At 46.2% G+C, this 71,791-nt stretch overlaps 2 protein-coding genes and 2 long non-coding RNA genes across 13 annotated transcripts in view; 1 reads left to right on the top strand and 3 right to left on the bottom strand.

The window, feature by feature from the left end:
- Positions 1–28,906: 28,906 nt before the first annotated feature.
- LOC112872634 (ascorbate-specific transmembrane electron transporter 2-like) lies at positions 28,907–35,664 on the bottom strand. The gene is made up of 5 exons (XM_025935697.1): positions 34,833–35,664; positions 34,693–34,741; positions 34,389–34,588; positions 29,304–29,564; positions 28,907–29,053 (listed from the first exon to the last, which is right to left on the bottom strand). Exons 1-4 carry the CDS (start codon positions 35,100–35,102, stop codon positions 29,307–29,309), a joined length of 777 nt encoding a protein of 258 aa, XP_025791482.1. The 5' UTR covers positions 35,103–35,664; the 3' UTR covers positions 28,907–29,053; positions 29,304–29,306.
- Positions 31,774–34,177, top strand: LOC112872636. 2 transcript variants are annotated; one of them, XR_003224709.1, is made up of 3 exons: positions 31,774–32,222; positions 33,163–33,286; positions 33,615–34,177. It is a non-coding gene; the product is annotated as an uncharacterized LOC112872636 (long non-coding RNA). The 2 variants fall into 2 exon arrangements; XR_003224708.1 differs by having other exon boundaries at positions 33,163–34,177.
- A 220-nt stretch (positions 35,665–35,884) lies between the features above and the next one.
- Positions 35,885–46,876, bottom strand: LOC112875689 (probable helicase DDB_G0274399). 8 transcript variants are annotated; one of them, XR_003225205.1, is made up of 10 exons: positions 42,922–44,353; positions 42,236–42,424; positions 42,053–42,148; positions 41,791–41,959; positions 40,199–40,322; positions 38,338–40,113; positions 37,355–38,225; positions 36,630–36,789; positions 36,397–36,468; positions 35,885–36,283 (listed from the first exon to the last, which is right to left on the bottom strand). XR_003225205.1 is itself a non-coding variant. In XM_025939627.1 (9 exons), the coding sequence occupies exons 3-9, from the start codon at positions 44,351–44,353 to the stop codon at positions 37,830–37,832; spliced, it is 4,182 nt and encodes a 1,393-aa protein (XP_025795412.1). In that variant the 5' UTR covers positions 44,354–44,409; positions 44,598–44,727; positions 46,543–46,876; the 3' UTR covers positions 36,969–37,829. The 8 variants fall into 8 exon arrangements, 2 of the variants coding, with proteins under 2 accessions (XP_025795412.1, XP_025795410.1); XR_003225206.1 differs by having other exon boundaries at positions 36,676–36,789; XR_003225207.1 differs by having other exon boundaries at positions 36,708–36,789.
- A 23,600-nt stretch (positions 46,877–70,476) lies between these two features.
- Positions 70,477–71,791, bottom strand: part of LOC112872632 — a 2,770-nt gene continuing 1,455 nt past the window's right edge. For both annotated transcript variants that reach the window (XR_003224707.1, XR_003224706.1), the window contains exon 3: positions 70,477–71,791. This exon is cut by the window's right edge. This is a non-coding gene — a long non-coding RNA (uncharacterized LOC112872632).

The following is a 71,791-nucleotide window of genomic DNA, read 5'->3' as shown; positions in this document are numbered from 1 at the left end:
TACACCTTACCCACAATTTGTGTCTCCTAATTTGCCCGAGGTAGCTAGCCTCTTAAACACTTCCGAGGTGAGTGGCAAGGGATTCACTATGAGACCTTTACAAAGATTCCCTAACTTACGACAATCCGCTAAGGTTTCAAGTCAAAACGGTCATAACCCTCCCTAATGAGATAGTGCCTTAGCCAAGGACTACATATCATAAAGCCTCAAGAGGACCGAGCTATACCCCGATGATGCAACCCCTCTTGTCCTTTCGATAAGATTATCATAAGCTAAAGTTTCTAATTAATTAGCCAAGACTAGAGCCATATAGTATTGTGATTGCACTATTTTTCTGGGTGGTTCTCCATGTTCCAATTAAATATATGATCTTGTATTAACAATGCTTAGCGCATGAATATGGATAAAACAGGTGTAGTATCATCATTATTGTTATCATGGTTATATATTATTACCAAACCGGAACTAGTTATAGCAACTAAGCAGAAGCTACACAACAAGAAAGATAAAACCTAGGTTGACAAGGAATCATCATAAAGACTAGGCATATCCTTATTTAGGATCCATCAAAATTAGAACACATGCATGCATATAAAAGTTATATTTATTGTGATTATTAGGTCAAAAGAATGATCAAGGAAACACTTACCTTTCTTTTAGAGAATAGCTGCTCAGAGTCTTCAACTCTTGTTCTTGAAACTCTAAATCTTCAAAGCTCTTGGATCACGGTCCTTCTAACGTCACACAAGCATCGGGCCCAAGCAAAACAACAAACAAAAAAAAGAATAACTAAGAACACATACACCAAATAAAAAGAAAGCTTTAAAAGAGCATACAAAAGGATAGGGCTCTCTACTATGGTCACGAGAACAAAAGAAACATGGAAAACTGAGCTACAATAGAAAAGAAACAACTATCGGAAGATTTATGTTATAAAGAGACAAAAAACTATAAGCTTCATTTATTTTAATTTAGAAAACTGGTGTAAAGGATATTTTAAAAGAAATATCTAGATTATAATTAGCTTATATTATATTTGCATTTCTAAAAATGAAGTAGAACTTAGTCCAATTTTATTTATAATTGTCTGTGTATAAATTACACTAATTAGCAAAGAAGACTTGTGAGAATATTTAAATGTCAAACTTTATGATTCGAGTTGACCTAAAAAAATTAAATTACAAACACATTTGAGTTGATATTAATCAAGTTACATTAATTAAGAAAATCGGAGTATAGATCTAGTTGGATTTTAATTGGGAAAACTAGATGAGAGGACATTAATAAAATTAAATCTATATTTAATTTTAAAAAAGGAATTATGGTACAACATCGCTACTAAATGATAGCTTAGAGTTTTAGAAGACTAACTGAAGCGTCCCCCCATCAGGGAAGACTTAAAAGTGTTACTTTATCAGTCCCAGGAGGCTGATAACACTTTTAGTACATCAGATGGTACTTCACCATACAACTCTTCGCGGTAATGGGCAGTGAAGCGCCACTATCGCGAGGATTACAACTAAAACCCATACTACTACATTAACTACGAAAAGGGGATCATCAGAGTCTTGCGCCATGCGGAACTTCATCGGTGACCTCACCCACAGGCAAGACTGGGTGCAGGACGAAACCCTACTCGACGTCTTCGGGGATGTAGTCTGGATCTTCCACTGTAAAAGTAAAAATAGGGTGAGTCGAACGTACTCACCAAGTCCAATCACACCCACGGAGGGGGTTATAACAGAAATTAATGCACAGGACAGTCCAAGGGTAAGGTTATGGTTCGTTTGCGTAAAACTCGGTTGTATGCAAAGGTTTATGTTAAAAACATTTTGAAAACAAGTTTTCTAGTACCAAGGAGCACACGATGTCGATCCACACAGGATCCAAGTTTTAAATTGCTACCGGACTCCCCGTCCGTGGTAGCACACGGCACAACTGCCGGACACCTTCCAAACAACTCACACCAGCCCTACCGTTCCCAGAGAGAAACACTAGTTATGTGACCACACCATAACTTACCCAATACCGTGGGCACGGCTATTCAAATAGATTTTAACTCTGCAGAGGTGTGCAACTTTACCCACAGGTGGGATACCGCAGCACGATCACCTTAGTGTCGGTGCAGATCCCAACAAAGCCATTACCCACCTTAGCTAGACCTGACTAGCCACCACGGGATCCATCAAGGGGCCATTCGACCTATCTCCGAGGTTTAACCGGGGCATAAGTCACACAGAGCTTATCCCTTCTCCTTGATCACCCGTTGCTCTCAGCTCTCCTGATGGCTATCAGGCTAACTAATGGGATTTATGCTAAGCCGTTGCCCATACAACGGTCAAGTGGTTTGCACGACAGGAAGCTAGGTGAGATGACACATCAACTCGGTCCTTAGGGGTGACAAGATGGATATCTCCCTTCCTTGCCCAACCACACAGGTACGGGCACACCAATCGGCAAATCACACAGAAATGCCATCCATCCCGTCTGACTCATCTTTCAAAACCACATTTTATCCCTTCCCATATTTTCTTTATAAAACCAGGTGGTCAAGGTATGGTTATCACAAACAACGGTGGCTATCCTACCATGTTTTCAGCAAGCAAAACCATGCAATTTTATAAAACAGGCCACTGGGTTGTGTTTATAAAAACTAGGACAGAAACATGCATCAAAGGGCGGGATTGAACTTGCCATCGTCAAGTCCTTGCGGAAGGTCCTGATCGAAGCACTGTCCCTCGGGTTCGGGGTCGCAGAACTGGTCCTCGTTCGCTTGGTCACAGTCGAGACCTTCCTCGTTCACTCCGTGTCCTATGACGCAAACAAGCAGACACACAATCAAGCGCAAGAACTAAAAGCTTTTATCGTTGAGCTTGAATCGGAAATAATTTAGTTACGGAGGTAGGGGTAATATTTTTGGGTGGTTTCCTAATGGCATGGCTAGAACTATACTAGAAAGGGCGTGGTAAAGTTTCGGGTCGATCGGAGATCGTTTGGCGCATAAAATGACGAGGCGAAGGGGGTTTCAGGGGCTAAACAGGAGTCCAGGGGCTTATTCGTAACTATCCAGAAAGACCTATTTGTAAATCCTAGAAATACCCTGAGCATGCTAAAAGGTGTCAAGTATATCTAGGTTTATGTATCGAGGGGTTTGGTTTGAAATAACGGAAAGAGTAGGGCTTCTTTTGCAAAAGGGAGTGGATAGGGGGTTCCTTTGGGGAAAAACAGGAAAGGGGGGGTTTGGCAAAAACGCCCTTTCTTCCTCCTCTCCCGTTGACAGGAAACAGGGGAGGGAGGTGGGGGCGCCGGCGGCGTGGTAGGTTGTAGGGGTGCCGGGGGTGCCCCTCGGCCCTATTTATAGGCGGCCGAGGCGGTGGAGGCCGGGGCGCGGCAATGGAGGCCGGCGAGCGGCGCGGGGCACCTTAATGGCGTTCGTCCGTTTGCCCGCGTCGTGACGCGGCGTGCGGTGCGAGCACAAGACGGTGGCGGTGTGTGGCAGCGGCGGGCGGCGCGTCGGGGCGGGTGCGGCAGCGGCGGGCGGCACGGCGTCGCGGGGCGCGGCAGCGGCGGGCGGCAGCGGCGGGCGGCGCGGCGTCGCGGGGTCGGGCGCGAGCGCGTGCGCACGCGGCGCGGCGAGGCGCGGGCCAGAGCGGGGCGCGGGCACGGCGCGGTGCACGGCGCGGCGCACGGCCACGCGCTGCGCGTGCGCGCGTCGTGGCGTGGCCGAGGTGAGGCGGCGTTCGGGCACGCGGCAGGGGAAGGGAGGGAAAAGAGAAGGAAGGAGGGAAAGGGAAAGGAAGAAGGAAAGAAAAAGAAAAAGGGAAGAAAGGAAGAGAAGGAAAAGGAGAGAAAAAGAGAAAAATAGGAGAGAGAAAAAGGAAAAAGGGAGAGAGGGGGGGCGTGTCGGCGCCGATCGCGGCGGCGTCCGCGGCCGGTCGGCCACGCGCGAGCGGCATTCGCGCGCTGCGCGAAGAGAAAGGAATCGTGCCGGCACTGATTGCGGAAAGCGGTCGCGCGTGAGTGGTGCGGGATGGGACGTCGGTCAGGCTCACGTCGGCTGTTAGTGTGGCGGGGAAACGGAGAGGGTCAGGGCTAGGGTTTCACGACGGATAGGTTTTTGGTCGGAACACTCTAACGCGTAGTTTAAATTTGGAAATTTTTCAGGGCGTCACAAACCTACCCCACTTAAATGAATCTCATCCTCGAGATTCGGCTGGCTTCTAAACAGATGGGGAAATTCCTTCTTTAGAGCCTCCTCGCGTTCCCAAGTTGCTTCTTCTACTCCATGTCTGCTCCATTGAACTCTGCATATCCGTACTTCGGAGTTTCTCGTTCTCCTAGTGACAGTGTCCAGAATTCTGACCGGTACCTCCTGGTATCGTAAATCCGGTTGCAGATCTATTGTTTCCACTGGCACGTGTTCTCCCTCGGGTACTCTTAAACACCTCCTTAATTGCGAGACATGAAATACTGGATGTATATCTGACATTTCTTCTGGTAACTCCAGTCGGTATGCCACTGCTCCGACCCTCTTCAGAACTCGATACGGTACGATGTATCGAGGAGCCAATTTACCTTGTACCTGAAATCTCCGTGTTCCTCGAATGGGTGAGACTTTGAGGTAGACAAAATCTCCTGGGTTGAAACTTATTTCCCGCCTCTTCTTGTCTCCATAGCTCTTTTGTCGAGACTGTGCTGCTTTCAATTTCTCGCGGATCTCCGCTACTTTTTCTTCCGCCTCTTTTATAAGTGCGGGTCCTACTAGGGTACGTTCTCCCACTTCCGACCACATTAGGGGAGTTTTGCACTTCCTTCCATAGAGAGCTTCGAATGGCGACATGCCCAAGCTGGCTTGGTAACTATTATTGTACGAGAACTCTGCATAAGGCAGACTCTGCTCCCAATCCTTTCCGTAGGTCAGGACACATGCCCTCAGCATATCTTCCACAATCTGGTTTACCCTCTCGGTTTGACCGTCCGTCTGTGGATGATATGCGGAGCTGAAATCTAATTTGGTGCCCATGGCTTGATGCAAGCTTTTCCAGAATCTAGAGGTAAATTGGGTCCCTCTATCTGAGACAATCCTGCTAGGTACTCCGTGTAGCTTTACTATGTTCTCCACATAGAGTTTTGCCAGCTTTTCTCCTCCGTAGTTAGTTCGTACGGGTATGAAATGTGCCGATTTAGTGAGTCGATCCACTATTACCCATATCGAATCGTGTCCCTTCTGTGTTTTAGGTAGACCCACTACAAAGTCCATTCCTATCTCATCCCATTTCCACACCGGGATAGGCAAGGGTTGCAATAATCCTGCCGGCTTTTGATGTTCGGCCTTGATCCTTTGGCAGGTATCACAATGAGCCACAAATCATGCAATATCCGCCTTCATTCCATTCCACCAATATTTTTGCTTTATATCACTATACATTTTGGTGGATCCTGGGTGGATGGAGTAGGCCGAGTTATGGGCTTCGTCCATGATTATCTGCCGGAAGTCTCCTTCCTGGGGTACACAAATCCTATTCTCGTACCACAACATTCCCTTATCGTCTACTCTGAAGCCCGGTGCTTTGTTTTCTCCAGTTTGCTTGCAGATCTTTACTAGCTCCTGAGCCGAGCTTTGAGCCTCTCTAATTCTATCCTCTAGTGTTGATTGGACGCTTAGCACATGGCGGGAACCTCGAGGAACAATGTGCACATTTAATCGTGCCATTTCCTCGCGCAGATGGTCGTTTTTGGGCCCATAGGATTTTCGACTTAAGGCATCGGCTACTACGTTTGCTTTCCCGGGGTGATACTGAATTTCCAAATTGTAGTCCTTGACTAACTCCAACCATCTTCTTTGCCTTAGGTTTAAATCCGGCTGGGTGAAGATATATTTCAGACTCTTGTGGTCGGTGTAAACCTCACACTTATTTCCAATCAGGTAGTGTCTCCAAATCTTAAGGGCATGCACTACGGCTGCCAATTCCAAATCATGGGTCGGATAGTTCTGCTCATGAGTCCTGAGTTGGCGGGAAGCATATGCAACGACTTTCCCGTCCTGCATCAGAACACACCCTAATCCTTGTCGGGATGCGTCACAATAAATGACAAAATCCCTATGAATGTCCGGTAGGGTCAGCACTGGGGCGGTTGTCAACCTCTGCTTCAATTCTTGAAAACTTCTTTCACAAGGTTCCATCCAAGCGAACTTCTTCTCCTTCTTAAGAAGTTCCGTCATGGGTCGGGCTATCTTGGAGAATCCCTCGATAAATCTCCGATAGTACCCGGCTAATCCCAGAAAACTTCTGATTTCACTAACGTTAGTCGGTTGCTGCCAGTTGGATACGGCTTCGACCTTCTCTGGGTCCACTGCTACGCCTTCCGCGGTCAGAATGTGACCAAGGAAAGCTACTCTCTTCAGCCAGAATTCACATTTGCTAAACTTGGCATATAGCCTATGTATTCTTAGCCTTTCCAATACTACCCGCAAATGTTGCTCATGTTCCTGAATACTCTTGGAGTAGACCAGTATGTCATCGATAAAGACTACGACAAACTTATCCAGCTCGTCCATAAATACTTTGTTCATGAGATTCATAAAGTAGGCAGGGGCATTGGTTAGCCCGAAGGACATCACGGTGAACTCAAATTGTCCGTAACGGGTGACAAAAACTGTCTTAGGGATGTCACTTTCTCTAATCTTGAGCTGGAAATATCCTGACCTCAGATCGATCTTAGAAAAGTACTTGGCTCCTTTTAGCTGATCGAATAGGTCATCAATCCTGGGGAGGGGGTACTTATTCTTAATGGTAACCTCGTTCAGTGCTCGGTAATCTACACACAACCTCATACTCCCATCTTTCTTCTTGACAAACAGCACTGGGGCTCCCCATGGCGACGAGCTTGGTCTAATGAAGCCAATTCGTTGCAGTTCTTCTAGTTGCTTCTTTAACTCTGTTAACTCAGAGGCCGCCATCCTATAGGGTCTCTTGGCTATAGGGGATGTTCCGGGGATAAGGTCTATGACGAACTCTATATCCCTGTCCGGCGGCATACCGGGAAGCTCTTCGGGGAATACATCTGGGTATTCGTTTACTACCGGGACTCCTTCTAAGGGCTTGGCTTCCATGCTAAACACCATTGGGTCAAACTTACTATCCCGGGTATGGCAGATCACTTGTACTCCTTCGGAGTTTGTTAGGTGTACCACTTTGTCGGTACAACCTATGAGACCATTGTGTCGGCTTAACCAGTCCATTCCAAGGATCACGTCTATTCCCCCAGACTTAAGTACTACCAAATCTGCTAGAAAGTCTACCCCACTTAAATTGATCCTTACCCGTGGACAACCTAATTGACAATTGATGTCGCCTCCAGGCGTCCGGGTTAATAGGGGTGTATTTAGTAGTACTGTAGGTATTTTGTGTTTTTCCACAAAGTTTGAGGATATGAACGAGTGCGATGCTCCAGAATCAAATAGTACTGTTGCCAGAGCTGAGTTGACTAGGTACTCACCGAGCACTACGCCCTGAGCTTCTTGAGCCTCCTGCGCATCGATGTGATTGACGCGGGCTCGTCCAAATGATGGCTGGGACTGCTTCGTCTGCTGGCTGTTGTCGTTGTTGCGGATAGGCACTCGGTTGGCACCGGTCAGGGCTGGTCTGGGTCCATTCACTGTGTTGGAGAAGGCTGATGTAGCCGGCTTATTCTTGGCATAAGGGCAATTGGCAATGTAATGCCCTGTTTCACGGCAGTTGAAGCAGGCCCTAACATTGTTGTTGTCGGAGGCGGCTAGACTTGCATTGCTCTGCGGGGCCCTCATGGTATTCTGGCTCCTAGGCTGTGTGTCAGGGGCCCTCGGTCCTGTCACTTGAGACTGAGTCCTATACTGCATTGGGGCCTGAGATCTTGGTGCAGTATAGCTGAAGCTTCTCGGTTTTTGGAAACGGTCCTGTTGGCGGGCCTTACTTTCCAGGAATTTTTGTTTGTTATCCTTCCTCTCTTCGGTTTTGGCCCTTTCCGTAAGGATAGCCTTGTTCATTAGGGTGTTGAAGTCAGGGTAGATCTGAGGGGTAAGCAAGGTCCAGAGTTCTGGGTTCAGTCCCTTCTTGAACATGTCTTGTTTCTTGTCGTCGTCGTTCACTTCCTCCGGCGCATATCGGGCCAACTCTATGAACCGGTGGGTGTATTCTTCCACCGTCATGCTCCCTTGCTGCAGTGCGCGGAATTCGTCCGCCTTGCGCTTCATGGTGGCCGAAGGGATGTGATAACGGCGGAACTCCTTCACGAATTCCTCCCAAGTGATGGTAGAGGCATCCTCGGCTGCAGCACAATAATTTTCCCACCAGGATAATGCTGTTCCGGTGAGTTGGTGGGCTGCCAGAAGGACTTTATCTCGGTCCTGGCATTCGAACGGTTCGAGTTTCCTCTGAATTACTCGTAACCAGTCGTCTGCATCCAGAGGGTTGCAGGATCCAGCAAAGGTGGGTGGCTTGGTCCTCAGAAAGGCTGTCAGCTTGTCGTTCATGTTCTGCCCTCGTGGTTGCCGGTTAACAAGGGCGTTGGCCAGTGTTTCCAGTATGAGGGTCTGGTTGTGGATTATTTGTGCTAGGTCTCCGAGGGGTGGGGGTGGTGGTAGTTGCTCTCCTCCTTGATTTTCCCCTCAGTTCTGGCTTACTTCTTGTTCTGCCTGAGGAGGGTTTTGTCCAGCAGGCTGTGCTCCGGCACCAGCGGCTGCGGGGTTCCGGCTACGGGAGGCCCTCGTGATGCTCCGGGGAACTATCTGTTGATTGGGTAGAGTGGGGTTACGATTAGGTGATGTTTAAGTTGTTTAATTCGTACATAAGGCAGAATCTACCTCCTGCCAGTAGCTATATAAACAAGCAGCACACAACAAACCAGCACAGAACATCACAAGCAACAAGCACAAACAACTTCATTACTGTGAGGGGGTTACAGCTTAAGGGTAAGACCAGGTCTCGTACTACTCGTCCGAGGTCATGCCTAAGGGTACGATTTAAGCCAAAAGGGGTTGGGGTGTACATCGCTAGGGTGGCGTCGGTCATTCTACTCGCGGGGCGTGCCTTCTTCTGGAGCGGGGAGTGTGAGTGATCCTTGCTCGCCGTCCTCTGGATTTCCATTGGTCAAGGGTTGCGCTGCAGCTTCTCCTTCGACGGCGGCGGCGGAACTTTCAGGGTTCTCGGGTGGGGCTTGTGTGTTTCCAAAGAGTGTTCCCCATCCTATGACGGGTGTCCCGAGTAAAACATGGTCCTCTCCAATTACCGGGACTGGTGTTCCACTTCGGGTCCATTCCTGCATACGCCGGTCTTGGGCCCGCCTGAGGTTCTCTTGGGCGATCGCTTCGCTGCTAGCCGCGGCTGCGGCTCTTGCCTCGGCTTGGGCTGCTCGCTGCAGTCTAACTGCGAGCTCTGCTTGCTCGGCTCGATGGGTCTGCTCCCTCAAGAGATTCGCTTGCTCATCAAAGAGTTGGTCCAGGGCGGCTAGGTAAGTAGCCACTTGGTACAGGGGGCCTTCTTCTTGGCGACGTCGTTCCAGATTTCTCATGCGTGCTTCCCAGACTGGGGTTCTGATGGCCGGCGGGAAGAACTTTGCTGGTGTGGGGGCGAGGTGTTCTTCAAAAATCCGGCACAAATAATGGAGTGCTTTTCGGATGGCCAAGGGGTAGGTGTCTTGGTGTCTAAACCCTGCGGCAGTCACTCGCCAAGGCTGGATGTCGGGGTAGCGGTTGCTCCTGGCGATGACTAGGATCACCCTGCAGCGGAGGGTACCATGGTGCTCGTACTCTCGGCTGTAGTACCTCGAGCGTTCTGTAACGCCAAGGCCTTCCAGGGTGTTGATCAAAAGGCTAGGGAAGCCAGGTGCTGCTTGGCAATCGCCCTGGGTCCATCCTTCCTCAGCCATCTGAAACAAGGACAGGGTAAACAATCTGGCACAGGTGCAAGAGAGAGTGAATAACATTTATTATTACGATAGGGATGGTACAGTTTTCATGGATACGTGGTCATTAGGGTAGGGGTTCTAGCTCGGGGTGCTAATCCTATCATGGGGATTCTTTCTCGATCCTGATAGGGCGCTTCTTTATTGGGAGGCTTCGATCCATCTCCTCATCTTCGGTCTGAGTACCTTTATCCCAATGGGTTTCCATGGGTTCTTCTTCTTCTTCTTCCTCTATCCATCCACCTATTCCATTGCGGTTCTCGTATTCTTGCATCTGGGCTTGGAGGACGGCTAAGGAATACTCAGCGCTTGCGGCTCTTGTCCGTTGTTCATCCAGTTCCTGGGTTATCCTTTCAATCCCACGGATTAGCTGCTTCAGTTGTGCCGCCTGTTCGCGGCAGAGTGCATCCAAGCCAGTAAGGTAGATGGATAGGTGGGAGACCGTATCTTCTAGGTCTTCTTCTTCTCGTCCAAGTCCTCTCATCCGGGCAATCCAAGTGCGTCCTCTTCCTTCAGTGGGTGGGAAAAATCCCATAGGAGTCCGCTGAAGGTGGTGCCTGTAGAGCACACGCAGTCGTCGCAGGGCTTTACGGGCGGCCTTTCGGTAGGTGTCAGGGAAGCAGAAGCCAGAGGTGGAGATGAACCAGGGGTCCACATCAGGGTAGCGGCTGCTTCTCTCCACAAAGACCATCATATCGCACCGAAGGGTGCCTCTGGAGATGTATTCTCGGTAGGCATACTCTGGCGGTTCCATAACCCCAACGCGTTCCAGGCTGAGTAATAATAACTTAGGAAGGCCGGGCTCTGCGTGGCAGATTCCGTTGACCCATCCATTGTCAGCCATCTGGAACAGGGCAAGAACCAGTGGTAAGTGCTTGTGTAAGAAAAGGGCTAAGTCAGAGCAAATCCTAGGGCTTGAAAAAGGGTCTCGTTCCTAGGGTCACGTCCTACGGCCAGCCTACGGCTCTGATACCACCTGAAGCGTCCCCCCATCAGGGAAGACTTAAAAGTGTTACTTTATCAGTCCCAGGAGGCTCATAACACTTTTAGTACATCAGATGGTACTTCACCGTACAACTCTTCGCGGTAGCACACGATGTCGATCCACACAGGATCCAAGTTTTAAATTGCTACCGGACTCCCCGTCCGCCGTAGCACACGGCACAACTGCCGGACACCTTCCAAACAACTCACACCAGCCCAACCGTTCCCAGAGAGAAACACTAGTTATGTGACCACACCATAACTTACCCAATACCGTGGGCACGGCTATTCGAATAGATTTTAACTCTGCAGAGGTGTGCAACTTTACCCACAGGTGGGGTATCGCAGCACGATCACCTTAGTGTCGGTGCAGATCCCAACAAAGCCATTACCCACCTTAGCTAGACCTGACTAGCCACCACGGGATCCATCAAGGGGCCATTCGAGCTATCTTCGAGGTTTAACCGGGGCATAAGTCACACAGAGCTTATCTCATCACCTTGATCACCTGTTGCTCTCAGCTCTCCTGATGGCTATCAGGCTCACTAGTGGGATTTATGCTAAGCCGTTGCCCATACAACGGTCAAGTGGTTTGCACGACAGGAAGCTAGGTGAGATGACACATCAACTCGGTCCTTAGGGGTGACAAGATGGATATCTCCCTTCCTTGCCCAACCACACAGGTACGGGCACACCAATCGGCAAATCACACAGAAATGCCATCCATCCCGTCTGACTCATCTTTCAAAACCACATTTTATCCCTTCCCACATTTTCTTTATAAAACCAGGTGGTCAAGGTATGGTTATCACAAACAAGGGTGGCTATCCTACCATGTTTTCAGCAAGCAAAACCATGCAATTTTATAAAACAGGCCACTGGGTTGTGTTTATAAAAACTAGGACAGAAACATGCATCAAAGGGCGGGATTGAACTTGCCATCGTCAAGTCCTTGCGGAAGGTCCTGATCGAAGCACTGTCCCTCGGGTTCGGGATCGCAGAACTGGTCCTCGTTCGCTTGGTCACAGTCGGGACCTTCCTCGTTCACTCCGTGTCCTATGACGCAAACAAGCAGACACACAATCAAGCGCAAGAACTAAAAGCTTTTATCGTTGAGCTTGAATCGGAAATAATTTAGTTACGGAGGTAGGGGTAATATTTTTGGGTGGTTTCCTAATAGCATGGCTAGAACTATACTAGAAAGGGCGTGGTAAAGTTTCGGGTCGATCGGAGATCGTTTGGCGCATAAAATGACGAGGCGAAGGGGGTTTCAGGGGCTAAACAGGAGTCTAGGGGCTTATTCGTAACTATCCGGAAAGAGTAAGGACCTATTTGTAAATCCTAGAAATACCCTGAGCATGCTAAAAGGTGTCAAGTATATCTAGGTTTATGTATCGAGGGGTTTGGTTTGAAATAACGGAAAGAGTAGGGCTTCTTTTGCAAAAGGGAGTGGATAGGGGGTTCCTTTGGGGAAAAACAGGAAAGGGGGGGGTTTTGGCAAAAACGCCCTTTCTTCCTCCTCTCCCGTTGACAGGAAACAGGGGAGGGAGGTGGGGGCGCCGGCGGCGTGGTAGGTTGTAGGGGTGCCGGGGGTGCCCCTCGGCTCTATTTATAGGCGGCCGAGGCGGTGGAGGCCGGGGCGCGGCAATGGAGGCCGGCGAGCGGCGCGGGGCGCCTTAATGGCGTTCGTCCGTTTGCCCGCGTCGTGACGCGGCGTGCGGTGCGAGCACAGGACGGTGGCGGTGTGTGGCAGCGGCGGGCGGCACGTCGGGGCGGGTGCGGCAGCGGCGGGCGGCGCGGCGTCGCGGGGTCGAGCGCGAGCGCATGCGCGCACGGCGCGGCGCGGCGAGGCGCGGGCCAGAGCGGGGCGCGGGCACGGCGCGGCGCACGGCCACGCGCTGCGCGTGCGCGCGTCGTGGCGTGGCCGAGGTGAGGCGGCGTTCGGGCACGAGGCAGGGGAAGGGAGGGAAAAGAGAAGGAAGGAGGGAAAGCGAAAGGAAGAAGGAAAGAAAAAGAAAAAGGGAAGAAAGGAAGAGAAGGAAAAAGAGAGAAAAAGAGAAAAATAGGAGAGAGAAAAAGGAAAAAGGGAGAGAGGGGGGGCGTGCCGGCGCCGATCGCGGCGGCGTCCGCGGCCGGTCGGCCACGCGCGTGCGGCATTCGCGCGCTGCGCGAAGAGAAAGGAATCGTGCCGGCACTGATTGCGGAAAGCGGTCGCGCGTGAGTGGTGCGGGATGGGACGTCGGTCAGGCTCACGTCGGCTGTTAGTGTGGCGGGGAAACGGAGAGGGTCAGGGCTAGGGTTTCACGACGGATAGGTTTTTGGTCGGAACACTCTAACGCGTAGTTTAAATTTGGAAATTTTTCAGGGCGTCACACTAACGCAAAAAGAACGGATCGAAACGGATCTAAAACATGGAAACTACGCATAAAACAAGGTTGCAGGAACCTATACATAAGTAACTATAGATTTTAGGGGCTAGCAGCAAAGAATTGCAAGGCATAGAAACAGTGCTCGCAATTTAGGAAAAGTTTAGGGTTAGATCTGAAAAAGATGATGGTGGGGCTGGATTGAAATGATGTAATAGATCCAGAGCGTTTTCTGCAAATTTTACAAGACAAAGAAATATACATAATAATTACATATTTCTCCGGGGGCTAAATTGCAAAAGCTTCACAGCAACTCCCATGGTGGCCGGCGGCTACTGTTTCTCAAATTCCCGTCGTTCTAGGGCATAGGAGATCGCGAGGAGCGGGGCAAATGAAAGAGGACAACGAGGGGATTCGATTCCATACCTTACTTACCGCAGGGATGCATCGTGGAGGTCGAATTTTGCCGGAGAAGTTGCGGCCGCGGCTCTGTTCATGGCGGCGCTTATGTTCATCCTACCAGCAGTGCTGGGCAGGGGCGGCGCGGGAGGAGGCGACCAGGGTGAGGGCGCGGCGCTCCTGATGGCGGTGGCGCTGCACAAAAGCACGGCGCAGTGGGGGTAATGGTGTAACACCCTAATTTTCAAAGTAGGAGTTTAAATCAACTTTGCCAGATTCTATTTAGAATTCATAAGGTTTCATTCAAATTCTTTTGAATTTAGAACATTTACCTTCATTTAATAATATTTTATTTATCTATAAAAAGAACTATAAGGAAATATAGGATTTGTGCATTTCATGCCTCATTACATTATTTTATTGGTTGTTAGCTATTTGAATTCAAATTTCAAAATCAAATTTAAAACCATTTGCAAAACCTTTATTTTCCCTTTCCTATTCCTATTTAGGCCAGCCCATTTTTCCTTTTCTTTTTCCCCTTCTTTTTTCTCCCCTTGCGGCCCGGCCCACGGCCTCCCCTCCCTCTCCCCTAGCGCCCGAGCCTCCTCCGCCGTCGCCATCGCCGCCGCGTTCGGGAGCTCGCCGCACCGCTTCTTCCCCACTCCCCGCCATCACTCGTGAGCCGCAGGTGCTCCGTCGTGGGGTAAGGAAGCTTCCTAGCCGGTCAAACCCTCTCTCCCCACTTTCCCCGTGCGCCCTCACGCTCGCCGCTGGCCGCCGTCTACGGCCACCATCTCACCTTCTTAACCCCCCAATTGGGATCCCCTTCGCGCGTGCTACCTTCCTGTCTAAGCCCGAGCCAAATCCGAGGCCGGAGTCGCGGGAACACGTCTCTCCAGCGAAGCTCCGCCACTCGCCGTCGCGCCCACCTCACCGCCGGCGCCCCGCGCCGCCGTCAGCACCGCCAACCGCGTCCCCACCCTTAGATCCAGATCCGACGGTCCAGATCCATTTCAACCTCAGTCAAACAGATCTAATACCGGTCAACCCATGGTCTTTTTGTAGTTTAGCCCTTAAGTTTTCAGGAAATCAACCCATGTTAGTACAAAAGTAATCACGAATAGATCCTTTTTCATCTGTTTAGGCCCCTGACTTATTCAAATATAGAACCTGCAGTCCTAGATCCTTCTGTTTTACAATCTAACCCCTAGGTCTATGGTTTAATTATGATCTAGCCCTCGGTTTCTTCTGTTAGAGCCCTTCTAGTTTTAAATCTTTCACAAATAAGCCCCTGGAATCATGTTTTAGCCCTAATTTCTCCGTTTTAACTCCGTTTTCATTGATTCTTGCGCTCACGCGATGCTTATGACATATGCAGTAGCTTTATTACATTATTTTATTCTATTTATATTGATTGGTGTATTATTTCTTATTTATTATATTTGTTTGCTTGTATGTATTTGTGTGCTACGATAGACGATACGCAGTTCGAGGGTCCGCAAGAGCCGAGCTTTGAAGATGTTCCCGAGCAGCAGCAATTCGCTAATGAAGGCAAGTGGTTCTTGATCATACTTCAGTCCCAATAACATTATAAATATACACTTTTACTTTATATGAATGCATGTGTCTAGAATATGATGGATCCCAAGTTAAGGATACGCCTAGTCTCTTTTGAACTCCTTGATTAAAACCTAGGTTATTATATTTATATTATAGTTACGCTAGTTGCTTTTACTTAGATTTTGGTGGGATAACTTGAAAATCATGTTACTCTGGTTTACCCATGATACGGGATACTTTATTGGATATAATTAAGATTATTGCATTAATTGGAATATGGAGAACCACCCAGGAAAACAGTGCAACCACAATACTACATGGCTCTGGTCTTGGCTAATTAATTAGAAACTCTAGCTTGTCATGATCTTACCGAAAGGGCAAGTGGGGTTGCATCGTCGGGGTATAGCTCGGTCCTCTTGAGGCATATTGCTATATGTGGTCCTTGGCTAAGGCGTTTTCTCATTAGGGAGAGTGATGACCGTTTTGGCTTGAAACCTTAGCGGGTTGTCATAAGTTAGGGAATCTTTGTAAAGGCCTCGTAGTAAATCCCTACCACTCACCTCGGAAGTGTTTAAGGGCCTTGCAAACCCGGGCATCAAGGGAAAGATGAATTGTGGGTAAAGTGTATAACCTCTGCACAGTGAAAATTGATATATCAGCCGTGCTCACGGTTAAGAGCGGCTTGGACACTCACATGATAATTAAACTTAAAGATGACCTAAATTGATGGTTCTCATTTATTTATTTATTTATTGTGTTGTGGATTGATTTACCTCAGATAGTTTGTTTAAAGGGCGGGTATATACTTACACATAGCTAATGCTTGCTTAATTAAAACTTGACCAACTAAAAATGCTTATCGCGGTAAAACCATGTCAGATTTTTCTTGATCATAGCCTTGCATGTCATATAATTTACTCCACTTGCTGAGTACCAACCATAAGTGTACTCACACTTGCTTTATTAAAAACAATGCTGCTCAGAACAAGATAATTGTCCGGTGTTCCCTGAAGATTTCGAAGAATACTATGCGTATGTCTCCCAGTCATCTGCCTGTGAAGTTGAAGTCCGCTGCTATTTATCAACATTTATTTATTCATTTAAGATTAAGACTGTCGGTCATGTAATAAAGTACTATTATACTCTATTTCGTTAATGTATTGTTTCGGATATTCGCTTGTGATGTCTACTGTATGTGCGGAACTTGATCCTGGCGCACATATGGGATGCATTCGGTTACCTTTTCTAAACCGGGTGTGATAGATAGCTGTGCAGGGGCGCGAAGGGCGGCGGCGCTCCTGGTGTTGCGCATGGGCACAAGGCGGGGCCAAGGCGCGCAAGGGAGGTGCGGCAGCAGGAGGAAGGGCTAGCAGCAGTGCTGCGGAGGCCCACGCGAGGAGACGGCTGCGCAGGGTCGGCTCCGGGGGGTCTAGTGCTCCTGGTGGTCACGTGTAGCACCAGGGAGGGACGCAGGCAGGTAGGGTGCACCGGGGAAGGGCGACGGCGGCGCTCTGGTGTGGTGCACGGGCTCAAGCAGCAGCAGCAAGGGGCAAGGCACGCACAGGGGTTGGGGCGCCGGAATAGCAGGGGCGACGCAAGCGGCACGGGGCGCAGGGGCTAGGGCATAGGGAGAAAGGGAGGTTGCAGGGGCTGAGGGTTTATCAAGCAGGGACGAGGCGGCACATCGGGCTGGGACTCATCCTTGAGTCCGGAGAAACGAGATTGGGCTGACCAGCGGGCCCCACAAGTTAGCGAGCAAAGAGAGGAAGGAAGAGGTAATGGAAAGAGGAAACGAGAATGGCCGAGCGAGTTCGGTTATGGGCCGAAACAAGTTCGGGGTGAGGGCCGAACATGAAAACGGGTTGATTGCGCTGGTTGAACATGAACGGGTTATTCGAGAGCGCGAAAAAGAGAAGGGAGAGATCGGGCCGAGTCGTTGGTAGATCAGTTCAGGACCTTGCAGCGGCGATTCTGGTTATCGGATATCGGAACTGGCAGTTCGCTAGCTTCAACAAGCAATCGAACTCCAGGATAGAAAGAGAAAGGGAAACGAGGGGGTTCGCCTAGGGTTCCTCAAAGAGAAGCTCCGGGTCTATTTTCCTGATGAAACGTGACACATGACAAGATAGTGGTGGTGACCGAGCTGAAGCTTGCACGCGGCACGTTTGTAGGGTTTAAGGCGGAATAGACCCAAAATGAGTTGAATCCAGCTCAAGATGAAAAGAAAACGAATTTATTTTCCAGAACATATTTTCAAGCTTAAAATCAATTTAGCAAAGTCTAGATAAATCTTTTAAACCATGAAAAATATATCCAGAAGAATCCGAAAAATTTCGAGGAAAACTCTGGAGAGAATTTGGGACACGAGGAATCCAAATAAAATATTTGGGACTCATGAAAAAGAAAACTTTAGAGCCTTCCAAGAAAATGGATCTAGTTCTAGGATAAATGAGAATAATTACCAGAAAAATATTTAAAATTCTTGGAAAACCCTATTGATAGATGAACATATTCTGAAAGATACTCACATGCTAAAATTAAATATTTTAGGGTGTGACACTAGATAGGAAAAATAACTATGGAACTAGGTTAGTGATACAAATATGCAAGTAAGATGTATGTTTTTTCTTTATTTGTGAGTATAGTTGATGATCGGATTTCGCACTTAAGGACCGTCAACAGTGTTCAACAACCAACCTTACTCTAATAGTAAACAAGAGTTAATATAATACAGTGAACTGACTATCATTGTTAGTGCTGATGCTAGGAATAACAGTTTATGCAGTATATATATGAAGCTGTTACAAAATGACAATTGTTTTCTCCTAGTTTATTTGCATTAAATTATAGGAATGTGTATGACTAACTAGAAGCCGTTGGTCTTCTTCATTCAAGCCATTTCCTAAACATACCCATACTTGATGAATCTTAATACATCCCATCCTTAGAATCATAGATTGAGAAGCATACTTCTCTTCACATGCTTGATATTCTTAAGTGCATTATTCGAATATGTAATCCTTGAATCGAGCAAGGATTTGAAATTATTTCACCAATGCAATTTTAGCTTTGTGACTTCCAGTTTGTTTTGTATTGTTTTTTACCTGGGCACGGATGACAATCACGGACCCAACAGATAATTTGCCTGGGCACGGATGACAATCACGGACCCAACAGATAATTTCACCAATCCAGTTTGTTTTTCACCAATGACAATCACGGACCCAACAGATAATTTGCTCGGTGGCTAGCAAAAATCATCCTACCAGTTGCATGCCCATATATAGCATATCATAGAAACTAGCTTCATCCCTCGACTGCTAGTTTTCACTTCATTTCACTACGACAGACCAGAGAACACCAATAGCATTTACTATGCGATTTGGATACTAGTCTTCCATATGCCCTTCCTTCTCCCTCAACGTGCCAGAGCGCAATCCTGTCCTCTAAATTATGTCGATTTGTGCTACCTCCAGCTTGCTCTCATCAGAAACCTAACATGGATCACATATACATTGTCGCCCCCATTTGGTCTTCCAGCAGCACTTGGTTCCCTTTACTAGGGTATTATGAAAGTGGGATGCAACCATACACATTGGCTGTCAAAACACAATAACCTACAGAAAGTCACTTGCTGATCCTATCCTATATTATAAACTCTCTATGACTCATGTAAACCATGGAACTTAAATCATATGGAACTTTTCTAGCCTAAATTATGTTTCCGTATTTTCTCCATTAGAACAATAACTAGATAAATAAGGACTCACATCTGTTTAATAACTTCATACATGGGACTTAGGGAGTACATGAGTAGTAGTGGACCCAATGAAAGTGCTTAGATTCAGAAATATATTTCCAATCAGGTGAAGTTAAGAAGTCAGATTGCAAACAGAATATTGCCATGCTCTTCCATAAGTAATGTTTGCCTATATTATGAGTAAACACAAGGTTCATAGTTTATGTCACTTTATTGATTTGAATGGAATGTCCAAAATAGATTAAGGAGATTTAAGGAAATCTAGTAGTTGATAAGTTGTAAAGCAATACAACAAACAGCATTTTTCCCAATTCATAGATAATGGGTGGAAATACATATACCTGGAGGCATGATTGACGGTGTAGTGTTACATGAGATTTGGGCCTACTACTTTCTAATTTTGAAGAACTGACTCTCATTAGGTAATTAGTTTTTCTGATGAATGCCATTGATTCTTTCTGTTCATAATATCCAAGGAATTTGAGAAAAATATCCTTGAACATTAGGTTTCCCATTGAATTGATACATATTATTTGATTGTATGAGCGAATAATGGTTATAGACAGCTACATGATGATTACTTTACAATTGGTCATATACATAGAATACATAGTCCATTTGATTTTGGTGGGATATACTTTGAATACTATAGTAGAAAATCAGTATGGAATTTGACTTTGAGCCTTGTACTTTAGGCTGAAGATTGTAACAGTACGTGGTGGCCTGGTCCAATAACATACAATGGGAACTGCCATGTCTTTCAACTTATCCTACAAAAGAGTAACCCAGACCCACATAAATTTGCTAAAGGGTGTTGACTTTTCTATACCCAGTTATTAATGTTTCCCAAGAACAGAGCTTTCTTCTAGGTCCCTGATTTGATTGTTCCAATATTATTGTCTTGATGCTCAAATTATTATATTAGAATTCATTTAATGTAGGATATTCTGTGAAGTACTAAGTGCATTGTGCAGGGATACTGCAAAATATGTAAACTTTTGCCATCAACCATTTCTAGATTTGGTATATGCTTACTTCCATGTAAAGTACTTCTATTTTGTTGTGCATGTATACAACAGTGTACATTAATGTTGAAATCTGGTTAAGCAGCATGTATTTTGTTCACTCGATTGATGTAAAGCATATAACTGATATGAAGTAAAATATTTTTGTGCAGTTTTTCAGACACAGGGAGTACCGTAAGAAGTTCCGATCATATTGTGATGTGGATCCATTCCTGAGATCTAAAGGAAAGACAGAGATTTTCAAAGGGAGAAAGCTCCAAAGGATGGTAACCAACTTTTCAGAAAATTATGCGATGACTATATTTGCAGTCAGCATGTTTTGTGTATTCATAGCCACACGTACTTCAAATAGATTTCTAGTTTACATGGACCGTATACTATGATTTCAATGCCGCAAGTGTTAATTAGTTAAAGCTATATATTAAAACAATGTCGTCTGCATTTTTATAGCTTTAATTTATAGTGGAGTTTGAAGGAATAAATAGGAGTTTCAGTTTTAAATTAATCCGAAGATAAATCATGACCATGACGGAAATTGCGTACAAAAAACGAACATATGTAAACATACTGATTAAGTGATTTAAGATAAAATATTGCAGCAGCAAGATCAACCTAACCAGATCATACTAGGTATGAAAGACATAGTTAGGGACAGAAAACCATACGTTTCTAGGCTGACCGGAATAACCGGGTAAAGAAGATGACGGTGACGGTCAGCACCTCCGCGTGCTTGACGACGCCGAGTCGCGCCCCACTGACGAGGAGGAAGACAAGCCGTGGCGACGAGGACGTAGAGGACGGCGATGTGGAAGCATTCGATCAGTCGCGCAGAGCACTTCCCAAAAACCTTATTCGCCAACGAGACGAAGCAGCGTACGCGGCGGCACAGCAGGCAGGTTGAGGTGTGGTGTGCGTCTTCTGTTTGTTTTAAGCCGCGTTCCCGCAAGGATTGGACCGGATTTTGGCAAACCATTCGCGCGCCCGAAGCCCGAGCCCGGCGAGGCGAGCGAGCGAGTATTCTTCTTTCTTCCTCTCACCCACACTTGCAAGAGCATGGAGAGCATCCAACTATTTAAGTTGGATTTCCTCCACCTACACTAGCAAAGCGGGACTAACTTTTGCCATGCACCTTTGCACTAATAGGCCTTTAAGATTTTATTGAAATTATTTGGATTTACATGGTGGGCCTTTAGGGCCCAAATATTCCAACAGAGTTATGCACGAGTATGGTATTCTATGTTTACTTCCATAAATATATCTTGATTCGTGCATATTTTCTGATTATGCAGAAGACAGTTGGTCCAGATGGTCAGGGCGCTGGTACGCCCTTCAACTATACAGATCAAATATATGTGCTTTAATTATTTGAGAAAATATTTCGGTTTCTATGTTGTTTATAAAATTTACCTGGTATCAAAAAATATTAACCATGCAACTTGGTAAATTTTGCTAGAAATGTGAAATATTTTATCTGTTTGCTCTTCCTCAAGCTACAAAAATAAGGATATATGTCCGTTATGGTTAATCCAATATTTGGTTACAGGAACAATTAAACCTACTGGAGGAACAAATGTTCTAACTGATCCAAATGATCCAATCAGGACTCAGATGCAACCAGCTGGTTTTGTGTAGACTCAGAACTATGTCAAATTTCTGGTGCGGAATAAAAGCATATGGTTATATATACCATGTTATAAACTGTGGACCATACCATCCCTTTCAACTTTTGTGTCCTAAAATTGGATGTAATAATCTTGCTGCTTTGTAAACATTCAGTGTTGTTTCGTGAATTTTATGTTTGAGCAAAATCTGTTCTATGGGAAGTGATATATTATGACCAGCTCTACCGTTGGGATGACAAGTTTCAAGCTGCTCCATGGCTTTGATATTTTGCTATACCTCATTGCTAAGCTGATGTGTTTCGCAATTAGAGTTGAAAACAGTCGGAATGGATCAGGATAAACATGTTATGGTTTTCACTTTTACATTTAATACGAGAACGAAATTGAAAACAGGAAGGCTGGAAATGAAAATGAATACGGACTCACGGAATATCGAAAACAAACTAATTTGAATGAAGACATATCGATAACGATCGGGATGTGAGAAAGAAAATCGGGAACACTGATCCGGAAAATAAGAAACATTACCAAGCCAACACGACAAGTCAGCCTCATAAACATAACATAACTACATAGGTAACTATAAATGATGGCATCATGGCGACATTTATAAAGATAAAAGGGACAATAACACAAGTTCAAAGTTCACATGTCCAAAGACCACAGTGCACAAGCGTCTCTGTCTCAGCCTCACTGGACCATGACCACGACACACAAGCACTAGAAGTACTGAACAGCAGAGTAGCATGCACAAATCTTGATTAAAACCTACAGCCTACAGCTCATTGACATCATCCGCGCACGATCTTGGTCTTGGTCTTTGCCTTTGATCCAGAACGAGAAACAGAGGGACAGCCGCACAGCAGGCCGGATGGGAGCGGGGGACGGAGCGCCAAGGCCGGAGTTGGGTCATCGGGGCTCGGGAGTCGCTTAGGGCATGTACAGCTTGAGACTCATTGTACAGTTTGCAAGGCATAAGAGACACTAGGAGACATTTAAGTACAGCCCAAGATCTCTACAAGCTATCTCTTAATAAATGATTAAGAGTAGAGACTCCCAAAGAGACAAGTATTTATAGGATTGTACATACTAGAGACTGGGTGTTGTCTCTTACTCTTAAAAAGATGTGCAAAAGACCGTCTCTTAACGAAGAGCCTGTCTCTTAAAATTTTATTCATTTACCCCCTTAAGACCCCTCAAGAGACGGCTATAACAATGGGCTGTACATGCCCTTATCCAGACGGCGGCGTGGCTGGACCAGGCAACGACGTGGCAGGATGAGTGGAGACCACGGCCGGCGGCATCGTTGGATGAATGAAGGCCACGGATTAGCCTACATGGAAGGGGATATCCTAACTTTGTTGGGCTGGGGCTGATTTTGTTTGCATGGCCTACTGGGCTGGTTTGAGTGGGCTGGAAAAACGAGATATCCCGTATTTGTTAAAAGGTATATCCCAATAAATTACGAGAGTATCTCAAAAAAATTATGGGAAACATGAAAATGATCGGGATACGACCGAAACCGTTTTCACCCTGATTTCGAATTGGATTTCCAGTATTCCGCTTTTGTCTGAAAATTCAAACTCGAGCGGATCAACTGTAGAAAAAGGGATTCATCCCGACTGTTTTCATCCCTATTTGTGTCGGTGATTTATATTTCATGAAGTCAATATAGTATGATTTTGTTTGTTGTTATGGAACCTAGCTACATAGTTTGGACCAGTTCACCAGTATGTGGTTCCCACATGATGTGAAACCGTTTGGAGGATATCTGTGCCATTCGACAAATGTAGTGATATACTGATATGGCATTACAGGCCAAGCTATTTGAAGGATTAGATTTCGATACGTAATTTTCTTCTTGTATAATGTTTTACCCGCGTGGTTGTTTGTCCACTGTCGGAAAATGGCGCATTCGTCGCTAGCGTAAGTACCGGCTAACACATGCATTTAGGACCGGTTCGAAAGAACAGTGCCCCGGGGAGCCATTTAGTACCGGTTAAGAACATGAGCTGGTACTAAATCAGCTCCACCGGCAACAACTAGATTCTGTGGAGGCAATTTAGTACCGGCTGGTGGCTCCAACCGATACTAAATTGCCTACATGCAACTTAGTACCGGCTGGTGACTTCAGCCGGTACTAAATAGCCTGACACATTAAAAGCCACACCTTCTTCCTCTCCGAGCCCGAGCATCTCATTTCCTCCTCTCCACCAGCTTGTTCATCCATGGCGCCATAGGGGAGGTGCCGCCCGTTTTCTTCATTTTTCTTGGGGATTTCACTCATCTAAGTGTTCGAAAGGTTAGCAACTCTATCATCTCTTACTTCATGATTATTTTGCTAGTTGTTATGCTTTAATTTGTAGCTAGAGAAATTTACAATTTTTAGAATGAGGAAGAATGGAGAGATTTTGTATTCATACATATATAATAGATAAACTTTATTGGATAGATTGCCACATCCTACATTTCAACCTTTATTTATGATTAGTTTGCTATTTTTTATGTGATTTTTAGAATGGAGGATAATGGGGGACAATGGAGAAATTTTGTATTTCTACATGCAGTGTAGATAAACTTTATTGGATAGATTGTAATTTCCACCTACATTTCAATCTTTATTTATAGTTAGTTTGCTATTTTTTATTGAGTGTGTGAATGTGAAATTTTAAATTGAATAATTATGTGAAATGTGAAATGTGAAATATCAAATTGAATATGGTGAAAAAAATTGAAGTGTACTTTGGAATGTTAAAAAAATAGTGAATGTGGTGAGTAATTATTATCGGTTATTGGTTAGTGAGTAGTGTTAAAAAAAAGTTAGTTCTTTTTCATTGTAGTTATTATCGGTTAATGAGTAATTAATGTTTAATTGGTAGAAATGGCTTTGCAACATGGTGCATTAGAGCGTCGTGCGTCCACTCGGGCATCGGTACGCAATTATTTGAAGCGCGCCGGACATTCCCTTGAGTTCCGCACTGAAGAGTGTCCTGAACTTGTTAGTGGTCATATTCGTCATTGGATTAAGAAAGCATTTGATTATCTGGTGCTATGTAATGCAAGGCGTAAATTTGAGCATAAATTTGATGTCGAGTTGCATGGTATGGATGATGATTGTGAGTTGATGGCTCGATGTAATGCAAGGCGTGAAGGTTCAGGGATGGTGGAAATTGACCGTTCGGAGTTGAGAGTTTGGAGGCAATTCACGAGGCATCGGTCAATAGGTTTCGTGAGTAGTTTGTATTAGCATATAGCTTATTCGGTTTTTGGACCTTTTAATTAAATCATGTGGTGTAATGGATAATGTAGACTTTTTTTAATTAATCATGGTGTGTGATGGATATTTGGACCTTGTAATTTTGGACCCCTTAATTTATTATTCATGTTGTGTTATGTATATTTTTTAATAGATTACTATATCCTACATTTCAATCTTTATTTATGGATAGTTTGCTATTTTCTATGCGATTTTTAGAATGAGGGATAATGGGGGAGAGTGGAGAGATTTTATATTTATACATGTAGTATGCATTGTAATTTTCTACTACATTATGACAATATTTTATGGGGTAGTATGGCTTCTGGTGCTGGAGGTAGTGGGGCAGGAGGGGGTGATCATCGTTCGTCTCGTAGTATGGGCAAAACTCCAGTAGGCCCTCATGAGAAGTCCAAGAAACGAGGAGCTTGGAAGAAAACAATGCTTCATTATTTGGGAGCAGAATAACATAAAGTAAACAATCCAGATTTAATCATACAATAGAAACTAGGCATGTTCTTAATTTGGGATCCATCAAATTATAGACTCATGCACGCATAAAAGTAAATGTGTGTATATTCAAAAAATTATTGGGACCGGAATATGATCAACGACCACTTGCTTTCCTCAAAGAACTGCTGCTGCTCTGGGGCGTCTTCAAAGCCTTGGTCTTGCGGATCCTCGAACTGCACACCGTCTATTGCATCACACAAGTACGTACAAGCAAACAAGTACAGTAAATTAGAAACAGTACACCACACAATGTAAACAGAATAAAATAAGGTTATAAAGCTACTGTACACGTCGCAAGAATCGCGTCAGCGCGAGAATCGATGAAATGGAGTTAAAACAGACAAGTTGTGGCTAAAATATGGTTTCAGGGGCTTATTTCTAAAAGATTTGAAATTAAAAGGGCTCTTAACGAAGAAACCGAGGGCTAAAATGAGATTAAACCTTAAACTCAGGGGTTAACATAGAAATCTAGGGTTTATGCATGGCAGATTAGATTTTAGAAAAAGACAGAGGCTAAAACAAAAGAAAAAAGACCTAGATCTAAATACTTTTGAACTAGGGCGGACTGTGGGTTAATTTCAAGAAACCTGAGGGGCTATTTTGCAAAGTGACCTAGGGTTGACCGGTATTGGGTTGTTTGACTTGGGACTAGATTAGATCTAGACCTTCGGGTTGGGATCCGACAGCAGGCGGCGGCGCAAGGCTGCCGGCGGTGGGTTTCGCGGCGGTGGCTCGCTGGACTTGGCCATAAACGGCCATCCGGGCTCGGTTTCGAGCACAACTCACACGAAAAGAAGGAGGGGGTGAAGGGGAAGGCGGTGGAGGGATTGGTGAGGTAGTGCAGCGGCCGGACCTAGGCGCTCGACGGTGAGAGGCGGACGAGGTGCTCCGGCGAGCAATCGCCGGTGCGAGAGGGCGAGAAAGAGAGGGAGAAGAGGACCGAGGTGTTCCACACCACCACGCGGAGCCCTGGCAGCGCACGGCTGGCAAAGAGGGGCGGCAAAGCGGCAGGTCCACAATGCGGCTGAGCTCGAGTGGCGGCGGCCAGCTAGGGCTAGGGTTTTTGCGAGGCAAAAGGCGGCGGCTATGGCTTTTGGTGGGAGGTCAAAGGCACGGGAGCGGCGCTATTTATGGGGCGGGCGAGGGGGCCTCTTTTCAAGAGCATTCTCATCTACTGCCTTATCACACATGAGCCCAATCAATCCTCCTTCCCTTGTCGGTGTTTCGATCACCAGCTAGTAATTTATGCCACGCTTCCCCGTAGCTCGATGGCTAACACTCAAAGATAAAGATTTAGACTGGTTCGGGCAACTGACCTATGTCCAGTATGGGGGTGTGTGATAAGGACATCACCATGCTGGATACACCTGAGATTTGATCTTCTACGAGTTACAAGTCGTCACCAACTTGGTCTTCACGTCCGGTTCAGACTCAGCCGACCACCCTAAATGGAAACGCTGATATCTCCTGCATACGACATTGAAACGAGGCATTCTTTGATGCGTTGGAAAGAAGACAATGAAAGCTTTCTTTTGGTTCTGGTCTGAGCTCCAGAAGATTTTTGGACCATTCTGTGTAACCACAACAAGGTGCCAAGTCGTACTTGTATCATATCGGGCCTTAACCCCAGGTTGAGGATGCCCCCACCTGGTCGCCCTCAACCCTAGGACGTCCCCCCTTCGGTATAAACTCAATAGCATCCACCACATTAGGGTTTGGGTTTTGTTTAGTGGTAGTTTTCCATCGAGAAACAGTCATCTTCATTGTAAGTGTAACGTCAAGTCCTTTTGCTGTGAATCAAGAGCCCCGTTCTTGTTCTTCACCACTGTGGCTATGAATTCTTTTGTGATCAGAGCTTGAACCACATACTTGTTTTTGCTTCATACACATCTTCAATTTCAGATTGTGTGCTTATACTTTCTTGCTTGTGTTCTTCGATTCGTTGCAGGATTAGCCTTCTTGGCGAGGTCAATCAAGATGTGCTTGGTTGATAACCAACAGAGCAGCAGTGTAATGGTTGCAGGGATTCGAATCGTGACTGATTAGAAGCCTGGATCACCAACGTCGTGACTCCACCAATCGAATTTACCATACCTATCGGAAAATCAGGCTAGTGCTACATCAGTGTGCTTCGTGTTCCATGGGATCAAGTGTTGGTGCTTACAACAGGGCACTTGTAAGCGATGGGTGCGTCTGAGTGTAAAAGGTTTCAAGAGAGAGAAGAAGAAGGCCCATCTCCACCTTATATAGTTCAGTGGGTTGGGCCACAATGTGAGAGTAGTGTTCCTCTTCCCCCGGGGTCGGCCCCCGAGTGAGGGGTCAGGAGATCTACGCGTGTCCTAGCGAGAGCCTCCTGCAGATCCCCCTTCGCCTCATCCCGAAGCGGGATTTCGTCCATCCCGTCCTACGGCGCCGCCTGTCACGGCCCCGGTCATGTCCGTTGTCCCCCCCCCCCCCCCCGACAAGGTATGGCAGGGTCTTGCTCAGGATTCAGCCGCCCCGATCCACCGCGGCAGGCTTTCCCATTGCGCCAGTCTGGGCGCCGTTAACCGTGGGGTCGGGAGGCCGGGTCATCCCTTCCCCTGGTGTCGTTGGCCTGCCACGAGGCCCGCTAGCTCGGCGCCCTGCCTCGCCCTACGCCTAGCGGCGTTGGGAGTCGGGTACGACCCATCCCATCACTTTGGCGAGGGCGTAGGCGGCGTGACCCGGGTCTGCGGTGTCATGATGCCCTGGCTGACCGGGGGTGCACCCACCGGCCCCGCGGTCCATAGGCGGCTCGCCTATCCCGCTTGTCTACCGGGGTGTGCAGGCACGTCCCATCGGTGAGGCACATTGAATGCTCCTCCGTGCCTTCTCCGAGGGGCTTGAGGCGTCGGGCGCACATGCTGGCCATCGTTGGCTCTCCTGACCCGCTCGACTCGTCATGGGTCGGCGTGGCGCCACGTGCCCGGGGTCCCTTGGCTGGGCCTTCACACTGCTCCCCTTCCTTGATGGGCCGGCATCGGTCCCATCCTCTTCCAAGCGGGCTGGTCCATTCGGCTGATCTCCTTTCTAGGCCCTTAAGTGCCTTCCTGGGTACCCATGGTAATTAACCTCGTCACCCCTAATTCTGCTTGTGTAGGTCCAGGAGATTGAGATTGATACGATTGGTGATCTATATATGTGTAACATATGTTACTCGCCATTGCAATACAATTGCTTACACGTGATTTTCTCCGCTATCAGATATGCTGATGCGGCCTTAAGTGTCAAAGAAACTCACATTATGCCACACTTACATGCTTATCAAGGAAGTAACAAAAAGTGTGTCACTTTTGCATGACATCTAGAGCAAGTTCAGCTGGTATCAATTTAACCAAAGCCCAGCTGGTATCAATTTAACCAAAGCCATGTCATGTCTAGCTTATCTGGCATCCTTCAATTCAGTTTTGCAAGAAACAAAATCCTACATGGTCTGGCTGCTATAAATACTACTCTAATCATTCTTAAGGTCATCACCTTCATGTCACCAATAGCAATATCTTGTTGTCTTCAAAATATTATTCAAATACCATGCATCACACACAACCAAAATTCTTGTTCTTTCTAGAGTTGCTACTACTGCAGCCCCTTGTCTGCAAAACTACCTGCCAATGTACCAGCAGCAACAGCAACAATGTTTGAAAATCAATCTGCACAGGATATGAAAAACAAATCCCCTTTTGTGGAGGGAACAAAAGGTAAAAAGGATAATTAGTTACATAACTAGTATCAGACCTATACGGCTATACCAGCGACAATGTTTGTAAATCAATAACAATATCAATCATGTCAATGCACAAACACTCTGTATCCAAAAATGGTTTGAAAAGGACCATTGACCTATATATGGTTTACCTGCTAGTATCTTGATGGAAGGATGACAGCTAAGACAACAACCACACCAAATATGAGGATGGCAAGCCCGGTGAAGTTGATGACGAACACTTCGCTCGGGTAGTCAATCAAGGGGAAGATGAACTTTGCCAAGCCGGTCTCAGCCGTGAGAATGGCCATGAGGAAGATGACAATGCCAAAGAAGATGTGCCATGGTACGTAGTCTGCCCTCATTGTCATCACAGCCCCGGGGAATACAAAGTACACGAATGCCACCAGCCACTACAAAATCAACAATGAGATCACCACGTCACCAAAGAATAAATGAATAACTACATGAAAGCTATGATTCCTTGTGTGCTTGCTTCATATGTCATGTTTCGTTCTGCACTTGTGTAAGTGCGTGAAGTTTAGACGAACTTTTCATGAATCTTGGGCACGCAAGTATCCAAATGAACTCCACATGTTTTCTAAGCCAGGCATAAAGTCAGCCCTAAGTCTAGCAAGCCCTGACGCATGGTCAGAAAATGGACCACATAAACTATCTTACTTCTATTTTGTGTGTGTGTGTGTGTGTGTTGGGGGGGTGGGGCGGTAGGCATGTTAGCCTAATTTCGTTCTGGTCACCACAATCACCACAAGCTGCAACACACCTTAGACAAAAGTGTGTCAAGTTGTTGAAATAAGATTTCTTGCTGTGGAACTTGCGCACACAGATCATGAATCGTAGATATATGATGAGTGATCATATTTTATTTATTTATTCTTGAAATAAGGCTCTGTTTTTCAGTTGTAGCCATCATACCCACCAGCAAGGCATTTGCAATAACTTCACCAACTCAAATCTGTCGACCTAATCTATCAAATGTGTTCCTATGGGTAGAGTATGAGTATATGTATTTATATGGTTGAGTACGAGGCCAGGCCATGAATGTGAGGGCAATCCGTAGTACGCTTTGGAAAAGGTTACTATCTGTTTTGGCTATGATGAGTTATAGCATACTCGACATATGGTACCATAGATGCTAAATAAAAACGCGTCTGTAAGATCTCGTCAACACCAGGCTGATCATCAGCATCATAGACACGTCTTATTTCTGCACGTCCGTGACGAGAGCCGTGCTTTGTGTGACACCTGTGACCAAACATCCGGCAGCCACCAGTCACTAGGGGTGGCTAATGAGCTAGCTCAGCCCATTAAGGCTCGGCTCATTTTAGCTCGTTTGGTAACGATCTAGCTCGGCTCGGCTCATTAAGGTTAACGAGCTGAAAATTGTCGAGCTTGGCTAAGAGATACTAAGAGATATTGACCAATATATGATAATATAGACATTTGAAGACTCAAAATAGACTTAATTAGCACAATTTTAATTTATAAGTTGAATGGCAAGTTTATTTAGTCAAATAGCAATAATACATATGTATTACTAAAAGATAAATAAAATATTACTATATTTATCTATATCTATTTCTAAAGTACATCCACCTATATTTTTAGTTTGACCCGCCTTGTGTTATTGATAGAGTCTTAGTCCATCTGTATGCGAATCGGACCAACCATCTATCCACGACTTAATCATGTAGATCCTACAAATTAACATACGAGTAACTATACGTATCCAATATTTATAACAACTTTATCCGTGGTAACGTACGGATATATTTGCTTAGTGAAGCCTAAGGAGCTGATTGAACAGCTCCTGAGCAGTTAACAAGCTACCTCGTTAAGAAAACGAGCTAAAATTGAGATTTGGCTCAATTCGTCTGAGAGATCAAGCCGAGCTGAACTGGTCGAAACTATTAAGAATGGGAATGTGAACGCGGATATCCGATATCCGAGTATCCATTTAAACATCAATATGAATATCTGTATCTGTATTCGAATTTAATATGGTGGTATAGTGGACACATCCGAATCCAATTTTTATTAATTTTTCTCTATACGATTCCACATCCGTATTCGATAATATCCGACACTGTCCGTATCCGTTTTCAATAGAACTATTTAAAAATTATATTTATTTTCCATAACCAATATTATTAATTTTTATATAAAGTTATAGGAAGATTAAGTTTACTCGTAAATATTCTTGTTTTATCTATTTATGGGTGAAATTAATTTTATATTTTTATTATATATTAATTAAAAATATTTATATATTTACTGAAAATACAGTTTTATTTCTAGTTTTATTTTTTATACATTTATTTATTAAAATATTTATTGATAAATAAGCTAATTTTGACATGCTATCTTTGTTATATCGTCACTATTTACGATTTTATATTTTAAAAACTATCAATAAAGAAAATAGCTAAATATTATTTTATATATTGAGTAAATATCCGAATTTGAATCCAAATTTGAGACATCCATTTTACATTCGTATTCGAGAATATTCAAGTTTGTATCCATATTTAAGTTAAAATACGATAAAAAAAAATATTATCCGAATTCCATTCCATGTCCGATCCTTTTCACAGAGCGAGCCCGCTCACGAGCGTCGAGCCAGCCCTACCGGTCACCACTGCCTCACGGCCTCACCTCTTGCGCCGCCGGCCCGCCTCTCCCATCTCCGCCCCGCTCCCTCGCCCGTCGTCAGATCCCCACCACACCCTTCTCTTCGCACTCTAGGGGTCATGGATCTGCTCCCGACGCCGACGGACGTGCCGGCCAGCGGTTCCGCTGCGCGCGGGGGCTCCCGGCCAGATTCGCTAGCCCCCATGGGCGGCGAGCAGCTCCACCACAGCGTCCGCGTCTGATTCCTCCCTCAGCCACAGCCGCCCTGCTGGAGACATGTCGAGGCTCGTGGCCGTCACGCTCCGCCGCGTCGAAGGATTCCTCCTGCACCTGGCCGCTTCCGTGCCAGCGTCGGCTCATCACTTCTCCAGGCAACGCGAACGCCATGCCCACAGGCTCGCATCAAAGACCCCACGAAGGTGCCATATGCCTCTAACCTTTCCTCCTGTCAGATTGTTTGGTTTTTCGTGAGATCATGCCTAGGGTTTAATCTTCTGCTCCAGTTTAAGAAGATTGTATATCTCCTCATTGTTATGGTTGTGCCATGGCTACTATGGCGATGTTTAGAAATATTAATGTTTGAGCATCGAATCATAAGAGGGGATCTGCATCAAGAAATTCTGTTTAAGTTGGGTTTAAGTTAAGCGTTGATTTAGATATCGACCACAAATTCCTACCTGATGTTACTCTGTACTTTGGATTGTGATTTTCTGCTAAAGGTCCTTGGTTTGTTTATGAAATGTGATAATTAATTGGCCAGTATACATGTTTCCTCCTGAATTTTAAAGGTTAATATGGAATTAGCAGTGATGTCGTTTCTGCAATGGATGCAGTGGCTTGTCTCACCCAGCCGACATGCAGCGTGCTGTCTGCTGCATGCTGTCCACTTTACTGATAATCGAGATGCTTAATGTTTTGGTTGAACAATGATGTTTGACTGATTTTTATTTTCTATTTAAACTGACTTTTCTCAAATGTAATTATCTTGCAACTGATGGTGATAATGAGTATGGTCCAATTCCATTGACATTGTTTTTCTTGAAGCTGATCATGTTGACTACTTAAAACCAACTAGTGTCTATATTCTTTTTGGGCACTTCTCAGTTATTCAAACCTATTTAGTGTTACCTAAACCCATCAATTCTATAGTTAAAGAAGTACTTTACCCTTGTGTCTTATCTGACTGGTATTAACTACACCTCAAATTACACTATAGGTGTACCTAGAAAAGACTAATGATGCTTTGCATTGTCACTAATGATGCTCTGCACTGCTGTACATGGAATCAAGTCAATTTGAATACTGAAAATACATTTTCCAGTGATTGATAGGTATAATCATTTTGTTGTTCTTACACAGGTGGATGTAGAAGACTATTCGATTCAAAATCATGTTTCTTGTACACCCAGCTAGACAATCCATAGCAGCCCAAGTCGACTTTGAAGTAGTTGCTGATGTAAGACCTGAGTCCCGGATAAGTGAGGTAATCCCAGAATCCAACTCCATTTACTGTGTGTGCCAGGAAATATTTTCTTTTGCCCATTTCAGCGAGCTTCTTCCTTCAGGTGTGCTGCGGCCTCTTAAGTTTTTGACCCATAGGTTTTCCTGAAGTCAAGATTTGATAAGTTACAAGTGGCCTGCTAGCTGTTACATAAAAATGTTGTTGCATGTTAACTAGTGGCCTGCTAGCCGTTATAATGGCCTGCTTAATAATAGTTTAGTCTGTGTTGGTTCTTTCTCCCCTGTTACAATGACAAACACTTTCCTCTTACCTACACCATTTCCATCTATGCACTTTTTTGAGTTTTCAGATGACCTGGCCTTGGACGAAGAAGCGCACTGGGATTGAAAGCTGTACATATATTTTAATTCATTTTTTTTGCAAGTTCAGCAGTCTCTGTCCTAGCTTTTAGTTCATTGTTTCTACATTTATATCAGATCAACAAACCTCCAAATTTCTAAATTCTGGATGTTCAACTGTAATCACTGATACAGTATCATTTTCCTCTACCCAGTTTTCTAAATATTCTTAGTTTTTGTTATTTTGAAATTGGTTTTGTGAATCAGATCTCGTAGAATGACCGGCCAAGTGCAGAGCTTATCATGGAATGATGGAAGAATGCTAGAATCCATTTGTTTGGTAGGAATTAGGATGAGATGCTACATTACACTTCTGAGCTCATTAGTGTTGTAAAAGATGCTGCACATTTGCTCGGTCGTCTAAGCTACTGTGCATTTTTTGCATATATCTACGTAGGAACAGATGAGGAACTTTGATGTATATGTCACCTATTTATTGTCATTTTTTCTTTTTTTCTTTTTTATTTCATCATCACAGACGCACTTTTGTAAAGTGATTCTGTGGTATCTGTCATCACCTACGGGTCTGGTGTGGCGTCACAGACGTGTTTCATCAAAACGCGTCTATGATGGATCATTACATAATAAGCTTTTTTTTGGTAGTACCGGCAGGCCCATGGACGGGCCTATAATGTGTTTAACCTGCTGGTTGCAGCCTACGTGGGCTACAAATTGGTGCCGACAAAGAAGAAGAGCATCATCCTAGTGGTGTGCGACTCACTCACCTGAAGAGCATAGAGCGCTATGGTGGCAATCCCGAGCCAAGAATGCAGGGAGCGGAGATCAGGGAGGACGGCGTCATGGTGGTACTTGAACGCGGCGTAGAGGCCGACAGCAGCAAAGGCCATTGCTACGAGATGCAAGAGCAGGTGCACCGCCTTCTTGGCAGGCCTCGGCCCGAGCACGATCCTGTACGCCATGACCGCTGCGCGCGACACATGAGCCCACACAAGTCTCAAGTCTCAACCTTCCTTTAGTTTCTCCCATCACTTGGAGGGAGTAATAAGACGTGCGGATTCGCTCGTTTACCTTCTCCGGTGCAGATGACGAAGCCAATCACCATGAACAGAGGGTGTGCCTGGGGAAGAAAATTGAAGGGTGCACATGTTACTACTCCTCGTGTAGCGCTTGCGTTGGTTAGCGTAGCAGCAGATGTATTGTCTTTCTACCGTGTAGACGAGGAGAGGGTTAGACGTCCGCCCCCACGAGACGCCGCCCCGGAAGTGCAGCGCCCAGACGAGCGCGAGCGCGAGCACGGCTGCCGCCAGCAGCTGCGCGGCCACCACCATCGGCAGCGCGGTCATCCGGAAGCTGGCGCTGCTCTTCACTGGCATCGTGGTGCGCCGCCGCCTCACCCTCCTCCGCGCCGGCTCCGCGACCGCTACCACCACCACAGCCGGCTGCCGCTGCACCTGCGTGTTGCCGCCGCGAGATGGCATATATCGATCCCGCGGTGTCTGAGACTGTTCTGTTGTGATCTGGTGGCGGATCCAAGGTGAGGGTTTATGTAAAAACAAGGTCAGCTGGGAGACACGGCCAAGGACACGGTAGGTAAACCGGAGAAAAACTGTGGTTTGGATCCTGCGCCGTGTCTGCTTGTGCTTGGATTTGACAAGGTGGCCGTATGTTATGTTGTCATCGAGCTGTTCGGACGGCAGAGGAAGAACAGTTCAGACTCGAGCGAGGATGATTAAAAGCCACTGAGAAACAGATAGTTGAACAATCTGGCCGGGTCAAAAACGTTGCCGTCCAATCGATCTTCAGATACCAGCTAATAGCAAAGACGGATAACTAACAGGACAGGAACAGAGGATCCGATTACCTTTAACTACGAGCTGGACCACTAATTGAAACCACTACTGATTCGTCTCCATTTGGAACCGGATATTATTCTGCTGTAGATCAGGTTGACAGTTCATCGAAACCAAAGCGGCCAGCACATTCTGCCAAATTTCAGTGTCCTGAGGTTCAGGTTCAGGAGCACCTCATGGTCCGCTGGTGCGGGAATTTCTTCAGATCTCCAGCCCCAGCTGGCCCAATTCCAAGCCGTGTCCCAGCACAAGGCCGCACAACAACCCCCCCCCCCCCCCCCCCCCAAAAAAAACAAAGGTAGGATAACAATATTTGCCTCCAGTACAAAGAGCTGATTGGTTGGGCTCCAAAATTCAAATATGGGCATGCCAACTTTATTTGCCAAAACGCAAGCAAGAACAGCAATTGGTTGAGTACCAAAATGTGACAGTCAAAATTTTAACCATCTATTAGTTTGATGCCAAAATACAAATACCATAAGAGGGGGTGTGGCACAAACAGCCAAAATATGGACTAGTTAAACATTGCCAATTTGTCTCCACATTTTGGCATGGCACTTTTGGAAGCGAACCAATCAGGCCTGAAATTCACAACTTGCCTGTTCTAACAAATCAGATAGGCAGTCGGAACTGGTAACCAGCCGTAACCCACATCATGTTCGATTTCAAATCTCCAAAAGAATTCGTATATCCACAGAAGTGCTCCGTCAATAAATAACTTGGCCATACCATCTATCATGCGGGCACTCAGGTGTCACACTAGAGGTCACAACTCATAAGAGCTGGCAAAACTCCACCCATCACGAGCCCTGCGCATACAGATCAAGCACAGCACAAGATGACAAGAACCAATCAAAAATTAGCCCAGGACAAAATACCAAAGGGGGAAAATCAAACAAAAGAAGCAAGCAAATGCTACTACCTGGGATACCAGCATACAAGCAAACGATGAAGAGCACCCTTCAAATTTCAGGACTTCAACAGACCTGTAAGCCTGAAAAAACCATCGCCGCATTAAATTTTACTGACAAAAGATATCCCAAAAATACTATTGAAAATAACAACTCTAACAGCCAATACTGCTGTCAGCATCAACATGATACTTATCACAGCAAGTACACACGAGCAAATTCAAAACCAAGTCTGTCAACTCACAAAAACATCCAGAAACCACTAGATAAATCAGATACAGTATGTGCACCATCTGGTGGAGCGAGATATCCAGAAAATCACCAGCATCATACATCCAGAAAATCACCAGCATCAATGTAGAGATGATCAAAGCAACACTTCAGATTTCAAGGTGCATGTAAGCCTGAAACACCAACACCTCCGTTAATTATATGCATCCCATTCCCAGAAATATGTGGAACTAGAATAACTAGGTCACTAATTTCCAATATTTCTGTCAACTCCGAATATCACAAAAAGTACACCAGTAGGAAGCATACAACTTGCAGAAACATTGATTGCTCAACTATAATACATGACTGGCATAAACATCAGCAGGGCAGTATCATATTCATATCACTGCAAATGGCATAAACTAAACCACAGATCAACATATAAGCACAAGAAACATGACATTGACAATGAAAAATCTGGTAAATCACTACTGCAAACATGAAACATGGGAACATTTTTCGACAATATGCACAGAACTTTAAACCAACCATATTTGGAACAAGGAACTACAGGTGACTACATGAGCTGAATCAAATAATGAACTTTTTTTTTTCTCTAGATCCCGACCCTGTATACAGAAAGAGCTTATGTCATATGGTACAGAAGCCCTGCCTATGTTAGCATACTGATCCTACCAGACATATCAAGCATGCAACGATCGCAGAAGCAATCAGGCAACAATGCTTGAAACCTACCCTGCTCTAGAGCCAGTGAGCTTTCTCCTGGCATTTTTCAAAATGGACAATGCCCATGCATGTATATATCTACGGAAAGAAGATGGACCCGGCTAAAGCAAGGATTGCAATGTCAAGACATAATCACTCCAGCTGACAGCCTAGTTCTAAGAAAGAAGTTCCTGCATAGCTCCAGAACACTGAGGGCTACAGCAGCCATTCTTTATCACAACCTGACATCATGAGCCTTCAACCATCCAGCATGACAGCATCTTGACCCATTGACTGGAAGCCACATTTCATGGTGGATCCGCTTGTCATCTGCTGATAGCAATGCTTGCTTGCGATAACCCCACCATAGGGTGCAAGGAATCTAATGCACAAGCAAGAGATCTCCTGAACAGGCATCGGCATCTTGCTGCATCAGGACTTTGTCCCGGAGCTGTTCATCATTGTTCCATGTTGTTCCAAAGCCATAGATAGTAATGCATTCTCCTTACACTTCTCTCCTACCATTAGATGAATTTGGTCTCCTGGGAACTCCAAACTGCATATTATCCCTGGGGCGGTCACCAGGTCGCCCAAAATCATCCAAATTCCTGTAACTGCCATTTCTTGGAACAGAATTGGGACGCTCATCTTCATCAGGCCTGTTGTTCATGCCAGCCCTGGGTTCTGGAAACATGTCCAAATGTCTTGGTCTTGGACCACCAGTCCTCATGTTACGTATGTTGTTGGAAGAATTCCTGCCTGGGGTGTTAGAAGGAGCCTTCATGGGTAGGAAGTCCTTTGGAATGCTATCCAGGTCCATGAAACATTTCCTGTCCTTCGCATCCGCTATCAGAGCCGCCCAGTCCTCAGACTGCATGAGAGCATTGGCATTACCAACAACCTGGAAGGCAACAAAGACTATTAGTAACATGGTATGCATTAAAAAGAATTATTGTACAACAACAGTAGAACATTCTCTTGATGCATATTAAAGCGGAAAGGCGGAGACGTACCCACAGAGCTCTCCTAGCTCGCGTTAGAGCTACATTCATACGGCGTATATCAGCAACAAAACCCACACCATGGTTTGAAGCACGGACACATGACATAATAATGACATCACGCTCCTGGCCTTGAAAAGCATCGACTGTATTTATGTAGATATCCTTCCCTTCCTCGGTATTCATAACCTCCCTGAATTCCCGCTGAAGGCATTTCAACTGCAACTTATATGGTGTGATTATACCAACAGATACTTTCTTGCCACCATTTGCTTTCAGGAACTTCTGAAGATGCTCATATAAACGCAATGCAAATTGTGCTTCATGGATATTCTGGTACGAAGATGACCCACCCCTATGAGACTCGCGGCCATGTGACATGTCGTAAAAGATATAAGGTGCCATAAGTGCATCTCTGTAATAGGCTTCATCAGGTAATTTGACAACACTCTCACTATCTGTAAGGCGACCTTGATAAAAGTATCTTGATGGAAATTCACGGATCTGGGGATGCATCCTGTATTGCACTGACAGCAAAATGGTAGGACAACCAGCCTGCTGAAACCTCTCGAAAAGACTCCTACTGTAAAGCAACGTTCCAGCTGCTTTGCTAATAACAGTAGCAGGAAGTTGCTGTGGGTCACCAACCAGGACACATCTAGCTGCACCAAGTGCCAATGGAGGAAGGACTCCTACTTCACTAGCCTGAGCAGCCTCATCAATAACAACCATATCAAAGCCATGAGTTAGGCGAGAAAATAACTTACGCCCACTGCTTGATACTGTTGTAAAAACAATCTCAGCTTCATTGGCAAAACTGGCTTCCAGACTAGCCCTAGCATCTTCCATATTGAAGTTGCTTCCAACACGGAACCTGCTTTCTAATATCAGCAGCCTTGACATCTCCACCAGTACTTTATCCCTACTTTCAACTGACGCAGCAAGTTTCTGAAGTAGAATATCACGGTTGCGGTCCCTTTGAGCAAGAACATCAGGATCTACCCCTACTGAACCCTGGGACCTACCAGCTGCTGCAACCATATTGAGTTCCCTTTGAAGATAAGCAATCTCTTGTGACAGCTGCTGCTCACGGCCTTTTAGCTGATGTAGCCACCCAATTACTTCATCACGGCCCTTCATTAAAAGCTGATCCGTCCTCCTTTCAACTGAAACAGCTTGGGCAGCACGAGACTGTGAATCAACTCCAACACGAGCAACATCAGGGCGGTAGACCTTCATCTCACCATCTATAAAACCGCGGTCAAGAACACGAGAAAGCAGCTCATCTGTAGCAGCATTTGATGGGGCACAAACAAGCATCCGAGGCTTAGGGCAAAGCTTGGGAAGAGTGCGAAATAGGTTCTGATCCATGCTCTGCAAAAGTTCATCAATTGACCCTGCAGCAACAGCCTCCGAGCTGGTACTAGTACTACCACTAACTTGTTTGTAACTTTCAGGAGCAAGTTTCTTCAGCAAAGCAGCGTAGTAATGTTGATACTGAACAAGATGGATAACATTTAGCATCCCCCACACAGTATGAGTTTTCCCTGTCCCAGGAGGACCTTGTACCAATGTGAAAGGCCAGGGTTCTTGTTTCTTCACGACACCATTGCTTGTGCCTGCAGCTGTATGCGTTGCAGCCCAGTGAATCGCCGACAGTTGAGGCCCATTGAAACTACGGTGGAGGTGATCAGCAAAATTTGGAGTGAAGCAGTCTGGCATGGCAGGTGGCTGCTCTTCATACTTCGGGAAATGCTCTGGACTCGGTTGAAGTATTGCATTTTGCATCTGATGGAAAATATTTTGTCAAAATCGATGGATTTACTTAGTCAGCATGAAAGCAAGATAAGGATTACATGTAATATTGCATCACCTGCACGTTCAGACGGCGGAACGCATGCAAAGCAACATATTCCCTTTGTGTTGTTGCAAGAGAACCTAGTCCAGTTAGATACCAAGTACTCCGAGGTTGGAGTTTTCTCAGGACATTAGACTCACTGCAATGGATACGACACAAAAGAACAAGACCAGTCAACAAATATGCAAGTGATGGAGAACAAGTTATCAATATTGCTCCTATATGAAAGTACTGCTCCTAAATGAAACTACAATAGCAAAACAATCTGAAGTTGCAGTCTCACAGTTAACAATCAAGCGGGTGCAAGATAAGGGGGTTATGTTAGCTCAATTTATCCAACAGGCTGCTAGAATTAATTGCAGCGGCACTACCCACACGGCGATACCGAACTTATTGGTTCATAATCGTTTAACTTGAGTCATCCAATAGGCTTCTAGGGTTAAGTGAGGCCATGTAGTATCCTATTTGCAGTTAACAATGGATTGTCAGTTAAAAAAGAAGAAATTTGAACTTTCATACAGTACAAGCATTTCACATCTACTGCAGATCACCATTTAAATCACAAATTATACTCCTATTCTAGTTGTCCTTGCCCTATTAAAAGTGTCTTATGAAACTTCGTTATCCTGGACACAAGTTGACAATTGAGACTAGAATATTAAGTATATCATGTCCTTTCTCTTTTTTTCTGACTAATGCTTGGCTCTGTCTTCAATGCTTGCATCTAGGGAATCAGTAAGCACAGAAGCAAAACATATGTCATGACATTCAGTACAAGTGTTCTAACTCTATACATGACTAGCATTACTTGTGTGGCAAAGAGAACATGATGAGAGAAAGCCCCGAAAGTCATCAAGGGCAGCAGCAATCTAGAAATGTTGAAGAGCTTGCTTATTATCATTTCAACCATCTTTTAATAAAACTAAATAAACAAGAAAATGTGGATGGCCTGTGCAGGGGCCCACTTCACACCTGCTGCTGTATGGCCCTGACCGCCCGTATATAAATATGATGTGCACTTCTTGTTCTCAAATAAACTAGAATGGAGAAGTGCAGCAAAATGCAGACTAGAGGGTTCTGTGTTAGGCAACAATTTTACTGCAATTTTGAGTGCCAAGAACATGAAAATACACAGGACAAACCTTTTAAACAGGAGAGATCGTTATACTTTGTATCACCGACATGAAACTACAGTTTCTAAGAAGTAAACATACACGTCTTCTAGTGTGTTCTATAGATAGGTCTAAACATGCATATCTTATGACAGTTAACCAAAAATAAGTTTAGCACAAAACTCCAATCATAACCCGAGCTACAGTGAAATCAATCTTACAGACTATGCCTTATGGTCGATTCAATGTATAAGCACCCAAAACACTTTAAGTGGATTTAGAAATATAGCTCACAAAACAACCTCAGCGACACAAACATGAGAAATAACAGAAAACCAAACCAGCTGTGAGGTCCTTCCGAAGAGAAACAAAATTAAAACAAATGCAGGTTTAGATGCTTTAGGAATGTAGAGGACATAATAAATGTGGTTGTGAAAATGCAACTTGAACAGTATGACAGAAACAAGAGCAATCACATTCCAAAAAAAGTGGTACCTGTTAGAATCAAATGAATCTCCAACATAAAAATGGATAATAGCTCCAATTGGATCACGTGTATCAATAGGCATATGGCGCCTAACAGTACCAACAAGTCGTCCACATTCTGATTCAGCATCTTCATTTGAACCAACAGCCCTCCTACTAGACCGACCTGATTGAGCAGCTAGAAATAACAAAGGAATAGGTAAATACACATAGTATTCTGGAGATTTTCTGAGAAAAAAAGATGCGTAAAGGAAGAATTCAGTGGATCTACCTGAACCAGGCCGCGGGAATGACAGAATAGCGACATCACCCTCTTTGAAATTCCATTTATATTCATGCATCGGTAGAACAATGACATCATACCATCCTGGATGCACCAACCAAAGAACAATCGGGTGATTGCACCAATTGGAGATTTAAATATGTTCTATAAAAGTTCAGAAAAAACACATACCTCTTTCACGTCTATCCACGATTTTCACTCGTACTGCTACATGTGCATCCCTTCCCACAGCTTCAAGACTCTCCTCATACGAACTATAAAGCTGAGCTCTGCATTCCTCAAAAAGCAAAGGCTCAAAAACTCTAATGTACTCCTCAGCAGATTCAAAGCTTCCAGGAACACACTCAAGTTCTGCCTCCTCTGTTCAGATAAGAGATTCAAGTTAAATGCCAAATTAAGGCAACACAGGTACACAGAAGCAAAACACACACAATAGTGATTCTGGAACTTCTAGAATTGAGAACAATAGAACAGAACATTTGCAATCTAGTGAGGAATTCATGGACCAAGATACCATTGGATATCCCAATAGCCACATCAGAACATGAAGATAAAACATGTGAGACTCTACTTCGACCAAATTTGAACTATTTATTGAGTACATAGAGCTACCACATTTTTATATTCTAAAACACATGAACAAGGGTATAATCTCCATGCGTCAAGTCACTTTCCTACTTGTGTTAATTGGAGACACTAAAACAGAGGGGCAGTATTTGTAAGGCAGGACCTAAATAAATTCCCCCAAATCATGCAAGGACGTAATAAAATGTAACCAAAAGCATAGCTCTAGATTTTCCATGTAAGGCAACAAAAATCATATACAACTAAAAGAAACATGATAATAAAGAAGCAACCTGGATTGTGCCAGAACTTGTCGCTCGTCACCTCCCTTATTAATCGCTCAACAGATGAGTCCTGATATTGCATATTGTTTGCAAAAGTTTGCTTTTTGGAAATAATAGACCTTTTGCTGGCTGGCTTCTGATCAGCAGTATTTTGTCCTGTTGCAGCAGTCCGTTGAGACGAGAATGGTCGGCCCTTTGGTTGCTTCAAGTCCATGGATTGCTTCAATGAAGCTTGTCTTTGGACAGGCTGTTGATATCCATCTGAGGAAGGTTCTTCTGCATTCATTTTCTTTGACCGGCCCTGAGGATCCATCTCAGCATCACCATTAGATTCAGCATGTTGGTCACTAGGATCTGCAGAATTGCTTCGTTCTGAACCCATCATTTCAGATTGCCTCTCCCTGATTGCTTGCTGATTTTGCTTTTCTGCGGCTTTTTCACCAGCAGCACGAGAAGCTTCCTTCACAGTACGTGTGACAATTGGTGCTGGAAAGGATGACTGCCTCCTTGGTGTCGAGGTCTTCATTGTACCGGCTTGTTTCGCATCTTCTACATTGATGAAGACAGTTTGCCTGGCTCGTTTTTTACCTAGCATTGCCTCCTTGTGTTCATTTAACTTGGGTCTCTTTGCAGGGTTGCTCGCAAACTTCAATGCATAATTGGCTTCCACTCCTTTAACATCCTTTGACCTGTTGCAAGCATCTAAATCATCTCCAGGTTGATTTCCTTTACATTCCAAATTTTGCGTGCTCTCTGATCCTGTGGTACCACGAAGAACGTGATCTTTAGACGCATCAGCCATTTCAGCATCACTACACTCAGCAGCAGTATCATCTTTAGTCACATCACCAGATTTAATGAGATGGGGCTCACTGTCTTGGGATTCTTTCTTCATATGAGTACTTGCAGTTCCAACCGACTCATCTTTGTTGCTAACATTACTCCCTGCATTTTCAGAAATAACATCTGCATCAGACCATTCTCCTTCTTCTCTTTCAACTACTTGTGACACCTGATTGCGAGGCTCCGTCTTTGGAGCAGTATTATCAGTGATGTGATTAGCTACCATGGACGAACATGCTATACTGGAATTCATATTATCTTCCTCCTTCCTCGACTCCTTTGTGTTATTTGAATCTCTGTTCCTCACAAAAGGTTGAAAACCGGAACCAATGGATGCGTGCTTAAAGGCATTATTATTCAGTATCCCCTGTGACTGTGATCCTTCCCCTGGCTGAAACAGAGTTGGGGCATGCATTGTCGGAACAGGAAGGGATTTCTGAGGTTGTGACACGACAATAGCAGCTTCTTGTGACACGGAAACAGCAGCTTCTTGTGGTATGACAGCAGCAGGTTCTTGTGGCACGACACCAGCAGCTTCTTCATCAGCGTCTGCTGGGAGTTCGTTAAGGTCAAATAACATCCTTCCACGAGAACCCATGTCATGTGTAAATGCATATAGCTTGAACCTTTCAGCTAGCTGAACCAGTAAAATATCTGCAACACAAACAAGCACAATATATCAGTAATACAAAAAGAATAGGATTTTCAAAGGTTGCTTGGATGCTTCAATCCGCTAATGAGGTGGCCAGCCAACAAGAGATGAACTAGGAAGTGAACAGATACGGCAGAGTCATCATTGCTTGATACTGCAGGGAAGAACAATTTCAATCAGGTGGTGCAACCTGAATATCATTCTCCGCTGGATTCTTTTCATGTTCTGAACCAGAGCGTTTCCTTCTCTTGTTGTCCACTTCCTACCCATCTCAAGAATTTGGATTCTAGTGACACAGGATCTCAGCATCCAGGCAGACCCTTTTACAGATAAAGTAAATAAGTATATAGACATGCCAGGCATAAAAAGAGATTGTGCATATTGCATATATGTAAATGTTAACATGGCTATGCAAAAGCGTAAACTAGTCTAGACACTGTGTCACTTCTTTAAAGGAAAACCACAAAGCCACACTATAGAAATTACAAATGTGAGAAGCACACATGTTATGTTTTAGGAAAGGAGCACACTTTTCATATAAAAAAGAGATGCCAGATGAGCTTTAACCTATAACTATTGTGCAGTTAATAAGTTATCCAATATTAACAGCACACAAATAGATTACAGGTTGAGCTGGTTTTTAAGTTCATCTAAAAAAAATCCAAACAAACAGAAGCCATGGGAGAATTACAAAAAGAATGGAAAACAACCCCTAGTCCTACAGTATTAACACAAGAGCAAAAACATCAACTCTTTGCTTAGATCCACAACTGATGTGTACGGTCCAAATGATACTGCATTACATGTGACCAAAATCTATGCTAACAATAAATGATGACATCTCTTAAACTTGACTAAACACACACATAGCTACAAATTAAAAGCTAACCAACTGAACTCCAGCATCTGGAATGACAATCAATCCCTTTATGTAAAACTTGACCAAATAAACAACCATTCAAAGCTAGAGCATATTGAAAGCTAGCTAAATAGTGTTCTCTGTACACCTCTATCTAAAAATAACAGATAATACTCTTCTGCTGACTCAATTGGAATGTGTTGATAACTCGGTGCCACTCAGACTTAATCAGAACTAAATCAGAACATGTAGCACCTCGCATATATAAACAAAAATAATGACTGAAGCTAAAACACAGGATGTCTACTATACACATTCAACAAATGCACCCAGAATCAGTCCAATTCCTGCACAATTTCAGCTATGTCGCGATTGGGAAGGTAACTAACAAAAACAGGACACCCAAGGAGAAGAGCATCAATGGACCATTGGACTTCCTACTTGTCATATGACACAACCTGTTCACAAAATAGCATATGACAACTAGCATAATTGCTGGAGCATTTCAAAAGAGAGATTCAAATCCAAAGGACAACCGCTGTTCACAAACTCAAAACAAATTAGTCAATGATCCAGAGCTACTCAAACTTGGAATCTAATTAAGACAGAACACAATGTGTCCCTGCATGTAGAAATGACAAGATGACTCAAGCTACGACAATCCGCACGCACTCTGAATTAATTGAAAGGTAATGGAAATAGAAACAACGTTGAGCTGGTAACACTATGTTAAGCATTAGAAGAACCTAGCAACAAATTAATCACAGCAGTAAAGTTAATTGAACAGCAGAGCATCAGCACATGGACCATCTCAACAGCACATTTCACTCCAGAAAGGGGGCCTTACTTCTACTCCCTGCTACATAACACTACGGTCCACTAACACTATGGTTCCTCGATCTACCAGGACGCCGTATTTATAGACCCGCCTTAAATCAATAAATCTCGCCCAAATTCTCCCCATAAATCAGGTCTCGCCCGAACAGTTGATAGATTCGACAGCCCGGCCTGAGCCCTGATCCCCATTCCGCTTCCAGATTCGGCACAATCGCCCCGAGGGGGAAAAAAGTTTCCTCCTTCCATTAAAGCGCGAATTCCGCATCCCCACCGGTTCCGTTCCAGAGAAATGAAATTGGAAATCAGTCCCGTGCTCTAACAAACCGACACCGTGCCACCCACCCCCCGCTGCTAGGGTTCCGTTCCGTTCCAATCCGCCCGTTCCGTGACACGGCAGTCCTAGGGTATGGTCCCGATGGGAGGAGTAGGATCTCCGTACCAGGCGATCGTCGGGCGTCAGCTGCGGCGGCGGCCAGATCCAGCCGGGCGAGGGCGGCGGCGGCGGCGGCTGTTGACTAGGGTTGGTTCCCCCGTTTGCCCTCCCCTGCCTGCTTCGTTGCCTCCCCCCTGTGATGCGCCGCTGGGCCTGCTTGTGTTGGGTTCCTTTTTTTTCTTTCCTCTTCCAATATTTTTTTTTTTGCCCTTTTCGGTTTGGTTTTGGAAGAGGGGTGTGGCTTCCTTCCGGCTTTCGATTGCTCGCCTCGCCTCTCGCGAGCGGCCGGGTCCTCTGCGTGACGAACGACTTGGTGAGAGAGAGGGGGGGGGGACGAGGAGGAGGGGTGGGTGTGAGGGGAGGAGGCCAGGGGTGGGGGTTCTATTTATAGCGCTCCAGGCCGCGGCTCCAGTCCCCGCGCTACGCGCCCCAGGCGAATTCCACCCACGACGGGCCGTCCATATGGCGCATGGGCCCAGGCGCCGGTGGGAGCCAGTTGTCTGTCACGCACGGCGGGAGGCTGGGGCGAGGCGCCCGTGCGCGGCGTGGGCGACTGGGTGTCCGCATCTCGGTGCGGTCGCACCAGGTTGGAATTCATTTCCAGTTTGTTTTGTTTCTTCCCCCGCTCTCCTTTTTTTCTCTCGTTTCACATTGACACGTCGACAGTTCTCCAAATAAAAAATTGGTTTCTCATAAAATATAATTTCTAGTTTTTAAAAGGGAAATGGAGAAAGATAATGAAGTGCAGTAGAGGAAAGGGCTGAAGGTGTGACAGATTAGGGCTCCGCTTGGGCTCCTTGGCTGTACGTGGTCATTTTTCCTGGTACTGTTATAATTATTATCATCTCTCCTTGAGAAAAATTAATTAATTATTGGACTATTATTGATTATAATTAATTAAAAATAGTTTTTGGATGGCGTCGGCTGCTAATAGGATGAGAGAAAAGGGGATTGGGTGGTGTGACGTGGGGTGCTGTCAGTTCAGAGCGGCGGGTTAATTGGACGGAAGAGATGGAAATTAGAATGGAATGGAAGAATCTGCTGGGCCCTGCTTTTCTCTCTCTGTTTCTTGCTTGCTTGCAGGTCGGTCGTCGTATGAGGTATCTCCAATCAATGGATGAGGATGTATCCGCGTCCGGGTTCTAGTGCCACGGCTATTTAAGGTACACTATTCAATTCCGCGGCCTGATTATTGGTGGAGTGCTACGGCATCGCTTACTTCTCGCAAACGTAACTTGGAACCATTAATTCTATATATATCGGGGGATATATATTTGTATGATATTGTAGTGATAACAACTTTCCAAAGAATGATGGTTTTCTCTAGCACCCGGCATTATTTCGTGGATCATCGAGAATTTGATTACTCACGGGGAGCTTTTTATTTTAGTTCTTTAATTAAGGACCAGTTTGTTCAAGTTCTTTATTGAAGGACAGGTTTGGTTATCCAGATAACCAAATGTAACTTGGAATCTTTTTTTAATCATGCTGCGATATATACTCGTACAGCATTGTAATAATTATTACTTTTCCAACAAACAATGGTGGTTTTTTTTCTCTCATGCCCAAACCAAAATGCCGAAGGAAACACTAGCTGTCAATTTCCTAAAATCTGATTGCACGTGTTAGAAAAGGTGTGGTATTTTTTGGGTATTTAGTTTGCTAAAGGATGTTTTAGTTCATTAATTAGGGACCGGTTCGGTTACAAAATAACCAAATATAACTTTGAACCCTTTTAATTCTATCGCTAATATTGCAGTTACAAAAACTTTCCAAATAATAATGATGTTTTCTGTGATTCCAAAATTTAAAATATTAGAAGAAGGCACTAGTAGCTGATTGCACAAAATTTGATAGCATGTGTTAGCAATGTACATAATTAGATGGTGGATGAACATCAATACCAACTATGCAAGAATGATAGATTTCAAATAGTGTTGAAGGTTACATGAAAAAGAAATACCACCAATAAGAGAGCATTGTAGAAGGATTGATTTTAAGCACTAAATCTCGCTAAACCTTGGCTCAAATGCATCATAGGACTAATGAAAAATAGTCCCCCCATAGTATTGAGAAGTTAAAAGACATGATAAAAGATGGCCAACCAAAACCTTGTAACAACATGGCAAAAGAGTTGGAGAAATCTTAAATCTACATCATCTCTCACACCTCCTATTTTATTTCTGATCTATGGGGAGACTAATGTGACACCTAGGTAATTAGTATTGTCACACCCTCAATTTTAGTATGATGTCGTGTGCAAAAAGTGGTGAAAGTATATTTAAAAATTTAAATGCTAAGAAAAAGGGATGATTTTATATAATTATAAGTTAATAAAGGTCCTTTAGTGTGAAATAGATGAGAAAGAGAAGTGGAATTCAAATACATAAAGGTTGTTTTGGCAAAAGTCAAAAACTTGTGTTTAAATCGCAAATATAGGTGAAACTACACATATGATGTATTTGTAGTGTAGTTTTTAAATAGGATTTGTATAAAGTTTAGAAACTTTGCTAAGTTTTATATTAACTCTAAATTCTTAGCTCTTCTGTGGATGAACCTTAAAACAAAGTTGTACATTTTGAAAAACCATACACTTTTGCTTTTGGGTCCATCTTCATTTGAGCTCTGGTTTGAAAGTTACTTGAGCATTACAGTAGAGTCCCTGTATTTTCTGCAAATTGCATTTGGGTCCTCCTTCGTCTACCTCTCTCCCCCTCTCCTCTGTTTTCTCTGCCGCGCGCCGCCGCCGCTGTCCCGGCCATGTGCGCCGCCCCTGCCGTCCGTGCGCTGCTCTAGGCCAAGCCACGTGCCACCCCAGCCCAACGCCACCGCCCCCCCGAGCCGCGCTGTCTTCTCCCCGCCGTGCCACGCCGCCCGGCTATCCGCCGATTCGCCTCTCGCCGCTGCTCGCCGTCGCAGCAACTCAGCACCAGCTCTTGCTTCCCGGCGACTCCACGCGTCACTCCATGGCTGACCGCCGCTTTACTCCTCCCCGTTACCCTCTTCCACGCACAACACGCTGTCCCTGCCGCCATCCGAGCTTCGCCGTGCCACCACGCGCGCCGCCGGAGAGCCAGCTCCTGCTTCTGCATGATTCTATCTTCTCCTGGATCCCGAGCACCCCCTAAAGCTCCTAGCACACTTGCTCTCGCATTTGCACACGCACAATTCACTTGATATCTCCTGCTCCGATCACCCCCTTCACCCGACCCCCGCCGCCGTCCCTGGTCATCGTCGACGGCCACCACCATCAGCCCTAAACCCCAATCCAGTACACCAACAGCACTGCTGTGACCCACCGCAGCTCACCGAGCGAACCAATTCCAAATTCCTCCACCAGAACTGCCGGACCACAGCGCCGACGAGCCCCTTTCCTCCGCCACCACTCGGCTTCCCATCGACCCGCCGGTACAGGACCCCTCCACCCCGACCAAAGGCATCATCAGCACCACATCATCCCCCTAAAGCGATCCCACCCCTCCTACACCGCCCTCCGTCGCCCCAGCCTGCAGAACGCCGGCCGCCATCGCCACCGGTAAGAGCCCGAGGTCCACCCCGCCGTCGATCACCACTCTCTGATCCGTTTTCGACCAAATTAAGCATGGGAATAGCATCCCCACCTTCTCCCGGTGCTCATGCGTGCCTTGTCCCTCCATGTTCGCCGGTCCCTCGCCGGGAACGATGACTCGCCGCCACGGCCGCCGCCATCTCTCATCGCCGGCCGTGCTCCGCAACTGCTCCTCGAGCACATCACCCCCCATCGTGTTTAGTAGCTCCTGTAGGTCGTGTGGCACCTATCCCTCCCCACCCAGGACCTCGCCGCCGGCGAGAACAAGTCGGACCGACGTACCGGCCGCTGTCGTGGGCTGTCAAGGACCTATTTGTGATTTCTCTTTCGGTTCTGAGGGCTTAGGTGCAGGAACCCGAGGGCCTCACTGTGAACTCTTTTGTTATTTCATGTGTACAAAACAGCTAGCTTGTAAAATTCATAGGAATGTGTAGAAGATTCCAAAAATTACCAAACTAGTTTTGTTGGAAACTAGAATTCAAACTCTACAACTTTTATTAATGAGGTTTGGTTTGAAACTAAATACTTTAGAATCTATTTTAAACTTAAGATAAAAGGGTATATTATGCATAACTTCTGCATACTAGCTTATTTTCTTGTGATTCTTAGCATGTAGCATCTTTAGGTTATGTGTGAGCTTGTGTAAAAGTTTCAAACTTAGTACTGTTTTGTAGTTTAAGTTCTTCTAAACTTAGGCAATTCAAATTTGAAATGGTTTGAATTTAATTAGGCATGTTCCTAAAACTTTTATGGTTAGATCTTTTTATCATAACCTAAATTGCTGATAATTAGCTCATAATTAAATTTTCCAGGAATTTATAGTTTTATTTACTCAGAATTTGAATTTAAACTTGAAGTTTGAGTTTAAATTCAAATGTTTTAGTTTCTGTTTCCAGGAAATCATGAGAAATTCACCATAAACTTATTTATTAAAAAATAAACTTATCCACAAAAATTCAAAATCAGAAACCTTATGATTTTCCAAAATAAAAAATCAAACTAGTTAAATTACTTCAAAGTAATTCCATTAGAATGACATAATCTAAGTATAAATGATGATTTGGAACCCCACCCCCTTGTCACAAGAGTTTATGTCATTAATTTATTGGTGTAGAATCGACGATGCTCGACGACGGAGACTACGAACTAGTCCTGGAACAAGACTAAGGGTTTTCTGAAGACCCGACAAACGTCACCGAGAATCTAATTGAAGCTCCGAACCAAAGTTCGGAAGTCTTTGACACTCCTGCCCCCAACCCCACTCAAGAAGGCAAGCCCCGGTGCATAACCCAATATTTCAATTTACTACAATTTTATACTTATATATTCTATCTTGCATTAAGTCTAGGAGTTGAAATGGAACTCTAGATGCATGAATCCTAAGAACCTATGTATTGTGCCCGAGTCCTTATCGAATAGATGCTCTACTAATAGGACCGGTAGAAGTCGGGTGATTTTCTGTCACTCGGGCGATATAGGAGTTGAATGTTTACCATTCTGCAGTCACTATAAGGATCATGGACGGGGTCATGTGCAATATCATGACTCGGAAAGATTACCCCATCTGTGTTGATAAAAGTTGATAAGGTCGCAGTGTGTGGTAGTGGTGGCTAAGCGTTTGAAAGTACTAGTCACATGCCGCGAAATATGGTAAAGCGGTAAGCCTAGTACCTGAATGGCCCGGCAAATGGACATGTCTCCACCACTTGATTATTTTAATTTCTGTTGTACACACGCACCGACGTGTGGGAGTGCGTTCTGCATAGCAGACAGGAGTACGATCATGTAGTCGCGCTACAGACGTATGTCTTGCACAATTGGTGTGCGTACGGTTCTGCAATCGCTTGTTGTGGCCCTGATCCATAACCTGGAATATGAGGGAAACGGTTGCTTCGGAACGATCTTTGGATGTTCCAAGCGTGTGAGTTAGGTTTACCTTGCAAGGTTTGGAAATTCGATTCAGAATCGTCCGTTTCTCGCGGAGATTGAGATTGCTTATTTCTTCTGCCACGTAGAGTAAGAAGTGTAACTATTGATGGAATAATCTTGATGAATGATAATCTCTACCTTGCTTGCCTAGTGTAGGTGTTTACCTAGATTGGCCAATCAAGTAGAATTTGAAAGCTAAAATTTGAAAGTAGATCATACTCTTTGTTGCTTTTCAGCTAAAATTAAACCCAGAACCTTTTCAATGCCTTCATGAGTCTAATTACGGGCTAAGTATATCTAATTCCGGGTAAGCCTTGCTGAGTATTAGTATACTTAGTCTTACTAGTGAATCTTTCAGGTATGACCTTCGAGAACCCCACGGATAACCTTGCATGGCCAACTTCTGTTCCTTTTGGCTGGTCCGTGGAGTGGGATCCGTCCCCGGCTGGCAGTGACCCTCCTGAGTGACACCAAGCTTTGGGCTGAGTACGGTGTCAACCTTCGCGACGTGCGTAGTCGCGTGTTTATTTTCCTTCCGCTGTGAACTTGGACAAGCTGTGTAGCTTGTCGTGTTAAACACTGCTTGTATAAGTTTACATTAAATTTGAACAGGGTTTGTAATAATATTTACGTTTCTGTAAATTAAAAGTTGATGAGCTGTACTGTGATTGTAAACTCGCCTTCGTGCGAGGTAAACCTACTTCGATACTGTTGAACCGTGGTTGTATCAGGCGGAGACCCGACAGACCAATGGGTTGTTCCGTTTGAAGTGCGTTAAGTTAGTATCGGCTGAGTAGCGATGACTAGCGCACTTGAGCCGGAATAATTCAGGTGGTTCTGTGAAGCGTCCCCCACCAGGTAAGACTAAAAAGTGTTGCTTTATCAGTCCCAGGAGGCTGATAACACTTTCATTACATCAGATGGTACATCACCGTACAGCTCTACGCGGTAATGGGCAGTGAAGCGCCACTATCGCGAGGATTACAACTAAAATCCACACTACTACACTGGCTACGAAAAGAGGATCATCAGAGTCTTGCGCCATGCGGAACTCCAACGGTGGCCTTAACCACAGGCAAGGCTGGGTGCAGGACGAAACCCTACTCGATGTCTTCGGGGGCGTAGTCTGGGTCTTCCACTGTAAAAGTAGAATGGGGTGAGTACAAACGTACTCAGCAAGTCCAATTACACCCACGGAGGGGGTATAATAGAAATTAGTGCACAGGACAACGGGTTCGAGCTTCCTCTGAATCACTCGCAACCAGTCGTCAGCATCCAACGGGTTGCAGGATCCGGCAAAGGTGGGTGGCTTGGTCCTTTGAAAGGCCGTCAGCTTGTCATTCATATTCTGTCCCCGTGGCTGCCGATTAATGAGGGCATTGGCCAGTGTCTCCAGTATGAGGGTCTGGTTGTGGATTATCTGAGCCAAGTCTCTGAGGGGTGGGGGTGGTGGTAGTTGCTCTTCTTCTTGACTTCCTCCTCGGTTTTGGCTGACTTCCTGTTCTTCTTGCTCAACAGGCTGTGCTCCGGCACCAGCGGTTGCGGGGTTCCGGCTACGGGAGGCCCTCGCGACGTTCCGGGGAGTCACCTGTTGATTGGGTAGATTGGGGTTACAATTATGTGATGTTTAAGTTGTTTAATTCGTATATATAAGGCAGAATCTACCTTCTGCCGGTACCCATATAGACAAGCAGCACACATCAACCAGCACACAATCATCACAAATAATAAGCACAAACCCTTTTATTACTGCAAGGGAATACAACTTGGGGGTACGACTAGGTCTCGTGCTACTCGGCCAAGGTCTTGTCTTAAGGGCAAGGGTATCACTGGGACGGTGTCGGTCACTCTACTTGCGCGGTGTGCCTTCTCCCGGGGCGGGAAGGGTGAGAGGTCCTCGCTCGCCGTCCTCAGGGTTCCCATCGGTCAGGGGTTGCGTTGCAGCATCCCCTTCGTCGGCGGCAGCAGAGCTTTCAGGGTTCTCGGATGGGGCCTGTGTGCTCCCAAAGAGTGATCCCCACCCTATGACGGGTGTCCCGAGTAAAACATGGTCTTCCCCAATTGCCGGGACTGGTGTCCCACTTTGGGTCCAATCTTGCATACGCCGGTCTCGGGCCTGCCTGAGGCTCTCTTGGGCGACTGCTTCGCTACTGACCGCGGCTGCGGCTCTCGCTTCGGCGTGGGCGGCTCGGATCTGCTGTAACCTCACTGCGAGCTCCGCTTGCTCGGCTCGATGGGTCTGCTCCCTTAGAAGGTTGGCTTGCTCATCAAAGAGTTGGTCCAGGGCGGCTAGGTAAGTAGCCACTCGGTACAGGGGGCCTTCTTCGTGGCGACGTCGTTCCAGGTTTCTCATGCGCGCTTCCCAGACTGGGGTTCTGATGGCCGGCGGGAAGAACTTCGCTGGCGTGGGGGCGAGGTGTTTTTCAAAAATTCGGCACAAATAACGGAGTGCTTTTCTGATGGCCAAGTGGTAGGTGTCTTGATGTCTAAACCCTGTGGCGGTCGCTCGCCACGGCTGGATGTCGGGGTAGCGGTTGCTCCTGGCGATGACCAGGATCACCCTGCAGTGGAGGGTACCATGGTGCTCGTACTCTCGGCTGTAGTACCTTGGGCGTTCTGTAACGCCAAGGTCTTCCAGGGTGTTGATTAAGAGGCCAGGAAAACCAGGTGCTTCTTGGCAATCGCCCTGGGTCCATCCTTCCTCAGCCATCTGAAACATGAACAGGGTAAACAGTCTAGCACAGATACAAAAGGGAGTGGATAACATTTATTAATACGGGGATACAATTTTCATGGGCACGGGGTTATTAGGGTCGGGTTCTAGCTTGGAGTGCTAATCCTATCACGGGGATTCTTCCTCGGTCCTGATAGGGCGCTTCTTTATTGGAAGGAACCGATCCATCTCATTTTCGGTCTGAGTGCCCTTATCCCAATGGGTTTCCATGGGTTCTTCTTCTTCTTCTTCCTCTATCCATCCACCTATCCCGTTGCGGTTCTCGTATTCTTGCATCTGGGCTTGGAGGGCGGCTAAGGAATACTCGGCGCTTGCGGCTCTTGTCCGTTGTTCCTCCAGCTCCTGGGTTATCTTTTCAATCCCATGGATTAGCTGCTTCAGTTGTGCCGCCTGTTCGCAGTAGAGTGCATCCAATCCAGTAAGGTAGATGGATAGGTGGGAAACCGTGTCTTCCAGGTCTTCTTCTTCTCGTCCGAGCCCCCTCATTCGGGCAATCCAAGTGCGTCCTCTTCCCTCAGCGGGTGGGAAAAATCCCATAGGAGTCCGCTGAAGGTGGTGCCTGTAGAGCACACGCAGCCGTCGCAGGGCTTTACGGGCGGCCTTTCGGTAGGTGTCGGGGAAGCGGAAGCTAGAGGTGGAGATGAACCAAGGGTCCACATCAAGGTAGCGGGTGCTCCTCTCCACAAAGACCATCGTATCGCACCGAAGGGTGCCTCCGGAGATGTATTCTCGGTAGGCATACTCTGGTGGTTCCATAACCCCAACGCGTTCCAGGCTGAGCAATAGTAACTTAGGGAGGCCGGGCTCTGCGTGGCAGATTCCGCTAACCCATCCATTATCAGCCATCTGGAATAGGGCAAAGACCAACGGTGAGTGTTTGTGCAGAAAAATATCTAAGTCAGAACAAATCCTAGGGTCTGGAACAGGGTCTCGCTTCTAGGGTTACGTCCTACGGCCAGCCTACGGCTCTGATACCACCTAAAGCATCCCCCACCAGGGAAGACTAAAAAGTGTTGCTTTATCAGTCCCAGGAGGCTGATAACACTTTCATTACATCAGATGGTACATCACCGTACAGCTCTACGCGGTAATGGGCAGTGACGCGCCACTATCGCGAGGATTACAACTAAAATCCACACTACTACACTGGCTACGAAAAGAGGATCATCAGAGTCTTGCGCCATGCGGAACTCCAACGGTGGCCTTAACCACAGGCAAGGCTGGGTGCAGGACGAAACCCTACTCGATGTCTTCGGGGGCGTAGTCTGGGTCTTCCACTGTAAAAGTAGAATGGGGTGAGTACAAACGTACTCAGCAAGTCCAATCACACCCACGGAGGGGGTATAACAGAAATTAATGCACAGGACAATCCAAGGATAAGGTTATGGTTCATTTGCGGAAACTCGGTTGTATGCAAAGGTTTGTTTTAAAACATTTTCAAAACAAGTTTTCTAGTACCACGGGGCACACGATGTCGATCCACACAGGATCCCAGTTTTAAATTGCTACCGGACTCCCCGTCCGCCGTAGCACACGGCACTACTGCCGGACACTTTCCAAACAACTCACACCAATCCAACCATTCCCAGAGAGAAACACTAGTTATGTGACCACACCATAACTTGCCCAATACCGTGGGCACGGCTATTCGAATAGATTTTAACTCTGCAGAGGTGTGCAACTTTACCCACAGGTGGGGTACCACAGCACGAACACCTTAGTGCCGGTGCAGATCCCATCAAAGCCCTTACCCATCTTAGCTAGACCTGACTAGCCACCACGGGATCTATCAAGGGGTCATTCGACCTATCACCGAGGTTTAACCGGGGCATAAGACACACAGAGCTTATCCCGTCTCCTTGATCACCCGTCGCTCCCAGCTCTCCTGATGGCTATCAAACTAACTAGTGGGGTTAGGCTAAGCCGTTGCCCATACAACGGTCAAGTGGTTTGCACGACAGGAAGCTAGGTGAGACGACACATCCACTCGGTCCTTAGGGGTGACAAGATGGATATCTCCCTTCTTCGCTCAACCACACAGGTACGAGCACACCAACGGCAAATCACACAGAATTGCCATCCATCCCGTCTAACTCGTCTTTCAAAACACATTTTATCCCTTCCCACACACACACACACTTTCTTCACAACACCAGGTGGTCAAGGTATGGGTATCACAAACAAGGGTGGCTACTCTACCATGTTTTTAGTAAGCAAGTCCATGCAATTTTATAAAGCAGGCCACTGGGTTGTGTTTATAAAACTAGGACAGAAACATGCATCAAAGGGTGGAGTTGAACTTGCCATCGTCAAGTCCTTGCGGGAGGTCCTGATCGAAGCACTGTCCCTCGGGTTCGGGGTCGCAGAACTGGTCCTCGGTTGCTTGGTCACAGTCGGGACCTTCCCCGTTCACTCCGTGTCCTACGTCGCAAACAAACAGACACACAATCAAGCACAAGAACTAAAAGCTTTTATCGTTGAGCTTGAATCGGAAATAATTTAGTTACGGAGGTAGGGGTAATATTTTCGGGTGGTTTCTTAATGGCGCGGTTAGAACTATACTAGAAAGGGCGTGGTAAAGTTTCGGGTCGATCGGAGATCGTTTCGCACATAAAATGACGAGGCGAAGGGGTTTCAGGGGCTAAACAATGGTCTGGGGGCTTATTCGTGATTATCCTAAAAGGGTAGGGACCTATTTGTGAATCTTTAGAAATATTCAGGGCATGCTAAAGGGTGTCGGGTGTATCTAGGTTTACGTGACGAAGGGTTCGGTTTGAAATAATAAAAAGAGCGAGGCTTCTTTTGTAAAAAGGAGTGAATAGGGGTGTTTACGAAAATTAGAGAGAGAGAGAGGGGGGGTCCCTTGGGAAATACAGGAAAAAGGAGGGGGCCTCGGGCAAAATTTGCCCTTCTCCCTCCTTTTCCCCCGTGCAGAACAGAGGAGGGGGGGAAAGCGCCGGCGGCGGCCAAATCCGGCCGGCCGGGACCCGGGGCGGCTCGGGGTTGAGGGGAAGAGGGAGAGGGGAGGGAGGGGATCCCATCCCCGTCCCCACCTTGGGCCGGGGCGGAGCGAGGAGACGTGCCCACGGGAGCAAGCGGGCGGCGGCGGTGCCACGGGCGGCGGCGGCGCTGTGGGCTAGGAGAGAGGGCAGGGGCGGCGGTGGGAGCTGCGGGGGAGGTGGCGGCCGCACGTGGGCCTATTTATAGGCAGCCGAGCGGGCGGGCGGATGGTGGCCGGCGGAGCGGCTCCGGGCGGCGCGGCGCGGGCGGCGAGGCCGGGGCGGCAGTGGCGGGCGGCGCGGCGGCCGTGCGGTTGCGGGCGCGCGTGCGCGCGCGCGTGGATCGCGTGCGTGCACGGTCCGGCGGTGCGCGCGCGTACGGCGGCGTGCGCGCGAGGGCGAGGACGCGCGTGGCGTGAGCAGCGTTAGCGGCGGGTGTCACGGCGGCTCGGGGCGTGGCACGCACGGCCGGCCGGCGTGCGCGGCGAGCGACGGACGTCACGGCGGGCGGCGCGGCACGTGGTGCACGCGCGGGCGTGCGCGTGGGCACAGGCGGCCGGGCACAGGGGCGTGTGCGCGCGCGAGGGGAGGAGGGGGGCCGTGGCTCGGGGAGCCAGGGGCCGGGCGGCGTTCGGGAGCAGGGGAGAGGAGAAGGGAGGAGAAGGAAGGAGGGAAAAGAAGAAAGGAAGGAAGAAAAGAAAGAGAGGGAAAAAGGGAAAAAGAAAAGAAATAGGAGGGAGAGAGAAAAGGAGAAAAGAGAAAGGGGAGAGAGGGAAAGGGAGGGGCGCGTCGGCGCCGATCGCGGCGGCAACCGCGGTCGGTCGGCCACGCGCGTGCGTCGTCCGCGCGTTGCGCGAGAAGAACAGCATCGCGCCGGCGCTGATCGCGGAAAGTGGTCGCGCGTAAGCGGTGCGGGATGAGACGGCGGTCAAGTCCGCTGTCGGACAGGAAGGGTTAGGGTTAGGGTTTTGACGACTAATGACTTTTAAATGAAGCACTCTAGCGCGTGATTTAGCTTGGTGAATTTTCAGGGCGTCACATTCTGCCACAACTAATTCCATGCTTTGTTCTAAGAAAGTGTCGTGCTTTGAACCCGGAACAAGAAGTTATGGAGTTCAAGGACAATGTTACCCATTTAGTCAAGAAGCATACTTTTATTTGGCACATAATCCACAATAGGTGTGTGCGCGCGCGCGCACGCTTCCATGGCAATGTGGTCATCCTTTCTATTTGCTCAGAAGTCCAGTCTTTTCATATATATGCATGTTTGATTACTAAAAGTTCATGCTAGTTGTGATTTGAACAATGTCACCTTAGCTCCATCAATTATTGCATACTTGAGTTTCTAGCTGTTGGGAGATCAACAATAAGTCTTATATCATACATTTCATCTTAATTTTTTAAATGGAGTGTAGCATTTTTGTATTACACATCCCTCAAATTGATTTGCATGCCTATAAAATTATTTTGCAGCTGTATGGATTTCCAAAAAGTCACCCTACATTTGAAAGAATGAAATGAGTGTCATTTTACCACAATAAAATGCCACATCAGGATTTAACTAGATTTTTCTTTTAGAACAAAGGGTCTCAGGACCATGAAGGCAGCAAATCCTAAGCGGCACCGTTTCATGGCGCTACTCAATTTGTCATAATAAGCAAAACAAAAATGCCAACATAGTAACCTCGCTTACCAATGCAACTATTGCATTATCATCTTCATATTGTTGTACTTCACCCATCAGTTTCATCCCCGTCATTGATTATGACTCCTTTCTGTGCCATGCCTATTTTTTTCTTCTCTTGCATTGTTTAATAAGTACCTAGGTTAATTATGATGTCAAAGGTTGTCCCATGCTTTTCTCCCAGTATTTTGCTCATTCTTTCTTTTTTTTCACCACAAAATTTATGCACCTAACTTGTAGAAAGGTTTGGCATGTTTAGACGTATCAAGATTTATTGCATAAAAATATACTATTACATTTTTCTTTTAGAAATTATATCATACCAGTGCAAATCTATACCTAAGTACTATATTACTATAAAACTATCAAAATATATTAATGAACGGAAAAGTAAACAACCACCATAGTGAGAATGGAGGTAGCAAAAAGTTTGACAGTACGACTAACGTAATAGTTCTTTTATCCTAAGTCAATCTTTTATAACTTTGACTAAGTTTATTAGAAAAATGCACCAACATGTATAACATAAAACTAGTTTAATTAAACCCCCCATGAAATATGGTTTGATAGTACATCTATTTGATACTATAGATGTTAGTAAATATTGCATGGTCTTGATTAAAGATATAAAAGTTTGAGTTAGGGAAAAATAAAATGTCTTATACTTTAAAAGGGCGAGAGAATTTTAGCCGACAAAAGAAATGAGGAAAGTTATGTGCATTGGATGCGCTCGCCATTGTGAAAACATGCATATCAAGTTACAACTAGCTAGCAGCAGATATGGGTGGTAAAGAGCCTAAAGTTTTTAAGGATTGAGCTAAAAAAATAAGGGATAATATTTTATATATTTTTAAACTAAAAATAATTAAAGACTAATTTAAATTGTGAAGGATATATTAGGATTATGATTTATTACCATATCTAATTGTAGACTACTCCCTCTGTCCTAAAATAAGTGTTTGTTTAGCATCTAAATTTTATCCCACAAAGAGTGTTATTTTAGCGTGCAATGAGATCCATTTAGTTAAAGTAATACCAAATATCAAGAAAAAGTTGTACTGAGAAGCGTATGAAATCAATCAAATGTTTAGTAGATGTTATTTTCTAGTTCCAGTTTCAATGTACATGCATTTATTACGGATCTAGAGAATCAAATAAATAATGCAATTTTAATTATATTGTTATAATTAATTAGAGGCAATAAAGTTATTTCTTAGGATGAGTAATGTGTCTGAAATTTTTTAAAAGAATAATTTTTGGAAGATTATAGGAGTCCGCTCAAGACATGCAGAAATGTTACGAGAGATCCGAATAATCGACGTAGGAAATGCGTTTGTGTCCATCTTCCGCGGTTCCGCTCATCCCCCAACAGGACGCGGGCGCGCAAGTACGAAGTGGACGCAGACAAGAAACAGGGACGGACGCCTCACGCGCCCCCGCGGCGAGTTTGCACCCGTCGCCGACACGCAGGGCCGGAATCAACAGTATTCTTGTGGGCCCACGACGTCAGTGGGATGCTGACGCCGGCCCGAGTGCGGGGGCCCCTTTCCAGCTCTCGTAAAAAAATCGACGCGAAGCGAACGACGGGCTCGCGCACCCCGCCGCGGCTGACACGGTTCCACCGACAAGTGGGCCATCTGTGAAGCTCTTCTTTAGCGGTAGTTTCGACCTGCTAGTACTAGTTATACCTTGTTCTATAATCACACCAAATGCCACACCGATGTCCCCTTGCATTGTTTAAGCGCCAAATCAAATTACTATAGTGTCAAAATGTAGCGATATGCTTCATCTTCTTTCCGTCTTCTCTGCTTCGTTTGTTATTTTTTATTTTTGCAGTACAAAATCTATGTTGTCAAACTTTATAGAGTGTACCCATCGATATGTTTAAATCTCCTGAACCTCACTACATTAAACCTGCACTAATTGAGCTGTTTTTCTAAATTCTTTAGTACTATACATACTCTTACCAGAGTAGTAAACATGAATAAACATATCAGAGCTGAGCCAGCGGATGGAGTCACCGATGTCACCTCCATTGAAGACCGATGTCAGCTCAGTTAATGAACAGGACGTAACAGTAATTTGTCACTAATTTTGAAAAAAATCATAGGTGCCAGCTAACACGGATAAACAAGCTTGCCTCCGCTCCTGGAACATAGTAAAAAGACGAACCTTGAGACCCTAAAAAAAGAAATATAAAGAACAACGGCAAAAAATAACAAAAAGAAAAATGGAAAACGAGATACGACCATCCGAAGCTCTCATGTTCCATATGGCTAGATCATGCTTGGGGGTTCAGCTACCGCAAAAAAATTAAGAGCACGTGAACATGACCATGGGCCCATGTCTGTGTGGAACGAGAGTGCAAAAAAAAAAACATACTAGCAACAAACGCAGGAGCTGCTCTGGCAATTGGCTGTTTCAACAATCGCATACAAGTTGTTGATGGTCCAATATTCATGTTCCAAGAAAAAAGAGTATGATCAGAGGGGACTTGAAGTGAATTTGCAAGATGAGCGAGGTCCATTGTAGTACAAAATCTCCAGGGTTGCAGCTTGATCTGGTTTCCCTCCCGCTTTCCCCACCGGACGCAGGCAGTCAGGCATGAACTTGTGGGAGAGAAAAAAAACAATGAGAGCATGAGCGGCGGCGTGAGGGCACGGGCATTTCCATTCCTCACAGCCACGCGGGCCCGCATGGAACAATCTTAGTGGGGCCAAGATGTCCGTGTAGCTGACACGGGCGCGTAGGTCCCTCGTCCCTAGCCAACAAGGCCCACATCTACGTGCGTGCATCCCCGTTCCTCGGCCCACGCAACTCCATCGACAAGCGGGCCCCGCCTGCCGGCGCCTTGACTATCACCGGATTGACTGACTGATGGACGCCCAACCTGTGACGCCCACGTGTGGGCCCCGCGTGTCCCGCGTGTCAGTGACGGCACAGCAGCATTGCGAGCCACTGCGATGGAGATAGATCCAGCTACCACCCGCCAAGTGGATCCGATTCTTCAGCAACGACTCCGCACGAAATGATCTGGCGTACAGACACTCGGCTGGACGGCGAGTATGGTCCCTCGGGATCAGGATCTGGGCCGACTCGGATAGGTGTGATATCATGTATCTTAATCGATCTGTTTCCTTATAAATAAATAATCCGAATAGATTTTGACCTAACTTGTAACCTACGGCTACTCGGCTATATAAGGGAGCTATGGGGTACCCATCAGAAATGACGCAACTAGCCTACTCATTCCACAAACCTTAAACCAGTCAATACAATCTAGAATACAAGAGTGTTACGCTCTTGGCGGCCCGAACCTATCTAAAACCCTCATATCTTTGTCTTACCCTCAAGTTCTTGGCTCCGTTATCTCCCTTACCTACAAATCTACTGCTTGGGCATACCCCGGATGGATTTGCCGAAGTACAAATCCGACAATTGGCGCGCCAGGTAGACGGATTTTCAGATTTCTCTTGGTGAACTTGATGGCTAGCAACTCCAGCGTCTTCTTCTCCGCGCAAGTGGCGCTGCAGATCCAGGCCGCCGCCGGCCACTCCATCATCTTCGGCGACTTCCCCAAAATGATAACTCCCAGGAGTCCACTCACCTTCGCCTCGTCATCCGAGGCAGAAAGCTCTCAGAGTTTCAGATCCGATCCGACCCTTTCTGGCTCCATCACTCACTGGGTTGATGAGCTCTCCATCGACAGCCCAGCCTAGAGCTGTGTTAGGGCGACTCGTCGCCCTAGGATTGACATCGACGATATCCTCTCCGGAGTAGATCGCATCGGCCGCTCCAATGCAGAGTGCATCGGGCTAGCCGAAGTTGCGCTCCGACGTCCAAGTGACCCGACCCGACAGATCTCTTTCGGACTCCGCAACAACTTCACGGTTTATTCGGCTCAGATCCGAGTGTCCATGGAGAATCTCCACTTTTCCGATCTGGTTCAACCCAGCTTTGACTACGTCAGATCCGATCTGGTCCCAGGTCCGGACAACGGTTATTAGAAGGCTCTCTTCACCCTCCCACACAACCGCATCAACTCTCCGAATCCGCTCGACAACCGTCGAATCTTGGTTGTCTCTTCCAATGAAGACTCCATCGCAGGGGAAAACCTGGGGGACCGAAACCTCCGGCGCAGCTGCAACATCGATCGTCAGCAGCGCTGGAACAAGGAGACCATCACCCAGGCCCAAGCAGATCTTCATACTGCGGAAGGTCGCTACCCTAGGGTTACGACACCTCCACCGGCTACACCAACTCTGCGGAATCTTGACAACGACTTCATCTTGGAGTGCGAAGGCCAGTAGGTCTTCGCCACCCCTTCGGCCAATTTGGCCGCCACATTCGAGCTACTCGAAACGCTTCCCCCATCACCGGAGCTCAAAGCGAGCTCGGACTCGTCTCCATGTTGCGGCGGCACGGGTCCTGCGCCTGAGGAAGGATTACTCGGCCCTTCGGGCCCAGTCTAGCAACTCCCGCCACTCGACCGGTCACCACCCCAATGACGACGAGGTTGATCAGCCCGACCTCCGGGCCAACCTCAACAACAACAATTGAGATCTCCGACCGGTCGTCAACAACCATCATCAGGAGTGCGACCAGGCCGAACGACAGCGCCGGCGAAGATACGACGAAGAGTACAGCCCCCCTAATGCCAACAGAGGCAGCTGGGATCGACGTGGCCACGACGGTCTGCAGCGACCTCCTCGACCCCTGCCGCAGGCACCCGCCGACCCCGACAACGATGCCACCGGCGGCCTCGATGACTTATCAGCCTTCTCCAACCGACTCCGATGCATCTCGTGGCCCGCCACGTTTAAGCCAGTCAGCATCGACAAGTTCGACGGCGACTCCGACCCCAGGACTTGACTCCGCACCCACTCCATCACCGTACGAGCTGCCAATGGCAACAACGACATCATGGCGGCCTACTTCCCAGTGATGATGAGCCGCTAGGCTTTGAACTGGCTTGAGGGACTTCGACCCGGCTCCATCAACAGCTGGCAAGATCTTTACACGGCCTTCATCAAACACTTCCCGGCTTCCTGCCCGGGTCCCAAAACTAGATGGGATTTGGGCAGTGTCACTCAGCAACCCAACGAGTCATTTCATGACTACAATAAAAGGTACTTTGCTAACTGTCAGACCCGGGCTCACAGGACTGCGTACATGGCCTACATCTTACAGGATAAGGGGTGGGATATGGCCTACGCCCTACACCAGTTGTAATTACTCGTAGCGTAGTAGAACTAGTCATACAGTAGTAAAACTAGTCGGAAATAGTAGAAAACTACTCGAAAAGTACTCAAGTAGGACTCCTGGGCTCGTATCCGATTAGGATTTCCATGTAGCCCTGTCCCCCCAAACTATAAAAGGACGGGCAGGAACCCCCTTCAAACATCAGATCACCCGATCACCACCTAAGGCAATACAATCCATACAGGATGTAGGGTATTACGCTCTCGGTGGCCCGAACCTGTCTAAACTTTGTGTTCCTTGCACCATCGAGTTTCTGATCTCGGCGACACCCTACCTACAAACTCACAACCTCGGGGGTATCCCTCGGTGGGCGTGGCGGTAAAACACCGACAGCTGGCGCGCCAGGTAGGGATCGAGCATCCACTGGACAATTCGATGCCATCTCTTAGCTTCATTAGCACCGTGCTCGATGAGGGCACAACTTTCATCTTCAGCTCTTGGATATGTATCGCCAATGGCTTGAGTGGCTTCAACAGCCACCTAGCCAACTCAAGGAAGCTGGAGGCCTCTACACCAACTCGATGCAGCGACCTCGACGAGTTGCTGCTCCCCGATCTAGTCCGACAGATTGAAAAGATGTCCGTTTTCGCCGCGACCTCAACTTGTGCTGCACCAGAACTAGTCAGATTGGACTCAAACAATCTGGGGAGGCTACACAGTCCAAGTCGCTCTCCAATTTGGAGGAGGATCTGGATTGTTGGATCGTTTGCACAAACTCAAGGACGAGGGAGCCACCGCCTGTCGGGGGGCCCCCATTTTTTACAACTACTTGGACTCCAACGAAGAGTACTCGTCGATTAGTACTACACCTTCAAGCTAGAGCCAAGGAGGACTCGAAGATGAGGGAGCCACCGCTTGTCGGGAGGTCCCCGTTCTCGACAACCACTCGCAACCCGATGACCACCCCGAATCCTTTTCAGGTAGTCACCTGGGTTTGACCATAACATCTACGCCGCAAGGCCGTTTCGTGTACTGGAAGGACCTAGAGCCCTCTAAACTACTCGAATACGACTCCCGCCTTGTGACCTTCACTCAGGAACTGCCCTTCCAGGAAGGCAAACACCCCTCTCCCATCTCCGAAGGGGGAGAGGGCAGCACAGAGCTACTCGAGTACAGCCATACGGCTGACAACTCGTCGGATCGTCAAGTCTACATGGCTTCCCTTCGCAATGCGGATGACGATGAGCCGGGTCCCGAGTACGACGACGGACTACTCGGGGACGTGTCTGCTGACGAGCGTACGGTAGACATCCCCCAGGATAAGAACAAGGAGCACAGAAGGATCCGACGGTTGAAGAACGCCAAGCTCGCCTAGCGCAGGCGAAATGTGGAAAACCGCGCTCGCAACCCAATGTACCAAAGGAACCTCAACAATGCTTTTGTAGCAGTTGCAGATCGGGAGTATCGTACACTAATTGGTGCCATTGCAGAAGCAGCGCTCCTAGCTCAACAATTACCACCCAACCCCCAGATACAAAGGCTGCAGTATCTAACCTAGCGCTCTCTCTTGCAACTCGATGGGCAACATCCAGTGTCCTCCACTCAGAACATGCTCTCGAGATCTGAGCGCCATGGTGACACTGCGCAGATTAGTCGCACCCCCGGAAGAGGCCCCAGGTACCGGAGGAACGACAATCGCCAACGCAACCAGGGCCAGCAGTCCGCGCGTGGCAACGACGAACAAGAGGTACAACAATCCACTCGCCCACCTCGCAACCGACGCGACGCAAGGCCTCAAGGCGAAGCTCCACCCGAGGCCAGCCTTCACGACACTCCTACGATCGATCTTAGGCAGAAAATCAATGATGGCCGTGACGCGCAGCGCATCATCGAGGCAAGGAGAAGGGACCGTCCCAATAGGTACCACGACGACGACAATAACGACCACTTCCCCGCCTTCACCTCCAACATCACTGAGAAATCTTAGCCCAAGGATTTTAAACCAGTCGGGATTCCCAAGTATGACGGCAAGCAAGACCCGCGCTAATAGATTTGATACTACTTCCTTGCCACCAAGGTCTCAGGGGGATCCAACTCCACCAAGGCACTCTATTTCTCGGTAGCCTTGGAATCTGCACCCTTCACTTGGCTTGAAAGCCTCAAACCAAACTCCATCGACTCCTGAGATGATCTCAAGAGAGCCTTCATCGACAACTTCCAGGGATCCATGATCAGAGAAGGCACTTGCCACAATCTGTCCCAGGTCAAGCAGAAGATGAACGAGACCCCAAGCGCAACAGAGAAAAGCAGGGCAACAGCTACAACCACTTTGACAAGGGCCAACGGAACCACTCGGGGAACCCTCGAAAGCTCAAGCCAGACCAAGAAGTTGCGGCTGTGGAGTGCAATCCACGGGGCAAGAAGCCGGGGAGCAATCAAGCTCAATTTGGAAAAGTCGTGCACAAACGTTGCCTGATGCACCTAAAGGCCCAGCACATGCTCTTTGAGTGCATTAGCCTCCGCAAGTCACTCAACGCTCCACTCCTCCCTTAAGATGGAAAGCAGAGGGACCAGGAGGATGATGACGAGGGTGACAAGTTGGGGGCACAAGATTTTCAAGACCCAAAGAATGTCGTCAACGTCATCTACGGTGGAGATGGCGGCTTCCCCTCCAAACGCGCGAAGAAGCTGACCCTGCGTGAAATCCTCTCTGTAGAGCCCGGCATACAAAAGCCTCTGAGATACAGCGAGGTCCCAATCTCCTTTTGCAGGGATGATCAGTGGACCAGCTTCTCCGAGCTGGGAAAATTGCCGCTCGTCCTAGATCATGTCGTGGCGGGCTCACAGTTGACCCGAGTACTCATCTACAGCGGGAGCGGCCTCAACCTGCTCTTCGCGAGTACTCTGAAGAAGATGGGCTTGGATATTTCCAAGATGCTCGCCCCTAGCAGAGCTCCGTTCTACGGCATCGTCCCGGGAAACGCGGCTATACCACTCGGTTCAGTGGTCCTGCCGGTCACCTTTGGGACGAAGGACAACTACTGCACAGAGTACATCAAGTTCGAGGTGGCTAACTTCAAGTCGTCATACTACGCCATCCTCGGCAAACCAGCACTTGCCAAGTTCGTGGCCTTGCCCCACTACGTCTACCTGCTACTCAAGATGCCAGGCAAGACAGGCGTACTCACATTGCGCGGTGACTTGAGGAAGTTGTACACTGCGACCAAGAGGCAATTGAGTATGCCACGACATCACGCGTGCCAGAACCTTCACCGGAAGTTTTTGTGGCCGTGCAAAAACTCACCAACTCGGAGATGGAGATCTCCAGCCAGAGGCCTAGCCAGTCGAGGGTTAAATCCAACCCCAGCAACGTCGGCGTCAAGGCCATCCAGCTGCAAGAAGGCGACTCGTCCAAGACTGCTTTGATCGGAGGCGGCTTGAGTGACAAATAGGAAAGCGCGCTTGTCAGCTTCCTTAGGGCTAGCCGAGATATATTCATGTGGAAACTAGCGGATATGCCAGGGGTGTCTAAGAAGTTGATCGAGCATTGCCTAAAAGTCGACCCCAAAGCCACTCCGAAGAAGCAACAACTACGATATTTCACTCCTGACAAGAGGGAGGCCATCAAGAAGGAGCTAGCAAAACTACTCGTGGCTGGTTTTATTAAAGAAGTCTACCACCCCGAGTGGTTAGCCAACCCTGTACTAGTCTTGAAAAAAAATAATAATGAATAGAGGATGTGTCTGGATTACACTGATCTCAACAAACATTGCCCGAAGGATCCCTTCATGCTCCCACGCATCGATCAAGTCATCGACTCTACAGCTGGCTGCGTCCTGCTCTCTTTCCTCGACTGCTACTCAGGTTATTACCATATCGCTCTTAAGGAAGAAGACCAGATCAAGACAGCGTTCATCACCCCCTTTGGAGCATATGCATACACAACCATATCCTTCGGGTTGAAGAGTGCAGGCGCCACCTATCAGCGGGCCATCCAATTATGCCTTGCTGACCAGCTACATCGCAGCGTTGAAGCCGATATGGACGACGTGGTTAACAAGACCATATCCCATGAAGAGTTCATCCCTGATCTTGAGGAAACCTTTAACAGCTTACACAAGTTTCGATGGAAGCTTAACCCAACCAAGTGCGTCTTCGGTGTGCCACAAGGAAAACTACTCGGTTTCATCGTTAATCATCAAGGAATTGAATCAAACCCGGAGAAAATCACCACCATCACAGACATGGACACTCCACGGACGATCAAGGATGTCCAGAAGCTCACAGGCTGTATGGCGGCCCTCAACAGATTTATCTCACGATTTGGAGAACGGGGATTACCTTTTTTCAAATTGCTCAAGCGCCACGATAAGTTCCAGTAGACAGAGGAGACGAAGTAGGCGCTACAAGATGTCCAGCATCATTTGCAGTCGCACTAATACTAACGGCTCCATTCATCATGTTCCTCTTATTTTTGCAATCATATAGGAGCTGCGCCAACCTCATGTTCTTCTCCATGGAGGACAAGCTACTCTTGCGTCCAGATTTCCACAGTTGGTTGCATTGTCTTTTTGAAGGAAGCTATTATGACATTGGCAAGGCTGGGTTTGAAAGCAGTACACAAATTTGATGTGGCCACGTGAAAGGTGATAAGTGCTTCTAATTCTTCATGCTTTCAAGAATAGTCATCCAATTCTTTTATATTTTTGTTCCAGATGCTTTGTTATTCATTTGCAATGCGAAAGCATTTCTTCTTTTGTAGTGGAATTGACAATGTAAGGATTCCATTTGGTTTTGCCAATTCATACTAGCTAATCTATACTCTGCAATCCCATAGTGCAGTCATGGGCTTTTACTTTTGAGGACCTCACCTAGATTGAGGTTAGTTTTTTAGCTTAAGCCTGAATGTTGACAGTTTAGGATCTTCGATTCTGATATGACTTGCTTAGCTTTAATTTTCTGTGCACAGACCGTACTCCCTACCTATTTTGAAGGTTTGGGACATCGATGCTTGTTTGGGGACATTAATGCACATGATGATTTGAAGCTATCGAAAGTTGATCTCTGTTCCGGGTGTGAGGAGGGTCTAGATGTTGATCATCGGCTGGAGTCGATGGATGCAGACCAATACGATCTGAAGTTGATGTTATGTAGTCACCCTTTTGTTTTCGATTACAAGTTATCTCTTTGTTCTTGACTAAAATTTGTCGTGAAGTAAACTAGATATCATTGATAGCATTTTGAAACCATTGCATGGCTATGTCATCAATATATCCATGTATTGTTCTTTTTTCATGGGTCCTAAATATATCACATTCTATGCTTGAATACCAAATTGTATAAATTTTGTTGCTTGTTTGATTTGCATTACAAAGTTCGTACCACCGTAGCGTTAGCACGGACATTATACTAGTAACAAAAGTCACACTGAATTTCAGGCAGGTCAATGGACTCGAGAACATAATGTTGACCATCACAAAGTTGAGCAGAGGCATTTACTCAATTGTGTAATTACAACAGCAGAAATAATCTTTTAATTTGCTTGAAGGACTTGCACAATAAAACCAAAAGAACAAATTGCACTCCTATCGCCTCCTGCAATAAGTGAAAATATGCAATCGCCTAAATATAGCATCGTTCTTAAATTGCTCACCATATGCACGTATGCTGCTTTCTGAAGAAACCATACAGACATGTTGCTAGCTACTTTTAGCAGCTGATCACTCTTTCATTTGTACAAGCATTTATGTTGAACCTGATTAACACTATCCAAAAAATTGATTTATTAACAAGCTAATTACACCCAGTGTATTATATCTAGACAGATGACAAGGATGCAACCATATTTTTCTCCTCAGCTTGTTAAAACACTTGGACATCTTTGTAAAAGAACATATCAACAACTTGGAAAGTAAACACAGTGAAGGAAGTGCCAAGTTGAGTTAGGTCCTCGTAAGGACAAATGAGGTGGTGTTGCCCCTGCAACCTGTAACCACTCTTTGCAGAAAAGCATTCAAAAGTTATTCTCTATTTTGATGAAGTCGAGGCCAAAACATCTATCTTTTAAAAAAAATTTCTCTCCACAGCGTTATAGTCCTGAAATTAACGCCACACTGACAATCTTGAACAGATATACCCAGGCAAACAGCAAATGAATATGGTCACTGAGTTGCATAATCCTACAATTTAAATGTAATAGAGTAAAACAATTATCCATTTGTGAGTTAAGAAACTAACCATACGCCAAGTAACCTGCTGAACGCAGAACCATTCACCAGAACCAGGAGAGCATATAGAAAACAAACTGATGTTTGGTTCAACTTTTATCTTCTCAGCCATGAATAGCAGACTGCCAATACAGAAACAAGCAGATGGAATCGAAAATCAGGAAAAAGCCATGGTAGATTCTTCAAAAGGCTACTGGTGAGACAAATCTTTCTATGCAATATGGTGAGACAAATCTTTCATCCAACCAGAATGACATCAATGTCCAGACTACCAACAAGTGTATGAACATACAAACAAAAGGACAAACAGTTCCTTTTCCTTTCACTCAGGATAATCCGCACTCCAGCAATCATACACCAACGATGGCTTTATAGAACAATCCAATCCTGAAGAGTGTTAGAGCATCCGCCTATAGACAATCCAATCCAGGAGAGTGGGGTTACCAGAAAGGGACCATTGGGGAGGTTGAACTTCCATCTCTCACAAGCTCGAACAGAGACCAACAAAATCAGAGTACTGCACAGATCGAACACTGAATCGGAACAAACCAAAAAGAACTACCCTGAGGGAATATTGGCACCATTCAGCCAGAAGGGGAGTAGTGACCATAAAAATGGACCCCCATTGATGTTTAGAAGATGCTTGTCCTATCAATTTGCTCCCATTGACTAGGATTTAATGGATCGTGTACATGATGTCCATTAGAAAATAAGCGGACTGATGATATATTCAACTCAAATTGACATGTGTCAGCTTACATTTACTTTGATACCTACATGTAGTAGATCTTGCAGAGATGAAAAAAAAAATATTACCATTACCTTGCATATTTAGGAGAAATGATGTGCAGAACTGCTAGAAGCCATGGCAATTCACTCAGTATAGATTCTGTCGCTGCTGCAGAACTTAGC

Source organism: Panicum hallii, chromosome 9 (genome assembly GCF_002211085.1).
Source record: "Panicum hallii strain FIL2 chromosome 9, PHallii_v3.1, whole genome shotgun sequence".
Lineage (NCBI taxonomy): Eukaryota > Viridiplantae > Streptophyta > Magnoliopsida > Poales > Poaceae > Panicum > Panicum hallii.
This window is presented reverse-complemented; position numbering and strand designations above follow the sequence as displayed.

Bases quoted from the DNA above. Each gene is read 5' to 3' on its own strand.
- LOC112875689 (XM_025939627.1), bottom strand. From the start codon at position 44,353: ATGGGTTCTCGTGGAAGGATGTTATTTGACCTTAACGAACTCCCAGCA. The intron at 40,323-41,790 runs GTACCACTTTTT...TATCCATTGCAG, and splicing joins GATTCATTTGATTCTAACAG to TGAGTCTAATGTCCTGAGAA. The intron at 40,114-40,198 runs GTGATGCAATAT...ATTTTCCATCAG, and splicing joins TCCGCCGTCTGAACGTGCAG to ATGCAAAATGCAATACTTCA.
- LOC112872634 (XM_025935697.1), bottom strand. From the start codon at position 35,102: ATGCCATCTCGCGGCGGCAACACGCAGGTGCAGCGGCAGCCGGCTGTG. The intron at 34,742-34,832 runs GTAGAAAGACAA...TTTCTTCCCCAG, and splicing joins ACCCTCTCCTCGTCTACACG to GCACACCCTCTGTTCATGGT. The intron at 34,589-34,692 runs GTAAACGAGCGA...TGTCGCGCGCAG, and splicing joins CGTCATCTGCACCGGAGAAG to CGGTCATGGCGTACAGGATC.